Source organism: Melitaea cinxia, chromosome 21 (assembly GCF_905220565.1).
Source record: "Melitaea cinxia chromosome 21, ilMelCinx1.1, whole genome shotgun sequence".
NCBI classification, from domain to species: Eukaryota; Metazoa; Arthropoda; class Insecta; order Lepidoptera; family Nymphalidae; genus Melitaea; species Melitaea cinxia.
In genome coordinates this window covers 5,604,352-5,676,440 of record NC_059414.1, presented here as the reverse complement: position 1 = coordinate 5,676,440, position 72,089 = coordinate 5,604,352, and the positions used below count along the sequence as shown (strand labels likewise).

The window sequence follows — 72,089 nt, the reverse complement described above, 5'->3', positions numbered from 1 at the left end:
TATAACCTACTTACTAGCTGTGCCTTGCGGTTAAACCCCCGTAGATGGCGAACACGTGGCAATGTCGGGATAAATAGTAGCCAATATGTTATTCTAGATCTTAAGTTGTCAGTGTCAAGTTTCATTTCAATGAGATCAGTGATTTTTGCGTGAGAGTTACCCATAATAATTTATTTAACCGACTTCAAAAAATATATATATATATTTATGTATGTTCAGAGATAACTTCGTTGTTTATGAACCGATTTTGATAATTCTTTCTTTTGTTGGAAAGGAGATATCCCAGGGGTGGTACCATGATAAGGAAACCAGGATCTGATGATGGAATCCTAGAGAAATCGAGAGGAACCCTCGAAAATCGTAGTGACGACTAGTGCGTTTGTTAATTTTTTTCGTCAACTTGCGTTGTATTACTTGTCTATGTAATTAAAGTCGGTTTTTTTTTTTCGTTTGCGAGCAAACACAATTATTCTCACAAAATTTCGTATTTGTAATATTAAATAAGATGTTGTAATAAAGATGAAAATTTAATCAAATCTTTAATTGTTATTAAATTGCTTAAGTTTTGAATATCCTTACAGTTTCTGATTTTAGTACTTATTTTAATTTAGCATCTCTTCTCTAAGCTTGACATTAATTACATTTATACTTCGTTAAAGGAATAATTAAATTAATTATGCTAGCTTTGCGGATTTACAACTGTAAGTACGCGTGTGATACACTTTTAATTTACACCATCTTTCGCTTAAAATCTTTAAACATAAAAATAAATCTCATATAAATAAATCTTTATAAATCTTTATAAACTTTAATAAAAATCTCATTAAAATCGTAGATATAATAAATTATACCATCATATCATCCATTTATCATCATCCATTTATCATTATCACTTATCATCATTTCTCTCTTTAATATTAATGAAAATGTATCTTATATTCTATTTTCAAAATAATAAGGAAGTGTAGATATATTCCGTCAGATGTGTTCTTTTCGTAAATTACAAAGTAGATAACATCAAAGGAGTCGGAAACTTGTAATTATTGTTAAAAGAAACGAAAAACGATGAAAACCAAGTTAATTAAACGTCCCATTCGGGTGATGGAAAATGAGAAAGTTGAATGTTTCAAAACGAGCATCGTTATATAATAATGGCGCGTTTTATAATATTTGTTAGAATGAGTAATACAAGGGTATAAGTTCATAATTTCTAGTTGATTTCCATTCAAGCTTATAGGATTTTTAAATAGTTAATACATCTTCAACTTTCTTATTTAGATAACTTGATGATCACATGGCATGTTAACCCTTATGACATTTTAATCGCACATTACGTTAAAATATTAAATTTAAGATAAAACTAGTTAATGATGCATCTTGTGATGTTATTAATATGGATTTAAATATAAGAGATAAAGAAAATAAAGGAGACAAAAAATAGCAACTAATTGGCTTAAAACACAAGACTATGAAAATATTGAAAATCTATTAGTACAAATAAAATAATAGGTCAAACTCACTCCAAATCACAGCAAAATTACTACTACTATTACAGCCTATACAGTCCACTGCTGGACGTAGGCCTCCACAAGTTCACGACAAAAACAACGTGAACTCATGTGTTTTGCCCATAGTCACCACGCTGGGCAGGCGGGTTGGTGACCGCAGGGCTGGCTTTGTCGCACCGAAGACGCTGCTGCCCGTCTTCGGCCTGTGTATTTCAAAGCCAGCAGTTGGATGGTTATCCCGCCACCGGTCGGCTTTTTAAGTTCCAAGGTGGTAGCGGAACTGTGTTATCCCTTAGTCGCCTCTTACGACACCCATGGGAAGAGAGGGGGTGGCTATATTCTTTAGTACCGTAGCCACACAGTATACATGCAGATACACATTTATATTCTCATACACACACACATGCACATACACACACGCACACTCACACGCACACACATACCCACACATACACACAATTACAATTAAACACACTAATAAAGACATTTTTTACCATACTTCAATAATTGTCAACCGTTTTTTTCAAATTTTGTATTTATAATCTTTGTTTTATTATTGTGTTGTTGTTATCTTTGTATACAAACTAGTTGCATTTATGCTTTCGCTATCTGAACGCAGTCTGATTATGTAATGTATGTGGCTGTGTAATTTTTCGGGAAGACACTGTGGTCTGTAACACAGCTTTTTTAACCTAGCACGGGTCGCAGGGTTTCTAAATAATGTAAACTACATAATTTGAGCAAAATAAAAACCCTTTTTTTTATTTTGCAATTGAAATATTTATCAAGACAACTTTTCGAACTCCAATGAAATTAAAATTATTGTCTCTAGTTATGATATGGCGACCGATGAAAGTCTTTTTAAAAACAATTTTATTTAAATTCACAATATTTATTAATTCAAAATATAAAATGAAATTACAATTATATTAAAAATAAAAGTAACTGTTCTTTGAGATAGTTGATACAAGACTGATTTAAAATATATTTTAATAATTAAATTGTAAAACAATCAAAATGCTGAATCGCTTATTCTATTGTTCCCATGTTCCATCCATTCTTCCTTAGTAAGCTGGATTCTTGTGTTACGGCGTGGTAACTCCTCCCTCCTTAAGATGGAAGCTAGTAACGCAGCTTCCAGGAGCGTCCTCGCGACATCTTTCTGTTCTGACATCTGACTGTTTGCTTCTGCTATATACTTTCCACGCGACTACGCCTCCTATCAAGACATAGAGGAGTAGTGTAGACCAACTCGGGATTAGCATAGTATTGAGCCAATTGGATTCTTCTACTTCTTGAATGTCTTCTGCTTTATTCATGAGTTCATGGATGCTGTCTAATGAAAGGTCGTCTAAATGTAATTCGTACTTGACCTCTTCTTCATGTATGATGTTTTGATTCGGTAATGGGATAACTTCATTGATATTGATAATATTTCTATGTGTTCTCAATGTTCTGTTCAATAAATTAATTTGGCAATCTTCTGTGACGGTGACGAGAAAGACATTTGACGTTTTCAAATATTTTGTTTTGGGTCCACATTGAATTCTTGAGATTTCAGGTGCAGTTAATATTGTTAGCCACGTAGATTCTGATATCTTCTGAAGCTTTCCCCGTTTCAAGTTTAGACGAGCATGCGTGCAGTTTCCAGCTTGTTGTCTGATAAGAGAGATGATGCAATCTTCTGATTTTTCTATTATTCTTGTGTCCAACGATTTGCAAAGCATGGTGTCATCGGAGATCTTCTTGCAATCTTCCTCTAAGTATGCGTACTCATCTCTTCCAAGTGCAAGGAATTTGGACTTAGGAATTATAGTAAGGTTTTGTTTATTAGGGATGGAATAGATGTGGATATAATCATATATATTACCATCAGTGGATGGGATTTCCAATATGAAAGTTAAAGAATGTCTTGTACTATAGGCTTTTACGACTATAGACTTTTCTATTTTATGGATATTTTCCATAGAAATCTCTACAACTGGTTTGAAAGATGAAATTTTCTGCAAATTATTTAATTCTAAAATTAAATTTCGTGGATTTATAATACTAGGATGCATTATGCCTAATTGCGAGAATGACATAGCATCTTCTAACAACATTAGCTTATCTAAAATTAACTGCAAACTAAAACTTATTTGTACGTATATCTCTAAAAAGTGCAACTGATTTATAACAGTGTTTGCATTTACGGTAATATTTTTTAACATAGAAGCTATTCGGTTTTCATTTTCATTTATCTTATTTACCTGAATAGAAAATTCATTAATAGTATCCTGCGCTAATGACACTGTTCGTTTCTGGGAGTTGCTAATTTTATTGACTGAAGAACGGATATTATTAATTTCATTTTCTATACGAATCGCGTCTTCGTTATCTAAATTACCAGTGATAACTTTTACTAAGGAACCTAAACCGTTAATAAGACCGCGCTTGACTCTATTTCTAGGTGCCATGAAACTTAACTTTTTGTCAATAAGGTTCAGATTGTGTTCGATCTGATCCCTATAGGTTTTATGTAGGTCTACTAATGGAGTCTTGTTTTCGGCTGCTTTTGTACTTGCATATAGGGACATCAGTTTAGTGGAAACTTCATGTAGATGAGTTATATTGTAAGTGCAGGCAAGGTTAAAGGAATCAATTTGTTTAATGATATGACCTTGTTTAAGGAGTAGAATTCCGTTAGTGTTATCAACGGGTTGTATTGCTACGTCGGATTTTGATTGGAACACGAAGGATCCGGTGATGAAGATGATGACCCTGGAACAAGATGAGGTCTACGTAGGAGTTTGAAGTGAACTCTTATAGACTTAGAGTTAGGATGGTTACCTATAATTTCTGCTACATTATTGGGATGAAGATGGATGATTTTATACGGGCCTTTAAATACCGGCTTCGTTTTGTTGTTTCTCGCGGTTTTGGCGACCTGTTTGAAAACTGTTTCACCTACCTTAAATGTTATTTCCTCTGCTGTCTGGTTGCGTTTTGCTATGATTTGTTCCTTGTGCTTTGACATGTTTGCTGCAACACACTCCTGTACGGCTTCAGCGTTTTTTTGATGCTTAAGTACGTAATCTTGGTAAAATTGTTTAGTATAATGAAGCTCTAAGGGGTTTCGAGATGCAGTATGTCCAAAAAGTAACTCATGTGGGGTGTATTCTGTTGCTGAATGAATAGTATTATTGTATGCAATAACAGAGAATTTCATGATTAATTGTATGGGGTCGTCCTTATTAGTCATTCTTTGGATCCTAATTATTTCTCCTATTGTCGAATGAAAACGCTCTATGGGTGAATTTGAATTCGGATTATATGGAGTTGTGAAATGAATATTGATATCATGTAAGGCACACATCTCCTTTATGACATCGTTATCAAACTTACTGTCAGAGTCAGTTGTAATTTTAAAAGGGGTTCCTAACACTGAGAAAACATCAAATAAGGCTTCTGCTATATGTACGCTAGAAGTTGCACTTAAAGGGATTGCCTGAGCATATTTTGAGAAATTATCGATGATAGTAAGAAAAGTAGCTCCTTCCGTGGAATATAAGTCCATGAATAGATGCTGCATAGGTTTGGTTGGGGTTTCTGTTAAGGCTAATGGGGGTCTTAAGGGATTTCTTTCATACTTAGCTTGTAAGCATATATTACATTGATTGACAAATGCTTGAATAGTGAGTAACATGTTGGGCCAATGGTAACTTCTATGGATTTTCTTGTACGTTTCTTTGATACCACGATGAATCGTCTTTCCTTCGTGATACTTTTTAATTATTTCTTGTTGTTCTGTCTTATTTTCTACCAAAGTAACGCGTGTAGTACATCTCAATAGCTTAGGGCCTCTATCATTGAATATCGTTGTATACACTCTAGAGAATGCGTGATAAAGATCTTCATTATAGAAATAACAATGGAATACTCGATCGGCTATGGTATGCTCTTTTAAAAATTGTATAATTTCTTTTTCAGTATTATTTACTGGGATGAATACATCCTTAATGATTTTACGAGAACTTGTTGATCTATTGTCTACCCTATAAGTTGAACCAGGGGTTGATCTAATATGAAATTGCTTAAGTTGTCTGTCTATGGCATCTTCTAAAATTGGTATTCCTTGGTTTTCGTTATCGGGTTGGGTATGATTGGTCGAAACGAGATTGTCAGGGTCAATTGCACTCATACTGTCAGATTCAGGTTCTATGCTAAGAGGTCGTTCGTCATGTCTAAGTGTTGTGTCCTCGTCAATATTAGTATTATTGCCTACAGAAGGGATTTCTTGTTGTGTTTCTGTTTCGGTCTCTTCTTCTTGGCGTACATTCTCAAATATCCTATTTATTATTTCGTCATCGTCATTGTCATCTAGATTTACTGCAAGAGAATCGATGCTTTTATGGAAAATTTTTACTCGGGAGAGAGCGTCTGCGTTTGTATTTTGTCGTCCTTTTTTATAAATAACCTCGTAGTCATACTCGGCTAGTTTTAATCTCCATCGCGTTAATTTAGAGTTAGGGTCTTTTAACGACATTAACCATGTTAGTGGCCTATGATCGGTATATATTATGAATTTTCGACCGTAAAGGTATGGTCTGAAGTATTTAACTGCCCATACTATAGCCAATAATTCCTTTTCTATTGTTGAGTAGCGAGTCTCGGTGTCAGAAAGAGTCCTAGATGCATAAGCTACGGGCTTATCCGCGCCTACGGCTCCTTGTGATAATATTGCACCAAGGGCTACGTCTGATGCGTCTGTTGTCAGTATAAAAGTCTGGTCAAAATTTGGATATTGTAAGATAGGTGCATTAGTCAAGATTTGTTTGCATTTATTAAAGGATTCCACGAATTCTGGTGAATGTATTACCTTACTATGTTTCTTTAGACATAGAGTCATGGGCTTGGTCAGTTTTGCGAAATCTTTAATGAATTTTCTATAGTACCCTACTAGTCCTAAAAAACTTTTAATGTCTTTAGGGGTTTTAGGTAAAGGAAAGTTCAAAACGGCTTTAATTTTGTCCTGGTTTGGAACGACTCCTTGTTCTGTTAGTTCATGACCTAAGAATTTGACGTGCTTTTTCAAAAATTCGGATTTGTCTAATTGGATTTTTAAGTTGTGAATCTTAAACTTATCAAAAACTTGTTTAATTTTTTCAATATGCTCTTGTAATGATGTAGATATTATTATGACATCGTCTAAATAAGTGAAAACGTTTTCTATACCCCTAAGGATGTGATCCATTAGTCTTTGAAAAGTGCTAGGAGCATTTTTCAGACCAAACGGCATTCTAAGAAACTCGTAATGTCCTCTCTCGGTAGAGAAAGCTGTCTTTTCGATATCGTCTGGATGCATTTCTACTTGATGATACCCACTAGCAAGATCTAACGTCGTGAAGTATTGTGCTCGTCCTAGTCTGTCTAAGATGTCATTAATGTTAGGTAAGGGGTATTTGTCCTCTATGAGTCGGTCATTAAGTCTTCGATAGTCGATGACTAGCCTCCACTTCACCTTTCCAGATGAGTCTGCTTTTTTTGGAACAATATGGACGGGACAAGACCATGGAGATATACTCTCACGTATAATACCCTGTTTTAATAAGTTATCTACTTGTTGTTGTATTTCCTTACGCTGTTGTGGGGCCTGTCGGTAATTTCTAACAAATATTGGGGTTTGGTCAGTCAGTCTAAGTTTATGCTTAACATCGTGCGTGAAAGAAAGTGGAATATTTTCAGAGTAGAAGATGTCTCTGTACCGATAGCAAATCTTTGTGATTTCGCGACGCTCTTCGTCATTCATGTGGTCTGTACGTATTTTTCGTAAATTATTACACAACTCTTTGTCTAAGTCCGGGTTCACTGTATGAGAATTTAAGCTACATTGAGTTATATTCGAGTTACTGTTATAGAATTCTAAAGGAATATTCTCCGTATTACGTATTACTTTCTTAACTGTATTAAAATTAATAATAGAAGTTTTGAATTTACCTCTATTAACCTGCACTATTGCTGCGGGTGATTTTAAACCATTAGACCAAATGTACTCGTCATGAATATATTCACCGTCAGAATAATTAGTTTTTATAGTTATAACTCTTTCACATCTGGGTTCGATGGTTAATTTTTTACTGGGATGGTCAAAATGAATAGGTAAGTCTGCTGTCGATGTATGTAAAATCTTATTTTTTAAGTCGATATTACTACATAATGTTTTAAGTAAGTCTAAACCAATCAGTCCTTTGTACTTCGGGTCAAAGTCAAATATCAGAAATTTATGAACTATATCTGTGTTAAAAGCTGGATGTAATGGTAAATAAGCTACATAATTATGCTGCGTGGTTGCATGTGCTGTCTTTATTTCGAACGGTTCAAATTCTACACAATATTGAAAGATAGAATTTATAATTACCTCGGGGGATATCAGTGATCTAGAAGCACCAGTATCTATTAGGAACTTACCTTTAAATTCCGGTAATTCTATATAAGGCAGATGGTCTTTATCTTGGTTGTTTAATTTTATTATTTCTCTTCTCCTGGGTCTGGGCTTATCGTAAAAACCTGCTGGTCACTTACCTCTTCATTAAGATATGATTCTTGTTCATTTAATACGCTATCGTACGAATAATGTTCATGGTACATACCTGGTTCGTTATCGTATGGCTGTTCTTCGGGTGAACCTGTGTAGTATAACTCTTCCACTGCAAACTGTGGCTTTTGAGGTCTATTGACTGATCTCATAGTCACGTCTGAAACTTTTTGTTGCTTAGGCTGACTTACCTGCTGTTGGGGAAAGTTTCTTTGAAAACCTCCCGCTGGTGGTCTATAGTTGCCTGATGAAGGACGATTCTTCCATGGTAACATGGACTGAACCCATTGCTGGCGTTGCTCAGGTGACAAATTATTTTTTTGTGGTACAAAATTGTTATTTTGTCTTTGGACTGGGTTATTTACGAATGGTGTATAATTGGGAAACTGAATGGCGTTTTTAATTGGTTCTCTAACCTTGGCTGGAGATGATGTTGGTGTATTAACCTGAATATTATTAAATGTCTTGCTATATGCAAGTCTAGCCTCCTCCTGTCTGGCTATAACTATAGCTGATTCTAAATTAAGCGGCTGAGCTATTCTCACTCCTATTGAAACTTGGAAATCTAAATTATTGGTATATTGTTCTATTACCATCTTTTCATAATATGATTTATCAGAATGCGCGCCTACTGAGAAAAGTGCATCCAATATATCTCGTAAGCGTTTGCCAAACGATTCTGCGTCTTCATTTCTATGACGCCTCATACGACTTAATTCCTGCATTAATTGTATTTCATTACGCGGTTCCCGCAATCGTTGTATGAGGGCAGCCTTAATGACTTCCCAAGAGGTGAGAGTTTCCTCATACGCGATAGCTTCTGTGGCTAATCCACTTAATCGGCTTTTAATTAAACATAATATAGCTGGATGAGCTCTAACTGAACTATCTAAAAGATTTAAAATGTTTTCTACTTCTCTAATGTAATAATTCAATAGTTTCGGATTACCATCGTATCGCGGCATGAATTCCGAGATAAGCTTGAAACTTGAGGCATCACACGTTTCAAACGACATTGTTATTCTTTATACTTAACTTTATAAAATTTAAAAAGACAATAGTTTTAAGTAAAAGTATTTATTTAATTATTTCAAATTAAATAAAAAGAAGTTATTAATTATATAATTATTTTAATTAATCGTTATTACATATACTAGGACGTAAATCTCTATAGCGATTTTAGCATTTAAGATATACACCCTAAAAATATAGTGTTTATTTATTTCAACTAATATTAATACCTATTTTATTTTAATAGGAAGTAAATGCCTACAGCGATTTTAGCCTTTAGACAAAAACACCTTTAAAAGTATAATTAAAATATATACGGAAGGAAATATAGCAAAGGAACTTGGAATTGAGAGAGTACTCACCAAAGCGCCTTCTGCATCTCCTCTCCGGGTCTTGTATCTTCTCTTGAAGACTTCACCGATGCCGCCGTTGTAGATTCGTTGTAGAGAAGGTCGCGGTTTTAACGATCAAAATCGTTCAATTGACCGAAGATTTTATTCACTCAATTGCCGCAACAACTACCGACTGCGCCAGTTATGATATGGCGACCGATGAAAGTCTTTTTAAAAACAATTTTATTTAAATTCACAATATTTATTAATTCAAAATATAAAATGAAATTACAATTATATTAAAAATAAAAGTAACTGTTCTTTGAGATAGTTGATACAAGACTGATTTAAAATATATTGTAATAATTAAATTGTAAAACAATCAAAATGCTGAATCGCTTATTCTATTTTTCCCATGTTCCATCCATTCTTCCTTAGTAAGCTGGATTCTTGTGTTACGGCGTGGTAACTCTCTTAGTTTTATTTTTTTAATTAAGTCATCTAAATGAGCTAATAATAATTCAAAAGAAGTAGGTATTATAAATTACTTTACTTTTATTTATAAAATTTACGGAATTACCTATTTAAAAATTATATGACCTTTAAGAGAATATGTTAAAAATAAATCATTTTCGTTTATTTTAAGAACACGAACTTTGTTCATTTCTAATAATAATCATTTAAATGAAATTGCATTTGAATTAAAAATATGCTTACACAACAACAGGAAATATTAAGTGTACTGAATACAAGCTTTTCACCTCCGGACTCGCCTCCGAGGAATACACTACGTTGACTTTTTGCTTTCGTTAAAATATAACCTATCTCAGTCAGTGACAACCTACCTTCAGTAAAAGAAATTTTATAATCGGTCCAGTGATTTTTGAGTTTACTCGTTACAATTAATGCAAAAGCATGGAAATATTCGTTTTTTCTTTTCTTTTGAATTTCACATCGTAAACTAAGATGAGGTTCATTGAAACACTATTAACATTTTAATAAACTTGAAATATAATTCCTTATATAACCAATCAGACAAACCACCTCTATAGCTTCACTGTAGCTTATGTAGCGACATCTATCACGCGGCATATACACCACCACGTGATTCTCCACCCCCAAACTTATAATAAAGTTAGGAGGAGAGAGTACAAAGTTGAGATTATGTACATATACAATTACGGACATTTGTAGAAGAAGATTGTATAGAGAAAGATAAAGTATGATAGGGTAAATTTTATTTTACTCGGCTTGCAAACAAGCTTACCCTACACCTTATGGTAAGCGTATAAAGTAGCCTGTGGACGAATGCAACACCTGAATCATTGCAAGCGCGTTGCCGAACCTATTCCCGGAGTTCTCTCGGAGCTGTACCTTACTCAACACAGAAACATAACACAACTTAAGTTGGGCTGCTCGAAATCATGGGAAAGATATTCACTTTCGTGCCCTTCCTTGATAAAATGTTGCATTTGGAGCTGAAACTTTGTTGCGCTCTTAATACTAAAGTAACACTACTTAAGAGTGATGCTATCTAGCTGTTATCTCTGTGACATTGAGATACTTCTTCAGTTGGCTACTCCATATTTTGAGCAAGACGACCTGCTGTGCCCGACCTCGATAATATAAAAATCGACAAAAGAGTTCCATATAATATTTAAAAAAGGACATAGTTTTTTTTTATGTAACTAGGTCGGTAAACGAACGTACGACTACGGTAAGCAATTATCGTAGCTTATAGACATCTACAATACCAGAAGCATCGCAAACGCGTTGCCGCGCCTATCCCCAATTCCTCCAACATAGGATAAACGTTTTTGCACAAGTTCTAATTATTCTGTAGTCCAAAAAAGGCAAATTGGCAATCTCTTTTTTTTTAATTGGTTAAATACATATTCAAATAATGCTGTATTTATATGTATTGGACTCAATAAATGATTTTGACGGGATAAATCTCATAGATATTCAGCTAATAAATCCGTTGGAGCGAACATACGATAAGAGTTTTTGCTTCATCAACTATGCAGTTGATTCGTCCCTAATTGGGCATGGCTTTAGCAGATTGATTTCTAACAAAATTTAGTAATCTGCTTAGAACGCGACACGACAAGAAGCGACGAGACAATATCAAATAAGGATTGGAGTTGACACCCGTTATAGTGAAGAGAATGTCCTGTTACGTTCATGCCAACAGTTATTTACATATTAGCTAACTCAGCGAACATTGTAACACCTCATATATTTTTTTCAAGTTCGATTTCTAACCTTAGTGTGGCGTAATATTTGTATAATACATGGTTTAAATTGATTCAAAAATATATTTATCCATTGTCTGTTACCTAAAACTTAGGCATTAAGGTGTCATATCAAGTGTCAATCATATGCTTATGTTCAACACGTAACTGACAATATTGACTTATAAAAAATCATTTCAAGAAATATCAAGGTCGATTCAATCCCTAAAACGTCCAAACCTAAATTGGTAAACGGAAATTATAATGAGACTGAAAAACTTCGCCTTTTTCTGGTAAAAAAAGGAAAATCAAACAAGAGACAAAACTTGAAAGTGAATTTTAACAATGAATAATCAACTTTGATGGACACATCAGAAAATTAACTTTCTTTGTTCTAACAAGGAATTAATTTCATTTTGCATTAGGTCGCTTAAATTGGCTGTGCAATCACAAGTGAAAGTTACTGACATTTTTGCGTATTTAACTAATTGCGTTTAATAAAGGGATATTTGGATTTCAGACATTTTTATTTTTGATTGTGTGATTCAATTTTCAGCATAAGATTTTTCAGGTTAATTTGATTTGTTCGCTTCAGCCTGTAATATCACTGCTGGGCATATGCCTCTTTCTGCATGTAGGAGAAGGATCAGAACTGAATCCACCACGCTGCTCCAATGCAGGTTGGCGGATATATTCATACCATGAGTAACGATCGCTATCAGATATACATGATAACAACCGGGACCGACGGCGTAAGGTGCTCTCCGAGACACGGTGGGGAGACCCAAAAGGACTGCACAAATACCCAGACTACGGCAAACATCTGCGTGGCTAACACAAATGTTGTTCATGTGCGGGGATCGAACCCGCACCCGCCAGCGCAACAGCCACAAACCAGTGCTGTGACGTTGCGCCAACGCGTCGTCACCGTTTTAAAACGACTTCAATTACATCGACATGTAATATAATCTAAGTAGACAAAAAATAGGGATGGCGTTACGACAAAGTATGCACCGTTTCACGCGTCATCAAAGATTACTCAAAATGAACTAATTATATCCCGATTATGTTCAAATGGGACTACATGACAAGTATTAGCTTTTGATTTGTAAAAGAAACATCATAATCGGTGCACCCAGTAAAGAGTTCTGACATACATAAAAATGCACAGTCGAATTGAGAATCTCCTCCTTTTTTGAAGGCGGTTAATAAAGCATATTTTTGTTAGTAGTAAAATTCAAGAACAGCATCAAAATGACCTCTTTCAAAAGAAAACAAATTTCAAATTATGTCAAAAAAATATTTTAAAATTACTTTGTTGGTAAAGATTTAAACTACACAGAATAAGGTGCTTTATTATGTAATTAATGTAAAATAATATTATGTATTAATATAATTTGTATCCTTTTCATATTTAAAACTAGTTTTAAGAGACTTAAAACGCAGCACCTACTCGTAATCAGAACTTTGTCGAAATGTACAAAATTGTACCTGTTAAAGTTTTATTACAACTTAAGGTAGTCATAAAATAAATTAAAAAATATATATTTAACTTTTTGAATTAGTATTTGATTTATTTATTTTTTCAAATTAACGTAGTAACAACAAGTGGCATTTATTACAAAATAATAAAAAAATTTGATCTTGAGTTGATGATATGTTTTATTAACCGACTTCAAAAAAAGGAGGAGGTTACTCAATTCGACCGTATATATATATATTTTTTTTATGTCTGTTCGGAGATAATTTCTTCGTTTATGAACCGATTTTGATAAATCTTTTTTTGTTGGAAAGGAGATATCCATAGTTTGGTACCATGATAAGGAAACCAGGATCTGATGATGGGATCCCAGAGAAATCGAGGGAAACTTTCAAAAATTGTAAGGGTGACTAGTAAATTTAAGTATAGATGTTTGTCATGATCTGGGTGTTTGTGCTTGTGTATTGTGTATGTTTCCGAACCCCCGACATAAGAGAAAAAGCATCCTTGTTAGGTCTACCCATCACTAAAAATTGTAAAATAAAATAATTTTTAACAAAAAAAACCGACTTCAAAAAGGAAACTAAAAAGTGAAAAATAAATTTACTCAGTACAAAGTAATTCGTATTTTGATTTAGTTAATCAGAAATGATTAAATAAATATTTTATAATTTTGAAGTTGGTGCCAAGTAAATACTACAACAACCTAGCTACAATAACAAATACAAACAACACACACACACAACAAACAAGTACAAAAAATATTATTAGATATGTCAAAACAATAACAGAATAATAACAGTATTCAACCTAATAGTCAATGAAACAAATTATGAAAGAAAACTGAATACAAGTTACGAGTAGATACTAGAGTAGTTATTGTAAATTTATTTTTCACTTTTTAGTTTCCTTTTTGAAGTCGGTTTTTTTTTGTTAAAAATTATTTTATTAACGACTGAAATTTGAGTTAGAAGACATAGGGAAGTACGCGGATTACAAAAGTAAGAAGAAATTGAATCGAAAATATATTATACAAAACCTACCTACCTAAATATACCTACGACGCACGATTTCATCCGTGTCCTTAGGGTTTTATAATTTTTGGATTATACTATTAAGTATGCATTCAACGTAAATCGGTAAAATGAAAATTATACATATTACTAGCTGACTTGACCAAGGTTGTCTTGCCACTAAACACTATTTAAAAATAGGGGTTGGTGGGAGAAGGATGAAAATGTAGGGTTGTATGTATTTTTCAACGCCAAATCTTAATAAAATAAAGAATAAATAATTTATCTAAAAATTAAAAAAAAATAGGGTTGGACTACCCTTAACATTTAGGGGGATGAAAAATAGACGTTGGTCGATTCTCAGACCTACCCAATATGCACACAAAATTTCATGAGAATCGGTCAAGCCGTTTCGGAGGAGTTTAACTACAAACACCGCGACTCGAGAATTTTATATTTTAGAAGAAGATATTAATTCATTGGTTATTTTTGACAGTCCCGCTATTAATATTTCAGGAATTAGGGTAAATATTTAAGACATTGTGTTAGACTGAGAGGTCAATGTATTTTTTATGTATGTACTTGTATGATACGTATTTTATACCTACATATAAGCACCGATTAAAAAAAATACACTTTTTTTTCGTTATTTATAGTTTATTCATATTAAATAAATTTGTATATATGTTATAATAAATTTTAAATTACGAATCTTTTTCTTATTATTTTATTGATTTAATTTATTTTCGTTCATTAAAGCGCCGGTCACATTAACTAGTAGTATTATAATAATAGAATATAGACCGTAAAACTTTTCCCATTTTTGAAATTAGTTGAAAAATACCATTGAAGTAATTTAATCTTAATATTCATTAATAAACGAAATTAGTGCAAGGCATTTATCAAATTGGTGACGACGTTAATTGATGGATCTTCGTTGAGGTGATCACTTATACTCCATCAAATAAGCGGAAAACAGAAAAAGTTAAATTCATGACGCTATGATTCTCTCGATTTCAAAAACATTGAATGCTGAATTAGTAGATGTCTGACTCAATCAAGACATATACACATGTCTTGCTATAAATTGTTATAAAAATAATAATAAGTAACATTGTACATTTTATTTACACATTTGTTTTATATATCATTTATAATTAATTTAATAATAACTAAAACTTTATACGGTTTCATGCGTGTTGTTTTCATAAATAATTGTAGGTACTTATAAGTTTTAAAATGTATGTAATATTGAAAATATTATTAGTTTACGATTTTTAGTATTTACAACAGAATAATGCAAATGGCTCATATAATACGTAGTTTCTGATTGTTGAATAACCTATCTGTTAATATTTTTTTTCCAGAAGGTATTGTGAACTCACAAAATTCAATCTCTTTTTTTATAATATTTTGGACTTAAAGTCTGTGAATAAATATGATATTAAATATAATACTTCGATAATAAGATTTTTCACAACAGCTTCAGAGCTGTCATCAACATTGTTATCAGAATTACGAACTGAACTTATACAACTATGCAAAAGTCTAAGTGCTTAATTTCATTTGCAATGTTATTAATTTAGATTAGTCGATACTTTCGTTTAGTGACTTTTTTATGAATACTAGTGTAAAGTATCAATTAATTCAATAAACAGGTTTAAAACATGATTCAAAGAAATTTGTTGTGAAGTGTTAGGTTACGAAACTACACTCTGTTTCTTAAGGAAGTAATATTTATTATATTATAATCTAAAATAAGTTAAAAAGACAGAGGAATTTATTTGATTAATAAAATTAATAAATATAAATTGTATATGGTCGAATATCGTAAATGCAGTTTCATCGCAGAAGATAGATTAAATTCCTTGTGAATTGTCACTATATAGTATGCGTTGTCCTAGTGCGAACTGTTTCAATATGAAACGTGACTTGGAATGCGAATGCGGAGACTTTTGTTCATTCGTGATAATTATTTGACTTATTTTAAATTGACATAAATATTTTTTCTGTTTTAATTATAAAAGATTTGACTGAAAATTTCATAGCTTCATTTGGTATTTATAGTAATAATTTTAAGCGAAGGGCTTTGTAATACCTCGTAAGTACGTTTTAAAATGTAATTTTTTATTCGTAGTCATATTAATTTGTGCACTTCGTGTATTACGATGTGATGTATTAGTAAGTATTTGTGTAAATGTTGTGTATTCTAATTGACTGTTAATATTATCATAACATCTTATTTCTTGCGAAAGGATATATGATTATTTTTGTAAATATCAAATTACAAAAGTCATACCGTCAAACTACTCTTACAACAGAGCACTAATTAGAGCTTTCGAACTCAGTGAATGTCACAAATGAACATAATACTAGCTTTATTTTGATATTTTAGTTTAGTTTCGTAGTCAGGTCTTATTTTAAAAAAAATTTTCATTAGAAGTGTAACACTAGACTGAGACATTAGTCTCACTTTATTGCCACGACTAACCTAAAGCCTCGATCGATTTACTTTTTTTTAAGTATAAACTCTGAAGTACATTTTTTTAACGAAACCATTAATACGGCGTGTCGTTTACGAGCTCACGTATCACAAAATCACAACTCTTGAACGTATGAACGACGCTTCTAACATACAAAAAATACCATAGTTACTAAAGTTGAGAAAATGGATAGAAAATCGGACATACTGATCTAGTCGTTGCCAAAGCCACTCTATTAGCTTTGATTAGAACAATATTAGGATACTTACTGACATCTTTTATAAATCTTAACAGCTGGATATTTGACTACAACCTTAAGTTAGGTTTAACTATTTTTTTTTCTTTGAAAGTGTTACTCCATTTATAATTAAATTTTCACTACCAAAAACATAAGGAAGAAAAATTTAAAGATACCCCAAATGAAATGTGTAAATTAAAAGTTCACAACATTGCAAAACAAAGATAATGTTTACGAATAAATATTTACGTGGCACAATAACCAATATATATTCAAATAAGCCAAACTGTTGTCACGAAAGGCCAAAACTGTATGTAAAATGTGTAGATGCATTCTCCTTTAAAGTTTTCGAAGTTCGTAAACATGTTTTCAAATTGAAGGTATATGCTGAGTTTGAAACATTATATATAGCACATATAAATGAATTCAACTCAATTCAAATTGTTTGTTAACTGTTTAATTGGAAGACAAAGTTTACAAACTGATGAAACATTGTTTACTATTTTCATCATTATATTATTAAATAAGATTAGCAATATAAGTGTTTCCAAAATGTGGTTTAAGTCGACCAATGAATTTAGTCAAAACTGCTTTGTGATTTTTTTTTAATGCATTTTATTATCATTTGAAAGTCCACATCAATCTTAAATTGTTATTAGAAAACACTCTTCGGCTCGTGATAACTGATCAGTTGTTATCTAATACATAACAACACGAGACGTTGATAATTATATGCGATTGCAGGATTTCATTTTAAACAACCCACTGACCTTAAAATGGTATCGTTATACGAACAATTGATTAAACCGATAATCAAAAAAATAATAAACTCGTTCAGAAATATAACTTCGACCACGATAATTCGTTTACACAAACAAATAAACGAACGAGCTCTTCTTCTTCATTATATTAGACATACGATACGAATACAAAGTACTTTTTATCAAAAGCAGTTTCAAAAGAAAACCTTCTTGATAGAATGTATTAAAGAAAGAAACATTGCGTTGCTCCTTATTGATACGGAGTAAGTAAATCATATATTATCTGTGAAAGCATATCTGCAATTCAGTCGTATTTTAACTTTTATCTTTCAATAAACAGAACAAATTGTTGGTTGTTTTTTGTCACAGAAATAACAATACTTAGAAGTGCTACAGTGTTGCAAATTTTTATTTGAATGTTTTTAAATTATAATTAGTATTTCACACACAAAAAACTATCTGTAATTGTATCACCATGACCTTTTTGCATTATAAAGTGGTTTCTGTAGATATTGGACGCCTGCAACACAAAAGAGCATCGCAAGCGCGTTGTCGACCCTACCTCCGATCCTAACAAGAAGCTCTGTCAGTCTTATACCAATAGGTTGTGATCGTTTTCAAAAGTTGAGGTTCCTCGGTTTAACTGCCTCGGATTACTATAAAATATTGATTGTTGTGGTCTAACTCAATTTGTTATACTTCGATATTTTTTAATAAATTTTGTTATTTTTAATTACTATTATTTTCAAAGTCTAGTGCTTAAATTATATACTTCACGGTGATTTACATTATACAAAATGGAACATTATAATATTAAGTGTAAATTTCCAATTGACATATTAAACGGTGGGGAGACCCACAAGAACAGAAATCCAAACGGTAACAAATATTTGTACGAATGCATCCTGAATAAGAATCAAACTCCAAACCGCCGGTGTTTAGATGCCTATACGACATACGCACCACTACACCAGAACGGTCGCTAAATTATATATTAATATGTTTGTTTTATTTTTACATCGGTAAAAATAAAAATAAAAACTATAAAACTGTTGCAGTTAGGAGTGATTAAAAGCAGTAGTAAAAATCCAAAGTCAGATTGGGTATTGTTTCCTTATCGCTGTAATAGTACTTCTATGAAGTCTATGATCTACCTTTATAGCTGTATTATTGTTTGCTTAGACTCGCTACACACCAGATTTTATTAAAGGCAATAACGTGAAAAATAGCAGGAAACGGATATAGAGTATTGCACCACTAACTGATGTTTTTAAAGTTTTCCAATAGTTATGTTCTGCTGGCTCGACTATTGTGGGTGGGAACATAGTATTATTAACGCTAGCTGTCTATTAAGATACAAAAGTAATGTTCTTTACATTGAGCTGTAAATTTATAGGAAATGTTGCGTTTTAATTTTAAAATAAGTAGTTTAAAGAAGTTCTAGTTACAATAAATGATAGTAAAACGAAATTTTATTAACTTAGTATTTTATTACTTTTTAAACATAATAATCTATAATATAAAAATGAGTCGCTGAATGTGTTGCTAAGCGCAAAACTCGAGAACGGTTGGACCGATTTCGCTAATTCTTTTTTTAAAATATTCCTTGAAGTACAAGGATGGTTCTTACGGAGAGAAAAATTCTAAAAAAAAAAAAATTAAATTTCCTGACAAATTTAATAAAACACTTTTTTCGGATTTTATCGCGGTTTATTGTTAACTTTTGATTCCCGACGTTTCGGATACTTTACAGAAACCATGGTCACGACAAAGTCTAAAAACAACACTTTTCTATACTCCCAGACAGAGATTTGTGATAATATTTAAAAGTCAATTTGAACTTTAATACCATACGATAAAGTTTGTGTTAGGCGATACGAAGTTCGCCGGGTCAGCTAGTTAATAGATAATTATGCATGTTAAATCAAGGGCTGACAAATTATTCGATTGATACCGTTTTGTGGGATATCTTCATCGATCCTTAAAACATGGTTGTATAATCAGTGTCGTGTAAAATAGTTAACATAGAACCAATATTGGCAATAGTTTTTAAATGACTCTTTATTTAGTGGAGTCTTTACACAGCTCCTGTCTGTACTTGTTTGTATTTTTTTTAATTGTTAATAAGCTGCAAAAACTTTTCCCGAATAATAATAATAATAATATAATAATAATCGTTTATTCACACTCACATACATACATCGATACACAGAAACTTAAAGACTAGACAAAAAAAAAAAAACAAAATTACAAGATACTGCTCAACAATGTACATACCACGCAACTAAAATAAAACACAAATACTAATTATAAACTTTTCAACTCATATCATAATAGCATCATTCTTATTATTATCTTATTCTTAGATTGAAGTCTTACAAGATAAAGATGTTTTCAAATTGCATGTAATTTCTGCCCGAAATTCGAAAACACCAGGCATGTTACATTAATATGCTGCGAGTGCTACGAGCGACACACTTCAAAAGGGATTACAAGAAAAAGAAGATATTGAATTTATAATGTAATTTTCTTTTAATAGGTTTTTTCCATAAAAATTTTTCAAAGGCCAAGATCAATTTTTATATATGAATGCATTTTTGAAGTAAAATAAAAAAAGAAATTTGTTTTATTATTTACTGCAATCAGATTTTTTTATTATTATTATTTATCACGCTCGATTAGTAATCTTAATCGTTTGATGAGATTTCGAACATTGTTCCTTCTCAGTCTTATGTGAATAGTAGATCTATATCCTTTTAGTTCGGCAGCCAGAGCGCTTACATTTAGTCAATAAGCGTAGTTAATTTTTGTTGGTATTTTAAACTTAGATTGTGAATAATATATTTATTTTGGACGCATTTTGAAATATATCTGATAGTCTTGGTCCGAAATCTTTCCAGAATTTTTATGTTGCTATTGCTGACTGTTCCCCAGAGTTCTATTCCATATGTCCAAACTAGCTTTAAAATAGTTTTGTAAACTGTTATTTTGCTTTCATTGAATTAACTAAAACATTTCGCCAATCAACCAATACATTAATCGAAGATTTGTGTCTAAAAGTAACTCTTTTGTTCCAAGATATGTTTCTACCAAGTCAGCCTCTGATCCAAATGCATGGTTGCTAGGTATTTCGTGGTAATGTCTTGTTTGATTTCTTCTTCATCCAATGTGATTTGGTCGACGCTGCCTTTTCTTATTGTGAAGGATATGTGAAATGATTTGCTTTAATAATAATTAGGGGTCATCCATAAATTACGTCGCACATAATTATTAAGGGTGGGTAGGATGGCGACGTAAATATATATATATATATATATATATATATATATATATATATATATATAATTGTTAGTATTAAAATAATTTTATTTTTCATACCTATGTCGGGTTGATGTTTATTTTATTGACATATAATTTAAATTTAAGTAATAATAATGTCGAAACTGATGTTTTAATTTAATAAAAAATCATTTCTAGCTGTAAAATTGCAAAATATATGACGTCATACTAGGAAGAGCAAGTCTCATAAATGTGACATTGTATGACAAGGGCGGGGGAGGGTTCGAAAAATTCTGAAAATCATGTAACGTAGTTTTATGGACGGGCCCGTAACCAATTCACCTACATTCGTATAATGTATTATACTATATACCAAATTTAATGTGAAATGAAAAACATTTATATTTAAGTAAGCTTTAAATTAATTAAATTTTTATACTGCTATTCAATTAAAATTATTGATATCAAATAAAATTTTAAATTATATTACCTTTTACAACATAATATACCAATTTAAGGGAAATTCAACAAATATTTTGTGGAACTAGAAACATTATTTGGAGATTATCGGACTGTTTTGTTACATGAGGAAAAATTGGTGGTCAGATAATAAATTTTACAGTATCCTCTACGTTTTGATGTATATGTATATTTTTACATAAAAGATTCGTACATGGTCACATTTTATAAACAGCTAATTAATAATAATCATCAATCTATATCTGATGTTATTTACTAATCATATACCTATTTCTGACATAGTACGTATGCATTTTACGAGAAAATACTATGCATATCAAAAGCAGAGAAAAATAGATTGTTGAAACCATACGTTAGTCTACATTCTTGAATTATTTGCGTTTACATTGTTGTATAGAACCTTGTTATCTATTGTTGAATAGAAATAAGACCAGCTTCAAGTCAGTTATGAGTTGAACCAGGTATTCATGACTAGGGGCCCGGAAGCTTTGCCCGGGCCTACCGCCGGGGCGAGGTGGCGAATGGTAGCGCGACCCCATCTCGCCCCACCCAGACAGACGACTGCTTACGCGTGGTGGTTTTTTAGTCAGTAGGAGTCTACATAAACCTCTGGCGTCCCCGCGTTGGAGAGTATCCATGATGGATTTTCCCCACGTAAAAAAAAGGTATTCATGACTAAGCGTGTCATGTTGTGGTGTACAAAGTAATACGGATACGTTTGTCAATTTATTAATACAAAGTTACTTTTGAACAGTACTATGATGGTCACCTAGCTAATTTTAATGCTAAATTTTAGATATTTCTTTATTTATTTATTTATTTTATACTTTATTGTACACCACAAATATATTACAAACAAAGCATAAAGATAGTTACAGACAGTGAAGTACAATGGGCGGACTTATGGCTAATTAGCCATTTCTTCCAGACAACCCATATATAATATTATATATATTTCTTTATTCACGGAAACACGTTTCTACATTTTTCAATATAATTTTAAAATACTATTTAAATTTTAAACAATTAATGAAATTAAAATAAATTACATTGTACAATTTTCACTGTTATATAAGAATAATAAAAACGTTAAAAAACCCGTCGTACTCAACTTTTCCAAGTAACTTGTATAGTAAGTATGTAAGTAAATATTACTCTTAAGCACAAACGAACAAATTACAACGATATGACAATATGTATATGGCCTACACAAATATCAAAAATGTTATTGTGTATGAAAATCCTTATCTTACTAATATAATTTATTAATATATGTCATATTTTTATTTATTTATTTCTATTAACGTATTTTTATCTCCATTAAGTAAGTAATTCTCTTTTATATTTCAATGAAATGTTTATGACTCTCTCGAACACTGAAATTCAGCTACATTTCATAGTGACCTCCCGATACCTAATATCTAACGGCAGTCCTTAAACTTTATGTTCAAAACTCAACAAAGATAAGCGTTCATATTTACGATAGTATTAAACAAGGATATTTATCATATTTTCGTTCAAATATCTCAGTATTAATTCTTTATTTTTGTTTTACAATATAGGTACCTATTGTATATTTATAGTGAAAATCTACCAATTTTTTTTGCAAATATAATTTTTAAAAATATAGCTAATTCCTTTTAACGGGTACGCGAGAAAATATTAGATAATGGTAGAATATTTAAAAATTATACCATTTCCTGTTTAAACATACCTAATTGAGAACTTTTAATTAAAGAATATAGAGGATATACCTACACATCTACCGGTAACAATGTGTATCGAAATGAAATGAAAACAATTTGAAAACTATCGTATTACTTTACACAAAATAAAATTAAATCGTTTCTCTTACCAGTCAACAGACAATAGAGAAGGGAAAACAACTTTGAATGAAAATAGTGTCCTCATATAGACCGGACAAAGACATAATAAAATATTTAAAAGGAAAGAGACATGTTAGTTGGATTATTTTTCTTTATTGATATAAGCTTAAATTGGTTACTTGCTAATAATTCTTACGATATATATATAACGATTCACGTAAAATTAAAAGTTAAAATAATCACTTTCGTAAATTTCTTCATCAGTTGCTACACAACGTCTTATTTACCTATCTATCTGTCAACTATTTTTTTTTACAATTTAAGCTGACACCAAATTTTAAATCCATCAACGCACTAGTCAATATTTATAGATAGTATATAATTTTTAAAATTTTATGACTACGCAGACAGACGCAGCTTTTCACTTTGAAGGGACAGTAAGCTTATATTATTACAAGTCTAAGCCTTCATTTTGAAAAATAATAATAATCGCTTCAGCCTATAATATCCCACTGCTGGGCATAGACCTTTTTCCCCATACAGAAGTAGGATCAGAGCTTTATACACCACGCTGCTTCAATGCGGGCTGACGGATATAATGTCTACTATAAGTAACGATGGCTATCAGGCTATGATGTACATGATAACAACTGGAACCGACGGCTTAACGTGCTCTCCGAAGAACGGTAGGGAGACCCACAAAGACTGCACAAACACCCAAACCACGGCAAACATCTGTATGCCCAATACAAATGTTTGTTGTTAAAGGTGAAGACCCCAAAATTATGGAAGACCACAAGGAAGGAGAAGACCCAAACAAGGCGAAGACCCTAAGGGCACTGTGACCCTGGCCCAATAGGGCCAAAAGGATATGATCCCGGAGGCGAAGCCCCGGAGAAGAAAGCCGACGCGTTAATAATAAAGTATAGAAAAAAATCAATTCAATATATTAATCAATTGCGTGTTTTTTATTTTTTACTTATTTGAATTTCTATTCGCGCTTCAGAACTTGACATAAGCCAAACAGCGAGAGTACGGGTATGCTATTATATAAAAAAAAAACAGGACCGACGGTTTTATGTGCTCTCCGAGGCAGAGTGGGGAGACAGAAAAGGACAACTCTATCGGTTGTGGCCTGACAACACACAAATATTTGCACAAATACCAATATCTGTACCGAACAGAAAAGAAACCAATGACTGTGGTGTGGTCGTTAAGACGGCAAGTCTCCCGCTTCACTACATTTAAACTGTTGTTGATGAATAATATATAGAAATCTAATTTATAGTTTATCTCGTTCTTAAAAAGTTTTATTATAAAATATCCGAGATAGAAACCTTAAGTTATAATTTAATCAATAGAAGTTAAGGCCAGATGGAGGAGTTTGTATAAATTTTGAAATATTAACAACCAAAGTGTTTACTATATTTTGTGGCTCTCGGTTATCGTTAAGTAGCCCGTCGATGAGAAAACTACTTGAAAACACTCACCTGCGTCAAATATCAAGACGTAAAAGCTTCATAGTTTTCTATTTTTATTTGAAACCAGTAACAGGAAATTAAGAGCAAACTCGTCGAAGAGTTCAATAAAGAATAAAATCGATTACAGGTCATTTTCTTCCGCATCTTTATTACTATTTACTTGCGGTCTTCAATACTAGCTTTAAATTGTGGTTTCTTGCGAAAGTACGAGAATGTTGTACGTTTTATAATCTCCTCTGATAACTCTGATAAACCATTGCCTAACCTATAAAAACAGATCACATCAAAAATAATAAAATTACAACATTTTGAAATGAAAGCTTGTGTCTATAATAATATTGGTTATAAATAATTTTAAATATATTTTTTTTTATAATAACTTTTAGCTAGTTCAGAGCTGGAAACAGAGATGGCGCCACGTAGGCGCTTGCCCAGGGCCTTTAGAGTCGATATTTTTGAACAAATATTAATTATAATCTAAATGTAGCTATTTATTATTTATAGATTAGATTAGATTTTAAACGTAGCTTCTATTATTATTTTGGCAAATCCTAACCCTTAGGTTGGCAAAAAAGCGTTGAGTCCATTTGATAATAGGAATTTACTGAAACCAGTGAACTTGGAACACCAGTTGTCAACACAGGGTATCCTCAGAAGCTCTGGCTACCTTTTACATCACTGGTTCACATTAGTTGAAAGCAGTGTTATCTGGCTGTGATCTTTTGTAATGTTATGTTGCTACAGTCAAATTGCATCAGATTTTGGGTAAGATATTTCCTTAGAGCTCTAGCTTATAAAAAAATTACTACAGATACTAAAATATCTATCATTAATAAAAACTATACAATGATGAAGTTAGAGTTGGTACATCATACTGCAACTCATAAGAGCTTAATATATAAATATTAATTATTACAATCCTGAAAGACTAGCTGTATATGCTGTGTTGCTGTATGTGTGTGTGTATGTATCGCTGTGTTACGGCAGTAAGAATATAGCCACCCCCTCTCTTCTCGTGGGTGTTGTAAGAGACGACTAAGAGATAATACAGTTCCACTACAACCTTGGAACTTAAAAAGCCGGCCGATGGCGGGATGGCCATCCAACTGCTGGCTTTGAAATAAACAGGCCAAAGACGCCCAAAGTCTTAGGCGTCTTAGGTGTGACAAAGACAGCCCTGCGTTCACCAACCCGCCTGCCCAGCGCGGCTATGAGCAAGACACATGAGCTCATGCCATTTTTGGCGCGAACTTGTGAAGGTCTGACTCTGGCAGTGGACTGCGATAGACTGAAATGATGATGATATTAAGCAAAATTACGATTAAAATATCATAAAACTGTTTCTTTGTAAGTAGTAATCTTAATGATATACAAATTCGTCTGTCTACAAATTAAAACCAAAAAAAGCATGCGCTTAATGAATGTTCATTCAATCATTAACTCATTGACAAACAAGGTCAAATTCGTTTAATTGTTCCATCGCACCCCTCAGTATTTTTTGCTGTCCAATCAAGATGCATTAGCTCTGGCATGATATAAAAGAATAGGTAATACTGAATATTCTAGATGCACCCTTAGTTTGTGGTTTTAAATGCGTCGGTATTTATTTATTACACCTAAATAGAATATTTTATTTTGTCCACTTTCCTTAATCTTATATATAAAATTCTCCTGTCACTGTGTTAGTTACAATACTCCTCCGAAACGGCTGGACCATTTTTTATGCAATTTTGTGTGCATAAAATATCGGGTAGATCTGAGAATCGGCCAGGATCTATTTGTCATAACCTTAAGTTATAGGGGGGGGGGATTAAAGGGGTTAATAAAATATAGGGCAGAACAACTTTTGCGGAGTCAGCTAGTTACATATAAATCTTTTACCTTTTAAAATATTATTTTTTAAATGTTATTATTTTTGACCGATATGCCCGGTAACTTAAAAATATTATAAGTATTTATATAATTATTTATACACCAACTGTTAAGTGCTATATGCACTTGTTGGTCGAGTTTATATCGCATCAGTTCGTATCGCGATGCGTCGCTTGCCCAATAGGTACTTTACCAGCGCTTTATTGATGTACGTTAGTTATAAAACAGGCTTGACATTTGGCTGGGCGACCGAACTGAAAAAGATGTGATACTAAAACCGTAAGAAAAATATATAACGGAATTGACGTAATATGAGTTACACGACTGTATAAATATGACGTTTGTAAAACTAAAATATTACTAGTAAACTTTTTTTTTTAAATTATTTATGTAATTTTATACTGTCAACAAAAATAAATAAAAAGACACGTTTTTTTCTTTCACTTAATGGTTTTAATTATTATTATTATTTTGTTTGATTTATTTTATTTTACGGTATTTGTTATTTTTTTACAAAATTAAAAACCAATCAACAAAATAAAAAAAAAAAACAAGAACAAGAAAATATATATAAAATTCAATTTTTTTTCAAATTGTGTTGCTACTATACTATCCGAAGGAACTTCGTTCCTACCCGGTGTCCCATGACACCACATAATTTTATTTTAAACAAGTAACAACCATGAATATCAGCCTACCAATCTAGTATCATAATTCAAGGCGTCCTTGAAGAACGTCTTACATAACATATTGTTAAGACAATAACGTAATATGAAATAAAGTCTGAAAGATCTCATGCCTATAAGATAATAATAACGTCGGAAAAAATAGGTCATGTATAGATACAGCCTTATTGTGGTATGGCTATATGTAGAGACGAAAGGTGCTTAATAACCACAACCCACATGCGTACCGCACGAATATTATTATAACCAGACGTCCAACGCGTTTTCGCTTGTTAAATTTACGATTTCCTTTTCATATATGTAAGCCTTTCAATATATAGAAAAAGATGCCTCTACCCAGCAGTAGGATGTGACAAGTTGAATCAATCAATGAAATATGACCAATGTGTCACTAGGCATCTCTCGTATTGTCTTATTATTTTGTGACTATGATTCTGGCAAGATGTTATATAGGCTATGTTATTGCTAATTATATATGTTTTTAATCATTTAGTTATAAAGCTAAAAGCATCTCAGCTTTTGTCTATTCCTGATAAAGAAATAGATCCTTTAGTTTTGTGATTTTTTTGAAGTATAGATTTATAAGCTGTGTGCGTGCCCTCTTACATAACAGTGTACCGGGAGTTAATAGCTTCACGCACAATTTATACCACGGAGATTTTTTGAATCCTCTAAATTGCTTTTCTGGGTTATAACTTTTTTTCATACTCAATCATATGTGTTACATCTACGCTAAAGAAACTAAGGGAATAAGTAGCTTTAATGGATTTTGGCAGTGAAATGAAGGCCGATTGCTATCATAAGCAAACTCTCTCTATACAATTCAATATCTTAGAGCTGGAACAACTCCCCTTCTTTCATGAAGAAGGTGTATTGGAGTTATATTGGTCACACCATTTTAGGAATACTGAAATAAATTTTGCACTCAAAAATCTAGTTGCCCTTTCGCTTCAGTCCACTGCTGGACATAGACCTCCTAGAGTTCTAGCCAAACTTCTCGGTTCTCCAGGACCCTCATTCCAGTCAGTCAGCCAGCGGGTTGGAAGGCGTCCCACACTGCGTTTTCCATGACGCGGTCTTCACTCCGGGACACGTCTGCTCCAACGGCCATCGCTCCTGCGACACAGGTGACTAACCACCCCGACTTGCTTATTCTTTAATTGTTGAAATTAAGTTCGTTGAAACTTCTATATATAGTTGTATATGATGGATATGGATAGGTTAGAGCTGGATTTCGAATAGCGAATGAGGAAACCGAACGTTAGAATCACCTCTACTTTCAATTCTTCTACTTCCTTTTTTTAAATATATAGACTAGCGCTTGACTGCGATCTCACCTGATGGTAAGTGAAGATGCAGCCTAAGGTGGTGCGCGCTTGCCTAGAAGATGCCTATACACTCTTGACTTAAAGATTCCCAAGTTATAGTTAGTTGGAAAAACGGAAGACGGAAGGGCATTCCAAATTTTTGTGGTGCGTATTAGGAACGAGGAAGCAAACCGCTTAGTGCGAGATCGTGGGATCTCAACCACGTAGCGGTGCAGATTCATACGATACCTTGCGGTTCGGTGGTAGAAAGGTGATGGCGGAACCAAATTGTATAGTTCTAGAGCACACTCTCCGAAATATAACGTATGGATGATAATCCTTACAACGAATATCATGTTTGTAACTCCTCTGGTAGTAAACACCGGTAAACACTGGTGACGACAATCCTCAATTTGCATTATGGTTAATGTATTTTTCATTAAGACATAAAAACACATTAATTTATGTATTTCCAGTTAAGTATAGTACTCGATTATATTTATTTTTTGGCTTTTGTTAGTTATTTACGCTCACGTAGGGTTAAAAATTAAAAGTTTAAAATAAGATAAGCAGATGGATAAAAGCATTTAAGCTCGCAGTTAATGTATGCTGCGTACTTAACGCTGAAATACTCTCTATGTACGAAAACATTTTAATAATCCGAGAATTATATAAAATATTTTTATTAATACGAAAATGTAAATACAATTTTTTCGCGAGCGCTGTTCTAGTATTGTAGGATGTAAAATACGAGTTCCTCATAGAGCCTAATGCATGCATCCTTCTTTCAACTACGCTTTCCGCTTTTGGGTCAAAATATTATTTTTTGCTGAAATATGTATTTAAAGCATTTTTACGCAATTATAATAGAAACAAAAGGTACGTAAGTGCTTTAATTTATGCAGTCGCTTTCATGTTTGGTTGACTAATTACGAGTTTCTATGTGGTTTATATTACCGCTAATGAATTTTAAATTATAAAAATATTTTTAAATAAATGTAATGATTTTAAGAGATGATATTAACTTAAGATGTTAATTAAATTTAACAACTGAAGTACATTTTACCTTGATTGACCATTTCGAAATAAATACTGATTTGTTTGGTCTGTCGACAAATTCAAAATATACATATTGTCTATAATATTTTTAAGCCTCAAATTCGGTTGAACAATCATTTCATATTCATTACTTGTGGTGGAATAGTATTTTCAATTGCAAATTGGGTGTGGGGGGTAACAGCCATCGTTTAGTAGAATTATACATTAATTGCGCATTTATTTGTGGTCTGTCAATAAATTAATACCGATTCAGTTTTCAGGAAATATATATAAAATTGTTTATTTTAAATCAACGCGACTGTCAATCGAGATTATTTATTGTACAATTTAACATGATAATCTTCACAAATCTGACTGCGATCAAGATAAAAACCACGAAAAAACTGTTATAAATCGTTATAAATTATACTAATTGACTGTAAGGTAAAGTTCATGCTCTTGTAAGACTTTTAATTGTTTAACACTTAACAAGCTCACGTAATCAGACTTTATTAACTAAGTTATAGGGACTTTTAAATTTATCTAACTTTAATTAATTTAACCAAATACAAAAAAGAAGGTTTTTAATTTAACAGCTTGTTATTTTTTTACTAACTTAACAAAGTTTTTTTTATTTTTTATATAGACAGTGAGAGTCTCCATACTCATGAAATTTTGTTATGAAAAAAAAAATGTTAATTAAAAATTGTGTGTTATAATTTTATGAATTCAGGACATTGATCTATTCATATTATTTCTAATTCAAGGACTTAAATGACTGATCCATGAACTCGTATTAAGCATATTGAATTCTTGACTTACAGACGTTGTCTCAAAGTCCGAATGATTACACGAAAGTGAATCATATCAAAGCAGATAAAACTATTGTATTCTGTTTACAATCCTCTCATTTCTTTGTAAATTTATTCGGCTGAGCTGGAGTGCATAAAGATTTGAAGCGAGCAATCTTATTTGACTATGAATACAAAAGGGATGCTTGATGTTGACGGGATTTCTTTTGGGTAACGTGGACATGATGTTGAATAACTATAAGGAAATAGATGCGTCTGGCATTTTCGCTGTTGATAAAAATCTCACCTCGGTGACAGCGCTGAAACAAAAATCCGGGATATTTTCTAGCATTTTATTTTATTGCGTATCTGTCTATGTCTATCTATATCTTTCAGGTTACAGCTTTGAACGCTAACATAATTTTAAGAAAATAATAAATCATAACAATGGTAGATTAAAAATATAATTTTAAAACTTATAAAACTCCTAACGTTTACCGTTTTAAAGCCTTATTGATATAATTTTTGTAATAATAGAGGCGCCTTAGTCCGAGGATACCCGCTTACAAAAAAAAAAAAACACAAATTATAAATATTTTATGTTTTTTTAACATTCAAAAAGTAAACTTTCCTTTCAGAACGCAAACTGACATCACCAAAAAGCGCAACTTCTCACCAAGGGCGGTCACGTCCGCTATAACAATTTTACGATATACCTATCGCATTCAATTTAAATAATGATAATACATATGGAAATACGAATAATTAGTGATCGTATAAGCAGCGTTTGTTTATTATGGTTGAATAGAGGTCGCATCGAACTCGCCGCAAGCAACCTATATTTATTCATAAGGCACATCAGAATAGATTAATATCGCTAATGACTAATTTGTAATGATCCTGTTGTGAATTTCAGTTTTGTGACGAGTTATAAGTGAGCTTTAGCTGTATTTATAGATAAATTGATTGTAAAACGCAAATTCATTATGTGTTCATCCATTTTGAATTATTTTAATCTTAATAGTTTCAGGCTATATTTGATGGTAACTTAGACTTCATTCCATGTAAGAACCTAACTAAGAGTTAAAATTGAAAAAATGAAATTGTTTTGCAGTTGGCTTTATTCAACTGGTACTGTAAAACAAATTCAAAATCAACTCTCTGAGTTTGACACGTTACGACATTCTTAGACGAGATACAATCTTAGAAGGGGAAAGAAACCATTATGACAAACGTCCATTCTGATCCCTAAAGCGGTTTCGGTGTCATTAAAAGAGAGAGAAAGAGAGACATTAACTATTATCACTTCAGGCGCAGTTTTTACACTATAGGAAAAGTTTCATTTAATTTTTGTAAGTTTTTTTCCGTCAAAGTACTTCTTAATTGAAATGTGTACATATTTGAACTAATTAATTAAGTATAAATTCTTTTGAGAAAAAGACAGACCTGCATGCCATGCATGCATCCTTAATTCCTTATTTACGTGCTGATCTTAAGACGTACAAGAAAGTTTTAAAGTAAATATACAAAATAATAATTAAAAAAATAAAATGTAGTTATTATATACAAAACTAATGTATTAAACAGCTAGAATTTTATTTAAATCTTCTATTGTAACTATTGGGTATTAAATACACTTTTACAATTTTTATTTAAATTTCAACTACATATATGCAATGCGACTAGTTATAACTGGTGCAGACAAAGAAAAATATTTTAAACCGAAAACGACATGAGAGATCGAACAACGAATTTATAATCTCGTATTGGTTTGTATCTGTATGTCGTTGATGTTCATATTCTTCAGAAAGTAGTCGTTATTGGGTTGATATATTTGAGGAAGAGTTTTCTTTCATACCTTAGCTTTACACTCCCGATAAATAAAAAGTATTTAGTCGTAATTTTAACATCATATTGAAAAAATCTTCTTCAATTAACGAGTAGAACCAAAAGACTAATATTATTATACTAACGACTGCTCATTTTGATAAAATATATCACTTAATAAAAATAACTCATTCATGTCAAAAAAACTCTGATGTACGGGTCAGTCCGCTTAATACTGTATGACACAGTAAGTTTCAGTCTTTAAGGATTTCAAAAGGACATTTTCTGCAACACCATCTAGTAATTACTGAAAAAATAATTTAAATACCATTTAGTCTTAATGTAACTAACATTTTGTTACATTTCCCAATTGCTTACAAACTATTCCCGTATCCTATCACCGGAATTAAAACTCGATTGGCTTGCAATAGATAAAATTAACTCCGGAGGTTCCACTGAGACCTGGCAACAGTTGTTTACAACTGCGCAGTCGGTTTGGTTAGCTATCAAAAGAAGTTGGAGCGGTTTCGAACCTTACCCACTAGTGGAGAGCATTCCTTTCCAATTATCACAAATAGAAGTAAAAACATTGGCTGCAATTTTCACAAACATTCTTGATACACTGTAATTGTGAGTTGACTCTATAAATTAGTAATGACACAAATTAATTAATTTCCTAATTCTCCTAATGCTTTGTTTTGATCGTAAAGAGCCATTTAAAGCATCTTTTCATAATTATGTCTAACGAACTTAAATAAATATTTTAAAACTATTTTACGTCTTAATACGAAAACGACTACAGTATAATCGATCATTTGTTTACCTAATCAAGTAATAGATATTTTGTTCAGACCTCTCAATTCAAAATATAATAAGGTGTTAAGGAGCTTTGTGAGTAATTATTAACTCGATATTGGTCAACACAAACATTCTAATTAATCATAACATCAATAATTTGTAATGTATACATCAATAGAGCTAAAATCTGAGTAAACTGTTTTTTTCTGTTATCATCCTAGAGATCAGTCACCTAGATTTCTAAAATTTCCAACTTTTTGCATAATTCATGTAATTTTTATATTATGAGAATATTTTTTAAAGTGCTAGAAAACTTAAAATAAAGATGAATGAAGTCGATAAAGTCGTTTTCAATTTATGACGTGACCAAGAGAAATGGTGATTCATTTTTATTTTATAAAAAACTTTTAAGCTGATGGCTAAAACTCAGATCCTACTTGCGGTAAAGATACAGACAGACCTTGCCCAGCAGAGAACTATTAAAAAGTACGCCCACACCCAAAGCTTTCATATCATGTTTCCCATGTGTTTTTAAAGATGTGTTCATATTTTTGAACTATTAACAGTCTAAATTAATATTCCTAAGGTTCATCAACTAAAAGCGCTTAAAATTACTATAATAACACCATTTAGTTTGATAAGGATTAATAATAATCTTGCTAACGTTAACATTTGCTTCATTAAAAATTATAATAAAATATTAATTTTATATGTTTAAAATAAAAAGTTAGTGTTACAAATCACAATGCCCAAATTTTTTAAGTTTTTGCCCGATCCACTAGCAGTAGAAAAAGACATCCATAGAAAGCAGGTTGTTACAATGGACAAGAGGACGTCGACCGTTGAAAAACCTCCAGCCAGAATTTTACAATCCAAAATAAGGGATGGAAAAACCAGGTTATAGTATCCTCAAGGTTTCGAAACTTGAAAATAAATAAATTTGTGCCCATACACTGTATATGTGTAGTATGTTCTTTGAGTATACTGAAAAAGGATGTCTCAAAAGTCAAGTTAGTCTCAGGGAAGGAATTCACACACTAAACCTAGCAAAAACACTTTCAATTGCACAATCAGTTCAGCCAAATTGAAAAATAATTAAACTGTCTCATAATAAATTTAGAACGGACTCTCAAAATGTATCCAAATTCTTTAAAAGAAATGTATCCTATTATCGAGTATCGATATATACAGAGTAAAAAAATTATAGTTGTATAAAAGGTAGATGGAAATAGTTAGGCATGGGATGACAATCCTCAGGTGCAAAGGTTCAAGTATAAAATGATCTAAAATAGCCCAGTGTTAGTTAAAGTTATAAAGACCATTACACTGTACCAGATTATTTGAAAGATAAACAGACGTTGATCTTAATGTACAAACGTTTCTTATGTTAACTGTATGCTGGGTATCATTGTTTTACTCGCCGATTAAGAAAGGTTACGATTATTTACTAGATTTTTAATAATATTGTTTGTTGAGCAATTTCCAAATAAATAATTAATTATTAATGTTATCAATTACACATAAATTCGTTTAATAAATTCGAGGAAATTTCCGTACGTCTGTTCAATACTGATCTCGTTCTAAGTTAGATAAACGTAATACGTTTAACTTCAGACTGTGTAATGGTGCATGAATCTACCAAAATTAACTTCTCGAATACATTAACAGAGCTATAATTGTGAGAATGAATATTTAATATGCGCCCATATTCGCACTCAATCTCATATTATAATCAGTTGCCATAACCAATCTGAGTATAACAACCCCACGGGTTATAGACGTCGTAAAACGGATGTAATATTTTATTAATCTATTTGGATGTAGGTAACAAGTAATTATGTCTTAATGCCTTAGTATATTATCGATTAAAGTGAATTAATTTAATATATTTATATTATTTTTATCTGCTCAAACACATATATACATATACACATATATACTTACATATTTGCACAAAATTTTTTAGGCAAGGGCAAACGAAGAAGATAACAGGGTTTTACAAGTACAACAACACTGTTTTTATTAGATTTGGTATTACATTTCCTTAATTTTAACCGACTTCCAAAAAAGGAAGAGGTTCTCAATTCGACTGTATTTTTTTTTAATAATTTTTTAAAATTTGAGTAAAAATTAGTTATGACTTTCCTTTTGTATTCTACATTAATCATATTTTATTTTTTAGAAATATTTTTTTTTGTTGCTAAATTATGCGTAATATAAAACACCGGTCGTCAGTTAGGTCATTTGGGAATGTTATTGCGACATCAGACTTACACATGTATAACTTTTAAAATAAATTATTCAGCGTTTTAGGCCTGAGTTAGATAAATATAAGGCACTATACTAAAACTAAGCTATTTTTATGTAATTTAGTACAAAATAAACTATTTATTTACCACATTTATTAATTTACACATATTAACATGAATGAATAATTGACTGAATGAATGAACGAACGAATTAATAAATGCAAGTTAGTAAGGATTCGATCGATACAATTATATTTATAATATAGTTACAATACAAGTTTCAAATAAAGCTTCGAGAGACATAATACACGACATTGAGACGTCCCCTGGGATTTCTAGTTAAATACAGATACTTCCTCATCCTTAATATGATAATATGATATGTCTATATAAGTAAATGATATTCTGTGTGAAAGCAATCCTTTGGTAGTTCTATATATTAACGAGGCTAAAGTAAATTCTTTGGCTAATACTATTGTAATTTTTTCTTTTGTTTCTATTATACCTATTATTTTTTTAATACTAATGCTTAATGTTTGTGTTATCAATGTTATAAATTTTATTTTGCTATTGTTTAGGTATCTACAAATTTATAAAATAAAAGCGTCGATATCCAATAGTTGACATTCGCTGCTGTAATTCTTATAATATTCGTGTACAATTTGACATTTTTTAATGTAACTATATAAACGCAAAAATATATTCAAGATCCAACTATAAGTATTCAATCGGTCGATTCGTAGGAAAAGTATCAGAGCTATCTCCACTGTGTGTTGGCGGACATATTCCTTTATATGATTATCAATGCTATCGAGACCGACAGCATAAAGTAATCTCAGGGGCACGGTGGGAAGACCCTCAAATACATATATCCAGAACGGAATCAAAAGTTGTCCAAATACAAATATTCAACCAGAGCGAGAATCGAACCCGCGATCGCCGTTGTTTAGACGTCTACATTGATCACCACACCAGAGCAGCAACTGGTTGCAGGTGTTCAATATTTTTACTAAATTATATATTAGTTTGTTGGTCTTTGATACAAAGTTTAGCCAGCAAGTTTAGGAAATCCGATGATACGAGAATTATAAATACTTACTTGAACTTTCAACGACAGCAACTCAAGTTATAATTACTGGCATTCAGAACGTGCCATTACTTAAAACAAATTATATATAAATTACTTATTCAACAATCACGAGTATTTCCGGGTATGACATTACGTTTTTTATTTTTTTTAATAGACTAAACATAGGAATATTTTAATACTAACAGTTTACGTAATAGTCTCAAAATTAAGAATGAAAGTAATTCTTTACAACATTGCATCAATAATAGAAATGTCTTTGTATCGTAATTAAATTTAAAGAAGTCTAATAGTTCAACTGTATTTTGACTATGACTTCAATCCAATTTTACAGATTAATGTTTCCAAAAATTGTATTTCTAGAGGTAAAAGGTCAACAAGTTATTAGACAAACACATTTATCAATAACTACCTGTCCGGATAGACTTCGTTCTGTCAAAAGTTAATAGTAATAATTGTTTTTGCTCGCAAACGAAATAAATCGACTTCAATTACAACGACAAGTAATACAAGGTAGACGAAAAAATAGTCAAGTAAATACGCGTCATCAAAGATGACTTAAAAAGTTGAAATCAGATCTCGATGAAATTTAAATGCGACCACAGGATAAATATCAGCTTTTGATTAAATTAAAAATCGACAAAATGTGTACAGCTACTAAAAAGTTATGCGGTAGGTATAATACAAATTAGGTTCGACGGAAAAAATAGTCGAGTAAAAACACATTGTTAGATATAACTCAAAAAGTAGTTGTTAGATCTTAAATAAATTTAAATGGGACCAAATGACACGCACTACTTTTCGATTAAAAAAAAAATTGTCGAAATATTCCACCCAGTCCAAAGCTTTGAAGTAACATACATAAAAAAGGATAAATAGGTACATATGTTTTAAAAATATAAATAGGCCGTCGTGATATATACGGGCTGATGTAGGAATAAAGTGTGCTCGGCTTAACAAAGATCCTTCCAAATTTCAGCGATTCTTTTCTTTGACCATACTAACAATGGGTCCATTACAACCCATCCACGCGCGGATCATGGAGACGATTTTTGTATTGTTGTGAGTGGCTGTTAGGAAAATGTAAATATAAAATTATTTGAATGTTATCAATGATTATTCTTAAAAACTGTAAATCTATAGACCCAACAGACATTAGTTGTGGTCTAGGCGTTTATGCTAGTGTCGTTAAGTGTGAGTTTTGTATATTTTCAGTTTATAACTATGTATATATATAAACAAATACATACCTATGAAATTCAAAATAGTATTTTTTTATAATTTGATATCCCCAAAAATCATTTGATGTGGAAATCCTACACCCAATCATATAGTAAAGATAAATTATATTTTTAAACTATTTATGAATTACAGGTCATCGTATTAGGAGGTAACCCAGGTTCTAACAAAAATTATAAGTCGCGTAAGGTGATTTTCACATTGATGGTAACAATTAGAACGATTTAAAATCAGATATAAAAAAGTATGAAGTTCGCTTTAAAATTTTTTACTCAATTTGATTCATAAAACGGAAATAATAACTATCACTGTTTTAAATCACCTTGCAAAGCTTAAATGTGTATAAGATTAAAAACTTATAACTATACTATCCTTCTAATGTGAAACGTCTCTAATTCTTTTCTAGAGCGAACAAACTTGGCAGCCATCCAAACGGACGTTCCTTCGTATTCGACGAATACTGTTAGTTGACGCTGGGTTAACCTAATAGATTCCCTCTGAATTCAATTTGCACATCGAATAATTTATATTTTAACGAAACGTGCTTGTTTTCAAGAGGAAATATTGTAATTTGCGCACGTGATAACGAGTTGAGCGGTATTTCTTCTTTTCTTCGTTTTATTTCCCGCAAAGACTGACGATTGTTTACAATGTATGTATAATTTTTCATTTCTTTATTTTTAGAGTTATTTTTTATCCAGTTTCATTGCATGATGTATAATATTTGGATGTACTCTTTGTTTCTAAAACAACGCTCTAAACAAAAGGAATAAATATAAACAGTTGCAATCAAAATAACTAGCTCTTTTGTATAATTGAAATGTTTGTAATTGTATTGCCTTTATGCAACATTTATTTAACTTTATCTTTAATTCATTTTCATATCTTAATTAGAAATCTTTCGCTGTATTACAAATTAATCTTATAAACAGTAATTTGGTTGCGAAGTACTATTACTGTGATAAAAACTATATTTATCACTCCTGCGCTATTGCCTCTAAACTATGAGCAGGCGCATATATTTATTTTATACGTGTTTACTTTCTTAAAACTGTTACAGTTGAGTTTAAAAAAAATCCATTAGGAATAATTTAGCTTAATTCTTCTTGGAGCTTCTTGGCGGACATACATTTCTCAGAACACGCGAACATTTTTCATGAATGCTGGTTTCGTTTTGATTTACTTACCCGACGTAACAACAACAATAATATTAATATATTCTTTATTATACAACAAAATATAAACAAACAGTAGTAACTAAAAAAAAGATGTACAAAGGCGATCTTATCGTTGAAGAGCGATTTCTTTCAGATAACCTTTGGGTACAGGACACGATGTATAAGTGACGGATAGCTAGGGTACAATATTCTTAAGGATGAATAATAATAGCGTTTGATAGATTCAATAATACATACGCATACTCATAAAACTCGGAGGGTAGTTTTTAAAAATGTTGATCATATTGTTACTGTTAAGTTGTTATTATTGTGCTATTGACTTATTTTTGATATTGTGAGCGTACAAGGTCGAATGTCGGTGTGCGGATAAATCAACGACGATTTTTGTCACACCGTTGAATGCTAAGGTTTTTAGTTAAGATTCTTTGTATTTTAAATAAATAAATAAAATAAATATACAAATATCCAAACACAAATAATCAAGATAAGATAGTATAGACGTGTCGAAATGTAAAATATATATGGATATAAAATATGAAAACAACTTAAACTATAGCCCTTTTCTTTCGATGTTTTACCTGTTATTATATTGTATTATTTGTAGAAAATTAAATGATAATATAATTCATATATTTCGCAAATATAATATGTTCTCGATGTAATTTTTATCAGGTTCATAATCGTGCTAATATTTTTAATAACGGCATCTTTAACATCGAGCCAGCCCGGCAAATGCGATCAGACGCCACCGCAAGCCACTGTACTTACACCCAGCGAAAATAGAGGCATTTATAGTATGACCATTGACATGAAGAGCAAGAATAAAAATATTTATCGAGCAGACCAGACCTATGTTTGTAAGATTATAAACTTTTTTTATATATAACTAGGTAGGCAAACAAGCTTACGGCACACCCGATGATAAGCGATTACTGTAGTTTATAGACGCCTGTAACACCAAAAGCATCGCAAGCGCGTTGCCGACAGAATCCCCAATAGCTCTGGTTACCTTACTCACCAGTAGAAACACAATACTGCTTGAAAACAGTACCTATATTATTTAGCTGCGGTTTTCCGTAAGGTAGCAGGAAATTCCTGCTGTGCCTTACCTCAGTTAAATGACCATGTATAACTAAATAATAATACCTTTTTAATTTTCAAACTCAGATTTTAAGATTATGAAAATGCTAACAGCACTTTACATTATTTTTGATTCAATGTAAATTTCTAGTCACTGTTTGTTGTTAAATATTAGTTTCAGAATCTTTAGAAGAAATTGTAAGACACTTTTAAACGAATAATTTATTCATTCCTTCATTGTTTATTGTAAAATACATAGGAAGTATATGTTCGACTTTTTAATTTTGACAAGAGTTTTAGTTAATTTAGTTAAGTTAGCATTGTATTGTACATAAACGTAATTCATTTTTTTTTCAGTGGTACTAACTTCCAGTGATATTAAACGTCCATTTAAGTGGTTCATGATAACTGTAGAGGATCCAGAGGTGGACAACAGTATATACGAGTTTGATCATAGATCAGTTGACGTCGGAAGTCTTAAGACATTAGACACAAATAGACAGTCGAGATACAGTGAACGATGTTACAACTCTGTGGAGAATACAGATAACTCTGACAAATACAGGGTCGAGGTGAGGTTAGGAGTTTTATACAAAAAAATAAAGTTCATTTCAAATGTCGTAATGTTTCGCCGTACTTTTTACTTTAACAGATTTTTCTTGTAAAACTTTGTGAGAAATTTTAACTGTTAATAGCTTTATATTTTATTTAGATACACTGGGTATCACCGAAACAAAGTGATAAGAAACAAAGAGTAAGGTTGCGAGCCATGGTTGCGGAAAATGCTGAAGTATGGTATGTTGGAGATGATTTAACCGTTGAGTTAGAAAAGGATACAACAAAGCCCTTGGATAGTCCTCCTTTTCCACCGGTTGACTCCTGTAATCTGTGCAGCGAGGCTCGATATGAGGTTGTATTTTAGTAATAGTAATAATAGTAACCTTATTTAAAACTTACTTTATTCATTAAAATATATTTTGTTACAGAAAATTTAATTATTTTTGATTGATGATACATATTTTGGTGTATTTTAAACAATTAATCGTCTCAAATATTATTCCCTATCTTTCCAGTAAGGATAGTATTTTATCCTATCAATTCAATAACGATCATATTTATTGTTATTGAATTATAATACAGCATTGACTAGCCCGTTGACGCAGTTTGTAGTGATCCTGCTTTCTGCTCCGGGGGTTGTGGGTTCGATTACCACCCCCAGTCTGGGTGTAATATATATATTTATTTATATGTGTATTATTTATAGGTATGTTTATCGAAAAAAAAAATGTAGCTATACCAGTCGGCTGTTACCTATAACACAAGCATTAACTTGCTTACTTTAGGAACAGACGACCGTATGTGTATTGTGTAGTGTTTTATTTTGTATATTTTTTTAATTGATATTTCAAACAATAGCCACAGCACTGATGATAAAAACTTAAGATATTAAAACAAACACAATTTAAAACTAATTTAACATTTTTCAGGTAATATTCAAAGGTCATTGGTCAAGAATGTCTCATCCTAGAAACTATCCTGTGAAGCCGGATAATAACGGTTATAGCCACCTAGTAGGTGCCTCACACAGCTATGATTATATTCTTTGGCAAGAAGGTGATGAAGCAAAACCTGGATTAAGGACATTAGCTGAGAAGGGTGATATTTCTGTAATTGAAAGAGAAATTATAAATGCAGTAAATATTCTTTTCCTTTGTTATACATATGCCTAATACACATCATATGTACTACATTGAACTGTAAACTGTTACCTCACGTAGTATAAATACCACAGCTTGGCAAAAGTTTACGCTTTTTTTTTACATTTTATTCTATGTTAAACACAAATATTATAAAAGGAAAAATATGGAATTTGTGACCATATCACAAGCATCAGCTTTCAAGCGATTTTATTTTTGTGTTACCCACACAAGACAAGAATCATCAAAATCGGTATACCCAGTAAAAAGTTGTGTGGTACTACGTAGGTCGTCGAAAAAGTAGTCAAGTAAATACTCATTATTAGATAACTCGAAAAGTACTGACTAGATCTCAATTAAAATTAAATGGGACCACATGACACACAACACATTTCGATTAAAAAAAATCTTCGAAATCGGCCTACCCAGTCAAAAGTTCTGAGGGTTGCCTTCTTTTTTGGAAGTCGAAGTTAAAAATTTTGTCTTATCGCTTACATTTGTATACATAAAATTGTAAAAGTGTTCTTTGCTGTTTAAAACAAACGAAATCATTTCTAACAGACACTGACAGTAGACCGTTAGGCACCCATTATGTAGGTATACAATAAATCTATAATATTTTTGTACAGGCTTTTGTGGTGCCTTTATATATTAAAAGTCTAAACTAAATGGTGAATACTAGCACAGTGGATGTTTTAACTTAGCTACTTTACGCTACTAGCGTGTTCACAATGTGTTAAGACTTCGAAGACCCATGTTCAGAATTATAATGGAAAAAATTTAGTTGTGTAATGAAATAGACCACATTCAGAGACCTTAGGTCTAAGTGTACGTTTCAAAAGTGCGGTTTAATATGATGTAAAGTTTGAGCTTTTTGCACTAATATTCAAACAAAAGCAGATTTGACACTGACTTAAACTTAGACTGAGCCTTGTAAAATTATTCTAAAATTTCCTTAAGTTAATGAATGCTTTTCACAAGAATTGTTATTATGAGAATTTTAATCACTGACTATTATTTTTCTGGCACTGTTTTTATTTTATTAACCTGTTCTATAGGTAACAAAAAAAGTGGTGTATTCAAAAAGTGTAAAAACATAACATCAATAATGATCATTTTATTCTAGATGTCTCTCACAAATGGAACTCGAACGCTAATTAGAGGTAAACGTCACGTCCATCCATACATGTTCGAACCATCCCATTCTCTCTTCAGGGTGGACAGGACACATCATTTATTTTCACTAGTAATTGCGATGAAGCCTTCCCCTGACTGGTTTTTGGGAGTTACAAGATTTGAACTATGTACAGAACTCGGTTGGTTGGAAGAGCATGAATTACCATTGTACCCTTGGGATGCCGGTACATTGGATGGTATATCGTATGAGGTAAGAGCAAAAAGTTTTATTTCGAAATATTAATATATATTTTTAGATGTGTTCAAAGGTCGTGCATATGTTAAGGCTTTATAGTCATGCAAATTAAATTACGCATATTTATTGTCCGGTCTGTTAACATATGTTTTGCTTGAAAAATATCTTTGTAAGTTATCATTACGAATATAAGTAATTTGATTCGAGTTTTATTTCAGAATAATAATGCTGAGTTGCAAATCCGTTTTTTTTTATAAAGCTTATTTATATAGAAATTAAAAACATATTTATTCAGATTAATAAAAAAAAATAAATGTTAATTTAAAAAAGTAAAATATCATAATTCATCATCATAGGTCCAAAGAATTAGTTAAATTGAGCCTGATAGACCAGTAATATTTACAATATATATATATATATATATATATATATATATATATATATATATATATATATATATATATATATATATATATTTATATTAATACGCAAAGCATTTTAGAAATGTAACAGGAGAAGCGATGCGTTTGTTCGAAATAAATATTTCTTAGCATAATAGATTCTAATACTCCAATCATTAAAGTATGTTGAAATTCCTTCGCAGTCGGCAACGTCAACAACTCAGCCAACTGAAACCGTCGATCGCGTGGCAGTGGGCTCATTTGACATGGAGTCCCCATTTTATCAGATGAACCTAAACGATTTAAAACCTTTCGCCTACCTACACGTGAGACGGCTAGATGTTTATCCCTTACTTGGAGATGATTGCGAGGAAGGTGAGTTTCAACTTTGATTTATTACGGTATTTAATTTTAAAAATTCAAATTGAATTTACTTAAATGATGGATGCACTTTTAGATAGAATCTTGTACCTACATTTTACTAAATCAAGTGTACACGCAGATAGAAATAAAATGCATAACTAATATTTACTTACGCTTCAGCCTGTAATATCCCACTACTGGGCATAGGCCTCGTTCCCCATGTAGGAGAAGGATCAGAGCTTAATCCACCAAGCTGCTCCAATGCGGATCGATATAGATACGGAAATACATATGATTTTGTATCGATTTCAGTTACAAAATAGACATAAATAATCCGATAGTTTTATTTAAAGATATTGGATTTTACTGATTAAATAGGTTAAACAAGAAAATTTTAATTCCTCCAACCGTACGTAAGTCGTTTTTAAAAAAAGGACATTATTACAGAGTATTAAATATGGTTGACTAAATATTCATTTTATAAGTTAATACTTATTAATTGCACGTCTCCAAGGACTACTTTACTTTCACAAAATGAAAAGTAGAAGAAGCGCTGACTCTCAAACCTATATTTTTATAAAAATAAACGGTTCACACTCAACCGCCGCCAGTAGGATAATCTATCTCCCGTGTCGGGGGACTGGAAACACAAACAATACACAAGCACAAACGACCAGACCAAGGCAAAAACATCTGTATAACCAATACAAATGTTTGTCATGTGCGGGGATCGGACCCGCAACCGCCAGCGCAACAGCCACAAACCAGTGCCGTGACCGTTGCGCTAACGTGTCAAAATGCATTTATGTGCTATAAAAATACACACTTTTATACACAATACATTTAAAATGTATCATAAATTAAATATCATGTGATGTATTTTTTGAATACTACTATAGTAAACCAAAATCAATTAAAAAAAAAAAAATAATGTTTTACGTCAACGTATTTTTTGTACAGATGATAGCAAATTAACGCGAGTAAAAATAAGCTGTTTTTTTTTTATTTTGCCAAAATAACTAATCGAACTTATCATCGTTGTATGGTCGCTAATTAGCTCCCAAAAATACTACTAGATGGCGTAGCTGTCCTTGTTTGACTCCCCATCGTGCCTCAGAGAGCTGGTTAAGCTGTCGGTCCCGGTTGTTATCCTAAATACCTAATAGTGATAGTTACTCATAGCAGGGAACATACCTGCTAACTCACAGTGGTGCAGCATGGTGTAATCCACCAGCTACAATCCTTCTCCTACATGGAGGAAGAGGCCTATGCCCAGCAGTGGGACTGAATGCGATGCGAAAATCTATCTGATATTATATAAAATTTTATATCAGAATCTAATATACCTACATGTTTTGGATACATTTTATTTGCGGCTATAGGTAGATAGTTTTGCTACTTAAATTCAATATCATACGGTGCTAAGAAAGGATAAGCAGTTCAAATGTATTTTTAATATATAACTTATGTTATTTCGAAAAACACGTCAGTAATCAATTTTATTGCTGTGTGGTTACGGCAATGAAGAATATAGGAACCCCCTCTGTTCCCGTGGGTGTCGTAAGAGGCGATTAAGAGATAACACACTTCCACTAACACCTTGGAACTTAAAAAGCCGACCGATGGCGGGATGACCATCCAACTACTGGCAATGAAATACACAGGGCGTAGACGGGCAGCAGCGTCTTCGGTGCGACAAAGCCAGCGCTGCGGTCACCAACCCGCCTGCCCAGCGTGGTGACTATGGGCAAAACACATGAGCTCACACCATTTTTGGCGTGAACTTGTGGAGACCTATGTCCAGCAGTGGACTGTGATAGGCTGAAATGATAAATCAATTTTATAAGATTTAGCTTGCTAGTAAACATTTCCCTGAAATATTTGCTAATTGAATTTGTCTTAAGATATTCAAGACAATATATTTTTTGATGTTGTATGGAGAATATATTCTCCACAAGTATCTAAAAAAAGATTATCTAATCAAAGAATCTGAAACTTTGATCACTATTAAAAAGATCAGAAGCTCAAATTCACTCCTGAATTAATTCAAAGGCTTACACAATTTTCGATCTTTTTACAAAAGGTACCAAAAAGAACGAGGGTGTACAAGAACAAGAAGCTATATCAGAAAATGCCGAGTAAGTATTACATTTATTCATCAGTTTTATCCTAGGATCCAATCTGGGTGAAACATCAAAAATGTCTACTCAGTTGGTACGGAATATTTACAAATGTTACTGGACTTTTAAGATGGTGACTTTTCTTTGAGGAGTTGCTGAACCTGTGATTTCTTTGACGTTACCTATAATAATGTAACGTATTAATACCTTTTTTCTTTCAAAAGTTATGATTTATTACGTATAATGTCGTGATATTTATCACGTTTGTTGTTATATTACACGGTCGTTGGTGAAATGTCACAGTTTAGTGGCGTGTCGTAATATCTCGGAAACTCAAAACGACAAACAATAAGCATGGCTTATCCCATTACATATAAACCAGTGTTAGCGATGCAAAAGTCAATTATAACTTTACAACGACCAGTAATACGACGTAGGTAGTCGGTAAAATAGTCAATTGAATTATTAGTGATACCTAACTCAAAAAGTTCTTATTAGATCTCGATCAAATTTCAATGGGACTATGTCATGACAAGCACCAGCTTTCAATTAAAATTATCTTCAAAAAGTTATGAAGTAAAAAAAATACAGTCGAATCGAAAACTTCCACCTTATTTCAAGTCAGTTGAAAAAAAGAGAAATAAATAAGTAAAAAGTTTTTTACTTTATTTTAAGGAGTTCATAACAAATTAAAATTAGCGTCAAGATTTGATTTGAAAATTGAACAGAACTAATTAAACTAACATTATTTATATTACTTATAAATAATTTTATCCAATAGGAAACCTAACGATGAACCACAAGTACAGGCAATGAAGCAAGACCCAAATTTTCAGGAAGATAATTGTCCTCTAGGCGAATGGAGTGAGTGGTCCCGATGTGAACCAGATTCCGGGCGTTGCGGTATCGGGACACAATTCCGTAGTCGTTACACGGATGACGGAAAAGTTTACTTCGAAACCTACAAAGTTAGTAAATAAAGTGTTAAAATGGGTTGAGGAAAACAAAATGTCAATTATCGAGGAAGAAAGGTTAAAAGCGAAAACGTGTCTGTATTAAAAGTTATTTATTACTAAAGATATTTAGGTAGTACAGCGTATTATACTTATGTAATTATATTTGTTTACACAGTGTACCTACCTACTTATCCAAATTGAATAAAATGAAGTTATTAAAATAATAAAATTAATCAAACTAGATTTATAAAAATATAAAACAATCACGTTTAAATAGAAACTTAACTTTTATTAGGTATAACAATTTTTTTTTTTCATTCATTAAGCTAACATCTACCCTTAATGTTACCCTACATATTACCTGTACGAAATAGTATATATAATACTTAATATGTAATATTTGAAATATAATGTACATTCAGAGTAACTTAAACAATTTTTCAGGATCAAGGAGCTTTTCAAGACGGCTATAAATCACGAGCGAATATGGCGGCAATTTGTCGACAAGAACAAGATGGCGCTCTGATAGAGTCGCGAAATTGTTTTGCGGATTGCTCCTGATATAATAAATCAAAATATAATTACAATAAATTATCTCCTTCAAATGCGCGTAATAAAAAGTTAATATTCGAATTTTTGAGCAAAATTCTTGAAGATTCAAGGATTGCATATAAAAAATGTAAATTTACATTGATAAGTAGGTAGTGAATAAAATAAATTTATCAAACTAATTAACTTAGTGTTATTTTAAATGTAACGCATAGATGCAAGTCGTTGTGTTAATCCAGATGAAGAATCCTGTCTTAGTTTTTGCGCGAAAAAAAGCCGGTTTCAAAGATTTGCTGGCGAGTACAGTGGACGAGGCAAAGTCAGCATTGTGGAATAGTCAGGCATGAACATAGAAGCGAATGGCGCATGCTCCGGATGTTAAGGCCCGCCTCGCGCGCGATCGCAACTTGTTGATTGTTCGCTCACTTCACGCCAGTCTGCCGCGAACGATGCGTCGGGCGGTCGTGTTTTACGTCTCGCCCGTTATCGCTCCCAACTTCGAAATTGTTTTACGAAAATATGTAAAGTTTCTAAACATCAATTTGTGCAGAACTGCCGTGACTTACGCACTGCGTTGTGCTTAATTATATAAGACCGACCTAATTTAGTAGTTTTAAGTTTTTGAAACTTAATAGGCTTACTCGTTTTACCTGCATGCATCGTCCCACGAGTCGTGCGAAGCGGTTACCTTTATCGGATAAACGAACATTTTTCAAATGGATGTGCGTTTGTATTCTGTGATAGTGTGCGTGATCAGTGTGAATACGAGACAACTTCGTGTGTTCTTGTTTGCTGCCTGTGACAAGTTTTTACTGCAGTGACGTGCTCAAAATAGTAATAATATAGAATTGAGAAAATGGCACGCGGGGTAAAGAGGGGCTTCCTTGCCGCGCTGTTGATCGGTTCGCTTGCGGTGGCGTCGGCGCAGTATACGAAAGGTAGGTAAGCAAAAACGCCTTTCTTACCTGTGCCTGCGCAACTACGCTGACGGGCGAGCCTGTCGCCCAGCGCTTTGTTCTATCGCCTATTGTTTGCTTCTTGGAAACTAGAAATTTTTGAACCATTCACAATTATTAATAAATAGGTGACGTCATGTTCATGATAATACGATTATATGTTTGTGGTATATTCCTTTATCAGTTTTATTTATATTTTATTGTAGTATCTTAGCTATAAAAATAATAATTTAGAAGATATACCTAAAATAGGTTTACTTACCGATCGTACGATATAGCAATTAGTAGTAATCATTACGTACGTATCTGGAATTACTCATAAAGATAAACTGAAGTTAACTGTGCCTACTCTTATTATAATTAATTGTGGAAAAGGAAACTAGAAATGATTAAGAAAGCGCAGATAGATTAAACAAGTAACTAAGACTTGGAAACTCTTAATTAATGATCCTTAACATATCAAATACACATTGTATGAATACATATGCATGGAGAAATAATACATTAGTCATTAAGTACTTTGCTATTTTAGGTCGTTTTCTTATTATCAAACGATAATAGTTCGTATATCTTATGACGTTGGGGTAAAATGTGTCAATATTTTCTATACATGTATCATAAGACTGATTATGGAAACCAAAGATTGTATGAATTGTGTTGTTAAGTAACACTCTGTATCGGTTGATTAGGTTGTATTTTGCTTTTTTATTCACCGTTTCTTCATATAAATTAAATTTTCGTAAATTGTAATAAATAACACGTAATGACGTAATGAAGATAATGAATTTATCTAAAGACTAATAATAATCATATAATTGTGTTTGCTTGCAAACGTAAAAAACTGACTTCATTTACATCGACAAGTAATACAACGTAAGTAGACGAAAAAAAATTAACAAACGCACTAGTCGTCACTACAATTTTTGAGGTTTTCCTTCGATTTCTCTAGGATTCCATTATCAGATCCTGATTTCCTGTGTTATGGTACCACCCTTGGGATATCTCCTTCCCAACAAAAAAAGAATTATCAAAATCGGTTCATAAACGACGAAGTTATACCCGAACATACATAAATATATACATTGGTCGAATTCAGTAACCTCCTCCTTTTTTGAAGTTGGTTAAAAATTAGTGATGCTATATTAATATTATTACTCAAAACTTATCGCCTTGCTTATTTAATTGACGATTATTTTGAACACACTTTTTCATATTATTTGATGTACATATTTTTTGGTAGATTTATTTTGTTAGTACTCTTTTTTAGAATTTTACGCACAAATACCTATATGCACGTGTGTATGTATAGTGACTCTTTCGCCTGTGATACTGTAAACGGTAACAAAATATCTAATTTTTTTTTAATAAAAAAATTAAGTGTTTCTAGTAATATAAAAGCGTAATTACTGTCTTGTATACGAGCGGAAGGAATTTCTCGACGCAGATATACTATCATTATTTTATTATAACACATAGTTCTATAACTCTCGTAGGTACTGTGTATTAAAATAAATTATTAATAAATTCAAAAAGATAATTATACAAAATAAATACTCGTTTCATAATGAAACTCGTTTAAAAATCAGTGTCAACGTCCACTACGTTATGACTAACTTTGGTTCCCGCCTGTGGCAAATAGTTTTAACCGACTGCAGAAGTAGGGTATTGTTTTTTTACGTGCCTTTTCGGTCGTCATGGTTGAGGTATTTGAGTTTGTGTCGCATGTTTCCGGATTTCTGATGCGTTGAGGATGAAGTATATTTTTTTGACATTATTGCTATGACATTTTTTTTTTATTTTTGACCTACCTCGTTGTTTAGTAGCCTATGCTCAACCGTTGGATGCTACTAGACTGAATACTTCATGCGTATTTTGTTACTCTTTCATGGAAAAATTGCTAGACCGATTTAAATGAAACTTGGTACGTCAATAGCTGGAAATATAAAATAACACAGGCTACTTTTTATCCCGACATAGACACGGATCGGATATTAAGCGGGTGAAACCGCGTGGCTCAGCTAGTTATATAATAAATTCTACTGGCTGTGCCCCGTGGTAAATAAATAAAAGTCGTACTAAAATATTATATCGCCTCGTTAAATGGACTATTCAATACAAAACAATTTTTCAATCCGAACCAGTAGTTCTTGATGCGTGTTTAAACTAACTCTTCAGGTTTATAATATTAATTAGGGCCAGTTACACCACTTGTGTATAAAGTTTTTCATGCAAATAAGTTACGATTAGACTTTAAAGCAGCAGGTAAAATAGGCCATTAGGACTTGTTTCACCACAATAAATAAACCACAACTTTTAGATTCATTTCTGCGAATAGAAATATATCATGAACGACAGTGAAATTTGATGGTGAAAAAGAATAATGCACCAACTTTTTATGTGTTGGATATTCGTCAAATAGCGTTATCCACAACTGGAGAAACATGTTATTATATTAAATAAATTAAGTTGTTTTACCAATAAACATGTTTTCTATTCCTAATATTACTCTTAAGTTTCCATTCATATTAACTATTTGATAAACCTTAAAGTTCCTAAACCGTAACGAATAATTCATTTTAAACAATAACGTTACTCAACTCACAATTAGTATACGAGAAGCTAAAATCCAATTAATTTTGCAATGTTTTAGTCGTCATAGTTTGTAAAGAATAAATTTAAGGGCCGAGAAAATTCCAGTTTCAAAATAACGTTTAGAATATTTAAAATATTTACGTTACGTTACCTTTAAAATAACTATTAATTCGAATAGGTGTAATAATAATAATAAAAAAAAAACTGAAAGATTATTTTATTAATCTAATTATAAAAAAAAAATGTTATTTTACATCAAAAACATTTTACTAAATAACATCTGTGTATTTAAGAACGAATAACTTACAGTAAATATTTAAAAAAAATATGTAAATTTCAACCATAAAAAATTCCGAAATTTTTAATTTAATATCCGCCAAGACTCTTATGTAAGTGTTTTTTTTTTATTGTAATTACTATTCAAATTAAGTGTTATGACTACATTTTAAAACATGGTCTCTCCACATATGTCAACCCTTATCGTGTTTCGTGTAGGCGTGACATTAACTTTTTTGCCTGTGGCATAAGTGCCAGACTGGTTAAATGATTTCAGGTTTTAGATCCGAAGTTTCTTGTCTAACGAAAAAAAAAAAACATATTATTAATGGTACTTAAAAAGCCTCTACGCGATATAATTTATCTAGTTAGTGAGTTCAAAGGTTATAATTTAAATAGTGTATAGAAGCTAAAATATATAATTATATTTGTTTTTTGTAACCTGGCTAATGGCATGACATTTGTGTGTTATATTTGAATCTGATTCTTTATAACTTCGTATTATTTGTGTTTTTGATTTACTAGAAATTATTTTATAACTGTTTCTCTGAACTAGGTTGTGAGACCGTTGCCTTATGTAGGTAGTACTGACAAAGTAACAAATTTAAAATTCAAGAAATTAGATATTAATTTCAAGAAATTAGCTATTCTTTGGCAAAGGTTGTTACGTACGAGTTTCGCTGACCACGTTATAAGTTCTTTTCTCTGTATGAAAGAAGTGTTGGAGATTAATCAACCAAACTCTATTGTGGGTTGGCGGGTTAAATTTGTACCATGGGTAACAACCGGAACTGACACCTTTACGTGCTCTCCGAGGCATGACGGGAGACCACAAGGGGAGACAAGAACGAATACATACACTAAAAACAAATATTGCTAAAATTTTAAATTTTTGTCCTAAGCGGAAATCGAACCTGTGACTGTTTAACCATCATTTCCCCGTGTTAATCGTGGGAATATAATATAATAATAAAACCCACCCAGAGAATGTACGATGATTAACGAAAGAAAGACAGTATGAAGAATGAAAGTAAAAAAAGCATAATTGAAAGAACTGGAAGGAATGATTTGGCTTAAGAACAATCTCCTTCCCAGACTCGTGAGTCGGATGCCAAGTAGCTATATAGGCGTAGCATAAGTAGTCTTAAGTATTAGTAGTAGGAGGTAGTTAGGTCAAAAGTAGCCGTAACGCCATTATACCAAAACGTATGTCAATTTCGATGTGCTTTTTATCAAAACTTTTCGCTAGTTTAGCCACGGCTTCCTTGATAGCGAGTTAAATATTCTCTTTCGACTCATGTAAAATATTTGCATTCTAGTGTTTGTTGTAGTTTTTGGTGTTCAACTTGTTTGTCACGAACGTAACTAGGTACACTATACGTAATTTTGATTATAAAGTAACTTTTTTATTTGGAAATGACAATATTTTAAGAGACATACAGGAGATTTATAAAATTGTTTTTTTTTTTGTTCAACTGACGTTTAATAAGCTTGCTGGTGATTCCTTAGAGATGAACTAACTACAGTTTCCTATTTAAAAATAAATGCAATAAAAAATAAAAATAAATGCATCTAGGCGAAATTATATCAGTGCAATTTAGTTTCTCAGTCTGATATACCTGGTTATAATTTGAAATTTGTTTTTTCTAAGGCAACTAAAGATATTTATATTGTGAAAATTGTACTACCTGTCTCTGCCGTCTGACCCTTCCTCTTACCTACTCTCATTATTGCTCAATGTCTTGGATGATAGGGAACCGATTTTAATCTTTTTTATTGCTTAGGCTTGAAGGTAATTGAGAGATATTAAGACTAGTGTGTACGCGATTTTAGGGCTGTGTCTTTAGGACCTTTTATTGTAGACGCGAAATTTTACAGAATATAAAATAGTTTGAAATTGTTTGCTCGATTTACGTTATATTTATCAAATAGAATCCTTCGTGTCAAGTAACACTTAGCATTTCGTATATAATCGAACCAATACAAACCAAATTGTATAATTTTATTGGTTTAAAAAGTAACCAACTCTTAACTCACCAAACATAGTTGCCTTATGCTTAATAGATTCTAATGATACGAAATTTGTTTGTTAATTATAAAACGTCGTGTAAGTCTTATTGAAACGGTTTAAATTTCTATTTAAACAATTGGATCAACTTTAATAGATAACAATAAATCATTATTAATCACAATATTAAATGCAATGTTGTCATATCGAACAATTATATATTTATTTGTACAGCAGTACAAATATAAAGTTGTTAAAAATCCATAAGTAAATGTAACTCTTTAACTAATTATAACTTCTCAGTATGCCCTTAATTATCTTGTACTTAATGGACTGATAACAACTGCACAATGCTTAAACAATGATCAACGCTTCGAATGAAATAAATAAACGCCTCCCTATCGATACCCAGTTAGATGGAATTTTGTTTTGCGAAAGCACACACAACACGAATTAAAACATTTTTCGTAAACGGGAATTGAACCACCGCAATAGCTAGTTGCTATGAACAAAAAAGCTTAGTTTATTTTACTAAACAGATGGACTAAAACCTATTTGATTATGTTTTATACCATTAAACATGTAATAAATTTTTAAGGCAAATTTTATTGAAAACTCCTGGTGAGTCTCTAGTCGCTTCTTGATGGCAATGATGAGATTTGAACCCACCTATTACCCAAGAGGGTAAAAATAATTTAAAGAGAGGTAACACTCGATAGCGGTGATTACAGCTTTATTACAGCGTTGGTAAATCGAAATCTCAATAACGATATCGTTAGCATAAAAAGTTAAACATTTTAGTGGAACGGCTTTTAATTGAACATAACGTTAATTTTAACGTGGAACTTTTAAAACTTAGCTTTATATTTTTATATTTGTGTCAAAAATCTCTGAATATTGAATATTTTTGATATCATTTTTTATTATATTTTGTAGTAATAAAAAGTACATAAATATATTTTTGTAAATTTTTCTTTTTGTAAATAAGTATATTAAAAATTAAAAAAAAAAGAATACTTTATAATAATATATTTTTTTAATAATTTTTTTCTTTTTTTTCTTTCTTAATAATTGAATATTAACGTCAAAAAACCGTTAATAAAAATACGTTTTTGTTTTATTAAATTAAACTTTTATTTAAATGTATTTTTATTAAGTGGTTATTTAAACATTGTGTATAAAAATATTGTTTCTTCTTTTTTTTTTAAAGATCTCTGTACAAAAATTGTCCATACGCTTGAAATTGTAATTTGACTACTATTGTTTATAAGGCAGTAACTCCACTTCTAGATGTTATATCAACATATATTATAACTGACATTAGATTTTAAATTAGATCTTCAGAATCCAATTTCGTGCAGTAGATTTTTGGTGATTCTAAATATGTATACTTAAGTCCCGTAATTCTATCGAAACAGTCATTTTAAATATTTTTTATGCTATGCCTATTTATACAATTACTTTATTTATAGTATAGCCATAAAAGTTTTAATTGTAAAAAAAATAGATGCACGTTATTTTATTTAATGCTCACACAACAATTTCCCATGTAAAATGATCGTAGCTAATTTAACAGCGATGAAATTTCGAGAACCATCCAGCGATATTAATAACGAGCGATCAAATCTATCTTCAAGAGTGTGTACTTAATTTAGCGAATGATGGATATTTAATAAAAATATGTACTTAGAAGCGTTCGTAATATGAACTTGAGCCAGGCTCAGAGTTATTGTAGACATGTATCCATCTAGACGCCTATTATTACGGCTTGTTTGCTCAAAGGCACGGCTAAAGTTAAGCCATATTAAGAACAACCGGCTTACACATGCAAAACCGGGAACTTGTTTAAAAGTAACAACTTTTCAATATACCATTGGCGATAAGCACTTTCAAATGGTATCATGTGTCGTCATTGTCTTCTCGCTTCAGCCTGTCTTGTCAACTCAAATTGTCTTCTTAACTTCTGCTTTTGAACCGACTTCCAACAAAGGAGGTGGTTCTCAATGCGATTGTATTTTTTTTAATGCATGTTACCTCAAAACTTTTGAGTGGGTGATCCGATTTCGATGATTTTTGTTTTAATCGAAAGGTGGTGCGTGTCATGTAGTCCTATTTAAATTTAATTGTGATTGTGAAGTACTTTTCGAGTTATGTATGTCTAATTATACGTGTTTACTTGACAATTTTTTCTATAAGTAGTTACAGAAGATGGAATTTTAATGTTATTTTAAAGTAGATATATGTATTTTAGAACCTAGCGTTGTATATGTATATGTTTGTCACCTACACATATACATAGAAAGATATAAACGATACACTACACATACACCTACCTATCAATGCTTTTAATTTTTTTAATTCAAGATTTATTGGCAAAATTGGAAATTGTTTTGTTGCATGTTTTGTCCTAATAAATTGTAAACTGCTGATAAATAACGTATATTACACAATATAACTTGTATTACACAACTTTATACCTAGTTGATAACATGTACAAGGTTTTGTTCGCGACTTCGTTTCTGTTTTATTAATAACGTTTAAATGATTTTTTTAATTGCTTAAATATTATTATTATAAACCGACAAAAATAATTATCAATAATAATAATTAAATACCTACTTAATTTTCTCAAAATTGTTAAATTTATGTGGGAGAATGCATTTATTGAATAAGGCAATGTAAATTTTATAACGTTTGAATTTTTTTTTAATTCAATTAAAAATGTTTCAAGCATAATAAGAATATGTAACTCAAATACGATGTATATTTAAGTAAAATTTCAATTTACTCTTTTATTTTTATACAGACGTTACAAGCATTAACAGTTGTATATTGTTAAACGGTTAACGGAACCTTAACGGAAACTCAACTGTGCATTTACTTTAATTGAATATAATAAAGTAAGCTTACTACAAACTTTTAATAACTGTAGTTTATGATTTGTAGTTAAAAAGATTTTCCTAGACATTTAAGTTGTCTAACATAATTTTTTGACATAATAATAAATCAAAAGTTTCTTTTTTATGTTTAGCTTTTAACGAAAAAGAAGCGATTAAAAACAATAACTGATATAAATAGCCTTTAGACACGAATAGTTTATTCAGTGTTACGACATCCTATAACATGCATACACGGATTTCGCAATCTAACTGCACATTTCTATGAACTAAACGAGTAACAAGCGTGTAACATTATTATTAATATTACCCTTCGCGTAACTCGCCCAGTCTACCAATAATAATTTCCTGTCCCTCACACAATAAGTCATTCATTAGCCTTAATTTATTCTTCTTGCACTCACCTCGCTACAGATAATGTAAAAATATAACTAAAGGTTTTTTCTTTTCATTCTACACACAATGCGTTTTGTGGTTCACGTGAGTCTAAAAGGCGATAAATTGAATCAGCATTGTACAGTGCATTGTATTTAAGTTCATTTGCCTGCGCTGGCGCTTGTACGGCTTCTGTGACGGCTGCCATTGTAGTGACGTCACGCGACACGGCGCGTATGTCGAAGCCATGCGGTTACTGCCACTCAAGAAAATTCCTCAATGACTACGTATACAATTGGCAAATTATTCGTTAAACTGATTGTTTTCAGTAAAATTATTCCAAGTTTATACTCAGAACTATTAACGGACAATAAATTACGCAATGTTTATAATCTCCGTTGGATAATAAAAACATAACGTTAACTTTTATACTCATAGTAATATTTTAAATATTATACATTTATGATTCAAGAATGCAACCGATTTAATATAATGAGAATTTTAAATAAGTCACGATAATGAATATTAATTTCGTTTCAATTTGTATCGCACGTTTGTTGAGAAGTATTCGCAGTCGATCGATAAAGATTACCAATGAATGGCGACCGTTGGCTGGCGGTTATCGATGTAATGATAACAGAAATGTATTAACAATTGCGCATGCCATAACACTATGCCGTTACGTGATTACAGATACGCGACTTAACCAATTGTGATGAATTTCGAATACGGCTGGTTTTAATTTGGCAGTAATTATCCATTTGATGATCAAGCCCAATCGTTAGGAGTTATTGCGAGGACTAATTCAAGCCAAATTGAACCTTCCTGCTCTTTAATACAGGTCGGAATTCCATTTTGTCACTGTGTAATATATTGAACGCATAATTCGTATGAACATAAAACTCATTTAGAATGACGAAAAGCGTAAGGATTATTGAAAGGTTGACTAATATTCATATAAGTAAAGTATAATGTGACAACCGAATTCTTCTAACGTTCTCGCTTTCTAAAGGTGAAGAAACGACGAAATGTAATATGATCACGCCAATATCTTCGCAGGCGCTGTCAAGCTAAGTACGTATCTAATGGAAATCCTATGTAGCGTTTGATGTACATATTTGTATACGACACATTTGATAAAATCATCTATAATAACAATTTAATTTAAGCGCGCTGTCTGGGGCATGCTTTAAGTGGTAGAAAATATTTGGTCCATATATATATATATATAGAAAAAAATAATTATTAATATCACGTACAAAGAAAACGTCGCGTCGTACTAAATAATACCTTAACAGGAAATTGTTTGACTTCTTAAAAATATATTATTTTACAATCTATTAAGTTCTCGAAACCTGGATTTTCTATTTCACTGTGTAGGTACTAGCTTTTAGTATCAATCTGTTCACAAACTTCTTTTTATTAATAGCGATAAGTACATATTTGAATCTGTGAGAAAGTTTATTTCATCAAAAGACAATTTCATAAATATTGTGGAGCAACCCAATATATTAATTTATTGTAATGTTTTTTGACTTAGAAACAAGATCTTGAAATAACGTTAGCGACAGACTATGACTATTAACTTGGACATGTATGTCGCTACCACGTACTCTCCCATTAGAATCGTTTGATAATATTAAGGATGTGTGACGCAATTGCAGGTTGGCTATGTGTGTGGGCGGTGACTTGCGAATATTTTTTGTGCAGTCTTGTCTTCATTGGAATGAAAAAAAATAACAACAAATCAATCACTTTTTACAAACATACAATATTCAATATTAATAAAAAATCACTTTTAAATCATCATAAGTATAACGAAGTAAACCTAATACTTAAAAGTAGTTAGCTGATTAGATTTTTGTTATATAATATTTATAATATAAATATTTTATAGGTACGCAGACTACGCGTACCCACCTATACTTTTAATTATAAATAAAAAATGTCAAACACTATTTTTCATTGACTTCACTTGTAAATATCTCTGGATATGAGATGCTTGTTTATTGGCTAACGTTTGACATAGCTTAAGATTTCTGATCTCTGGAAAAAGTAACGTGTCGTTAAAATGGAAAATTACAATAACGATATTGGTATCGCTAGTAGTTTTAGAATATTATGATAAAAAAATGTCATTCTTATTAGACTATACCAATTAGAAAATTTCTTCATACATTTTTAAAGTGATTTTTACGAAAGCGTTCTTATGCTTAGAACAACTACAACAGAATTAATGTTTTAGCAAGGCAAAGTAATTACAACCATATTGGTTCATATATCCTGATTACTATTACAGTAGGTACAATGTGCCCCTGGAGCTCCACTAGTGTAAGTAATAAACACAACATTGCGATGTGTTTCGACAGTTGAAAACTAACATTGACAAAAGATTTCCTATTAAGCCGTATTCGTTCTTAAACAGATTGGCTTTTTAAAGGATTAATCTTTCGGCGAATTCACCATCGGCATCAACTATAAAGAGAGTATTAGCTACGGATCGTGTACATGACATCTCTGAAATAGTTTCTGTACGTTGTGTAAATTAATCTCTCTCAAATACAAATACTATACGTCTATTCCCCGTTGCTTCGAGGAATCAGATGCTGACATTTAATTAAGTTCACGAATTAGATACTCGTATACCTTTTGCACCGACTTCAAAACGTGGCTTGAAAATTTTAAAAGAAAAATGCAACTAAAAGAAATTTGTAATCTACTTTCTCCACTACAATGGTAAATATTTGTAATTAAACCGGACTGGCAGCACAATAGATCCCTATTAAGCGAATATCGTCCGTATGTTTCCCTGGAGCATAGTTACCCACAAAGTGTACCATTGCTCGTTTTAAAAATAAACATTTAAGATTGCTTTTAGTGACATTATCGCATTTGATTCTGACGGTAAGTGATCTGTAACGAGCTATATTAGCTAATATTATTGCGAACATTATCTATGAAAGGAATTAGAAACTCCCTAAAATGTATTTGTATTGATTTATGTACCTACTAAATAATTTTTTACGCTAAAAACGCCAAATATGAGGATTTTTTGTTTATTCCATAAAAGTTATAACTCCCTTGACAACACTAAAATATAGCAAAGAAAGTATTTGTGACAGTCTGCAATTTTCGTATCTAAATAAAGTTTGGGAATTTTAATATATCGTTGGATTTGTGAGTTTCTGTTTTCATATTTATAAAAATGAAGTTTTCGATACTGTTTTAGTTTCCGTTATTTTTAATATAAAAGTTTGACAAATATGCTCGTTATATTCTTGACATATTTGTTTCATATTTGAAATGAAGTAAAGTATTATTTCTTTTGTTCTTTATGAGTTAGTCTATATTTGTATTACAACAAGTAGGTGTATAGGACTAATGTTAGTTCAAATAAATATATATTGACTTGCATACTTAACAAATAAACGCTTATAGTGTAAATAAAAAAAAAATGAGACTGAATTTTTTCCTTGTTTCCATAGGACGATTTTTTTCACACCAATTAAACTCGAACTGTCAATGTTATAGGTACTCGCAAATGCCTCTCTTGCTACATTAGAAGAAGGTTTGAAGATTAATCTAAAATTTTAAAATTAATTTCAGTAGTAGTTCTCAAGAAATGCAATTATAGATCTAGCTAAATTGAGTTAAAATATAAAGTCTCTACACATTTTAAACGTTTAATACTTAAACTTCAAAGTAAACGCTAGTCTTATACGTACGGTTTGAAATAGGGAAAACGTAAATAGAAAATATTAACACATTTCTGTTTAACTATATTAGTTACTTTTTAACCGACTTCCAAAAAAGGAGGAGGTTCTCAATTCAACTGTATTTTTTTTATGTATGTTACTTCAGAACTTTTGACTGGGTGGAGCGATTTCGACAAATTTTCTTTTAATCGAAAGGTGGTGTGTGTCATTTGGTCCCATTTAAATTTATATGAGATCTAACAATTACTTTTTGAGTTATATCTAATAATGCGTTTTTACTTGACGCTTTTTTCGTCGACCTACGTTGTATTATACCGCATAACTTTCTACTGGATGTACCGATTTTGATAATTCTTTTTTTGTTGGAAAGGGGATATCCCTAGTTTGGTACCATGATAAGTAAACCAGGATTTGATGATGGGATCCTAGAGAAATCGAGGGAAACTCTCGAAAATCCGTAATAACTTTTTACTGGGTGTACCGATTTTGATGATTCTTTTTTTGTTGGAAAGGGAATATCCCTAGTTTGGTACCATGATAAGGAAACCAGGATCTGATGATGGGATCCTAGAGAAATCGAGGGAAATTCTCGAAAATCCGTAATAACTTTTTACTGGGTGTACCGATTTTGGTAATTTTTAATTTAATCGAAAGCTGATGTTTATCATGTGGTCACATATAAATTTTATCGAGATCTGATAACTACTTTTTGAGTAATCTTTGATAACGCGTAGTTACATGACTATTTTTTCGTCGATCTACGTTGTATTACTCGTCGTTGTGTTACGTCGATGTAATTGAAGTCGGTTTTTTTTCGTTTGCGAGCAAACACAATTATTAAAGGAAACATTAATCAAAGACACTGACATTATCATTAAACCATAATTATATAAAATTGTAACAACAATCATATTGATTTTCGCTAATGCTCAAGAATTGCAATCAACAAATCTGTAGGAAAGTGGTATTTGCAGTGGAGAAAAATAGAAAGGGCGGCGTCGATTGAATGTCCAATCTCGAGATACGTTGAAACGCCTCTCGACGATTTCCGATTTCTTCCTCTCACAATGGGTCTTAATGTCAAAACTGAATAAAAGAAAACGAGTTTTATTGACGTTAGTGAATCTTATATTGAATGCATTGGGTAACCAGTATTTTATTATTTGTCTGTATGTGAATAATCTTGTTCATAGAACTCACATTTGTAGCTATCACGGACTAGTTAGAAATACTGTTTGGAGTATAATTTGATATACTTACAATTGCATACTCTGACTTAGGCTGATAATGTAGCAGTATTCAATTTTGGACCACAAGACAGTTAATAATTACGTTACAAAAACCCCTAAAATACCCAATTAAAAACTAGTTAAATCATCCACACTTTAATATTTATCACACTTAATAATATTGTTGATTAGTCCCTACAAATAAAAAAAAAAAAAAAAAAATTAAAACAAAAGATTTTTTTAAGGTGACTCACATTTTGTTCTTTTTGTAAGTAAAATATATTAAATTTTGCTCAATATTATCCTTAAGTTCAGAACAATGGATCTTTTTCCGCCTGGGCGTTACCGACGAGCGAGTGAAGTATCTTCACGCTGGCTATCATAAAATTAAGTGCGGTCCGTTGCTGTCAGTATTAGCACTAAACCAGATGATTGCTTATTGTTGGTCGCCATAATGCCCAATCGAGCTTTATCCGACAATATGCCCCAAGACTTTACTTATTGAAGCTAAAATATTTAGAAAACATTTAAAATGATTTTTAAATTTTATCTAAAAAGTAAACGGATCATAAAAACTTTAACGTCGACGAATCAATTTATCTTTATTGAAGAATTAATTATAAGGAATACGAAACGCTTAATTCAAGTCACGACTGTTTCTATTAACCAGAATTCTCCGTTCATCCTTTATACCTTACCCCCATTTCCCATAAATGGTTCCATTTAAAAGCTAAGACCGGCTCGGAAGCTAACTTACTTGAATATACTTTGCACGAATGCGCAAATTGATATAGAATACTTTCCTCCAAGGTATCCGTCTCGGGTGCCAAGTCCTGGTAAAAGATTTCATTGATATTTTATAAATTTTGTAATAATCTTTATAACAAATCACTGTCATATAGTTAGTTGCCCTAATGTTTTATCTTCTTTCATGCCCAAGTGATACAAAAATATTACTTCGTTTACAATCTCTAATAAAATTATTGTTCAAATTAACAATAAATAATGATTCAAAATATATTAAAGCATAAATATAAATATGTATTTTTTTCTGTTTGCTGATCTCCTTACACTATTTGATTATAACCTGATATATTATTATAGGACTTAACCTTGTTAAGCTAATTTTTAAAAAATTAAATATATTTGTCACAAACGATTATAATTTTTTTTACTAATTCTCAGGCAAACGTACAACTATAAATGAATGTCGATCACTTGTCACATAACTCTTCCCTACACGAGATTCGGAGTGATACATAATCGAATAAACACATGCTGTCGCCGTAAAATGGTTTATTTGCTTGAGTTTTTAGCGGCACGCGTATGTTCACGCATGTCTAACACATGTTACGTAAAAATGTGATGTGTTATGAAGTTTAATACACCAGTTCGAGGGCTGGAGACTAGACGGGTTCCCCGCTGCGACACAATGGGTACGTCTGGTTTTGACAAAGTTATTATATATAAAGGAATAGTCTGTGTCATAATGTTTTTTTTTTGTGGCAAAATTGTGTGCCTTATGTTTACGTGTTAAGGATTTTAGTGTTTTGATATTGATAGCCTGCAATCAGCAATTTAGTATTCTGTTAGCGAAATGAAAATGTCACAGTAATAGGAATAATATATTACAAATGCAATACGTATACAAATGCATCGTCAGTTTCAACATAATTTGATAAAGGTACGAGTTTTTCGTCAACATCGCTAAAAAGTTTTCGTTCATATAAAGAAAGCCTTATTTTCTTTTGACGCAAGTTCCAATACAGTTAAGTGAGGGTTACATTTTGGGTCAAATGTTTAGTAACGACAATAGCTGGTATACGCTGGCATATATTGCGACCTCTAAAAAGCCAAATGGTTGCACTAAAACGATCTGGTAAGAGGCTTAAAATAGAATGGCATTGACTATATTTTTGCGAAGAGAAAATATTTCGAAGTAACGATAAAATCAGAACGCACAAAAGTATAAATATACTTTTTATCTTGCTGTTTAAGAGTTATCGTTGCAAATGTCATATTGATCGTTAGCAATAGATAAAAATAAATACTTTAAGATTTGGACAGTGGATGTATGTGGCTTACTTGTAATGACTCCGTTTTACATAGTAATATAGATTTTTATACTGTACTTAGGTTTTATCTACCCTTTCCGTTTGATACTCGTTTATCTATTCTGATAACCGGTAAGGAGTGTCAAGTGTATTCAGTAAATAGTATGACTGTGATCTTTTAAATGTAGGTGCACCATCTTATCAGTGTGTTGAAGCTATGCTTGTAATACATAGAAATGCATAAAATTGTTCAAATTTCTGTAAAAGCAATTGTTAAACTAACACGAAAATTATTATGAGAAGCTACCATAAGTACGTAAGTTTCTGGCAGTCCACTAGAGCGTAGAAAGGAATTCTATTAAAGTCCTCTCACGAAAGTTTCGTGGCATCTTAACAAGTTTCAAGGACTACTTAGTAAGACGCATTTTATAACCCACATCCTTAGTACTTCACATCGCTGTGGTATTCAACCATATTCTATAAATTAAAACTAATTTTGTTAAAATATTTTTAACCACCACACAAACAACAATCATAGTTTCTTTTACATACACTGCACATACATCATTAACATGAGGCAAGAGTGTTTGTATTGGCCGTACAGGTGTTTGCCGTGGTCTGGGTTTTTGTGCAGTCCTTGTGGGTGTCCCCACCGTGCTTCGGGAAGCACGTTAAGCCGTCAGTCCCGGTTGTTATCATGTACACCTGATAGCGATCGTTACTCATAGGTAGGGAATATATCCGCCAACCCGCATTGGAGCAGCGTGGTGGATTAAACTCTGATCTTTCTCCTACATAGGGAAAGAGGCCTATGCCCAGTAGTGGGATATTACAGGCTGAAGCGTAAGAGTGTTTGTAGCTATTGTATAGTTAATATTAGATGTGGTATGTTATTTAATAAATCACTAACAACCCTTACATTACAATACCTATATTTTATACTTATAACTAGCGTTTATACTTGCAATAGCTGATCCAACAAACGTTGTTTTGCAATATGTTATTAACCCCCCTTAATCTCCCGCCCCCTTATAAGTTAGGGGTATAATAAATCGATGTTGGCCAATTCTCGGACCTACCCGATATCGTCATCATCACCTCAGCCTATCGCAGTCCACTGCTGGACATAGGCTGCCCCAAGTTCGCGCCAGACATCCCGGTCTTCCGCAATCCTCATCCAGCCTATACCGGCAATGTTACGTAGATCGTCGGTCCAACGAGCCGGAGGACGTCCCACACTGCGTTTGCCAAGACGCGGTTTAAATATGCACACAAAATTTCATAAAAATCGGTGTAGCCGTTTCGGCGGAGTATGGCAACTAACATTGTGACACGAGAATTTTATATATAAGATAATTACCTCAAGTTAGTTTCGTTGAGGTATCCGATATTATTTCGTAATATTAAATTAAAAAAGTTTATTACTCAATTAAGCTGACTCATAATATATGTATATAGCTAATATGTATTCTGTATATATATCGAGCGAGCGTTGGAGACTTCGCTTTTATTGTCTCCGAAACCTTATAAGTAGCAATAGCTATGTTTACTTAGAACGCACATGTAGCTCCAGTCACACAATCTTTAGAACACAAAATATATCAACTAAATTAACAGCACAAATTTTTAACTATGTGATACACATTGTATGACCTTCATAACCTCCCGTACAACAATTTTTGATCTACAATTTCAAAAATTGTGCTGAATAAAGCAAGCTAAAAAATTGTCTTTTCTCAGTGTAACGTAAAAAACATTTTGTACCAATAACGTGTCTGGATAAGGTTTACGCGTTGTCCTTGACTGTGCAAGAGTCTACCTGCTGTTTGACAATGCATGGGAATGACAATGAATGAGAAATATTATATCTTTATATATTTTTTAAAATTGCGCTTTATATTATTTGACATACTTGTAGTCTAGACAGTAGACATATATCCGAAACGTCTCGCCGTTCCAGCCATCTCAACATTCGTTACTTGTCATAAAAATTGACGTTTACGTTCTTACGTGGCTACAATGATTCGTGTTTTGATGTTTTATAACTTATAAAGTTCTCTAGGTCAACCTTCTTAGTTTATCCAAACTTAAAAAGAATTTTTGAAGTTGGAATAGTAATGCTATTGGTACTAATTTTTGATAAAATAGGTAATTCAAAAATAAGATCGATTTCTAACAATCAAATATGAAATTTAATCAATAAAATCTAATAATAATTTTTTGATTTCAGATAAATACTTTCTTAGGCTTCTCTTACGTTTTATAAGCAACTTCTTAATTTCATGCTTCTGAGGTGCTTGGAATGTGCGCTGTTTTTCAATCTTTGTAAATGATGATCGCCATGATTTATTGCAACAAAAATCTGGATTAGGATACTAAAAAAAACTTGTGTTTTCTTAACAATCTTAAGTGACGGATGGCACAATTTGTTCATTGATAATGCGTAAACCAGCTGCACGCGAAGCTTACACGCGATCTTATAGGAAAAATAATAACTTGATGAAAAACTACTGAAGAATGAAATAGACACTTCATTAATCAGAATAACCTTTTAATAATCTGCTTTTCTATTCCATTACGGTAATTTTAGAAATACAATAATGTTATTTTATACTTAAATCTCTTAAGTAACTTTCTAAGTGACTGTCGAATTCTATTGCCGTAATCTCTATTGTAAATTTCAAACTAGGTCGCCATTGTAAAAGACAGAAAGGCAATTTACAAAGGTTATTGATTTGAGATGATTAGCTGAATATTCATATTGCATTGAGTATTTAACTAAGGTCAGAGTATTTATTACCTATCACAGAATCAGCGTAGTTACTAGGTTTTTACTGTTTATTTTAAGGTTTCAAATACACATGGTGAGTGTAGGCTTCGCGATCCCTTTCTCATTCTTAACTATTAATGGAAGTGGAATGAATTGCTCTGTAACAACCCTTAAATGTCAAGGTGAAATTGTCTTTAAGCTAAAATCTATAACGAAATCATTATGTCATGGTCCTCCTCTCCTGTTTTTTGGTACAGCGTTCCCTATTTCATTTCCTTTGTGACATCTCTGTCTAATGCTTATGGAGCCCAGTTATTACTTAACATCAAGTGAGTCGTATTCTTATTTACTGGCTATTTTCATATAAAAATAGAATTATGAGAATATTGCGGCTTAGACAATTTCACACAAGAATTGCTAAAGCATTCACAATGCTCATTCTCACTACGTCGATAAAAACTTATTTCAATGAATCACACAATACAATCATATACACAAAGGTAGCTTAAATTACTATGTATGAACGTGTATTATATTTATCTGACACCATTAGATAAGCAACGTACAAAATTATCGATTTTCGTTCATTTCTATATTATTTATATTGCTTTCATTTAATTCATTAGATACTTAAAAGTAAAACCTTAACTTCAGGTTAAACCTTTTATTATTCTAACATCAACATTTGTATATATTTTTTGTTAAAAAAAAGTATATATTGCGTTCTTTAAAATAATTAATATAGTTATTTGTATTTCAATTAAACGTAATTAACTTCTGTGCAGAAACATCGTGTACTTATGAACCATACTTTAATATTAAAGAAATAAATATTTACGAATAAACGATTTGTATTTGCTAGAATTTTGCATTTCGAATGGAATTTCATTTAGAAAAAAAAAAATTGCTTTTGACGTTTAACTATGTTATTATTATAAATATTTCTATAAATAATTACTGCAAGATCGGCGGTAACGAGTAGCGGTACGAGTTATTCCCAGCCACGAAAACCTGTTTTACCCGGAAAGTAGAACGTTGCCCTCATTCCTGTTGAATACTAACTTTGTAAGTACACTTTGATTTCTTGACGTGTTTGAATTATATTCTTCTCGCTTACCAACATGTATATTAAATTTTTTATATTTTTTAAAATGTATATTTAAAGAACATTATTTTTGCGTTTCACATGCCAATTTTTTCAATCCGAAAAAAGCGCTTTGACTTACAATACAAAGAGGCTACAAAAAAAAGGTAATAACAATGTGTATATATGATTCATCAGACTCGTGGCGATCGCTGTTTTCAGTTGTGTTAGATGTAGTTTTAGATTTTTAACAAATATCGACGATAAATGGTACACGGTAAAGTTTTATTATAAAATTATGTAGTACCTGAAGTTAATATATGTACCAACATTGTAATTATTCAATAAATAAATAAATATACGCTCTAGTGTAGTGGTGCGAGTAGCCACCTAAAACACCGACGGTTTATAGGTTCGATTCACGCTCGGTATAGATGAGTATTTGTATTTATAAAAATATTTCTTTCCGGTTTGGATGTCTTTCTTTGTGGGTCTCCTCACCGTTCCTCGGAGAGCACGTTAAGCCGTCGGTCCCAGTTGGTATCATAAATATCTGATTGCGATCGTTATTCACAGTAAGGAACATCATATCCTCCACCTAGGTTTACCAGATGGGTAGACTAAAATATCTGGACAAATTTTCAAAAAGTCGGGATTTTGGGATTAGGGTCGGGACCAACGGGACAAATAAATATTAAGAATTATAAAAATCACTTTTTATTTATTATAAAAATTTAAATCACAAAAACAATTAACAAAATTACTTTTTATTATAAAAATAAAAATCACAAAAACAATAAACAAAAAAAAAAAAACATTTTTTGGCAGATTCTGAGATCATTAATTATCGCATCGCATTACATTTATTATCGCGATAGTTTTAGATTTTTGTTTTGCTGTTGTTTGTCGGGACATTTAGTTTTTTTTCGGGACTCTGGACATCATACGAAATGTCGGGATAATCCCGACGAATCCCGACCATCTGGCAACCCTACCTCCACCACGCTGCTACAATCCTTCTCCTACATGAAAAAAGAGGCCGATGGCCCAGCTGTGGGATATTACAGGCTGAATGCGAATAAATAAATATAAACTTGTTCGATACGACATTTTTTTTATACATTTTTAATATTATAAAAACGAAGAGAGTATTTTTGTATTTGACTACATGAACGCGCATATTCTAGAATTTTCCAAAACAATTTAAAGTTTCTTTTTACGTCGGGATTGCGCATCTTTATTAACGAAGTTTATAGGATATAAAGCGTCACTATAATGCAAACAAACAAAATCACCAACCAATGTTTTATAAGTCTTGGAATTTTAGGCGAGTGAATTCGAGCGGAGCGTAGTAGTATTTTCACATAACGCTGTTTGATGAGCGTTGTCAATTGATGTCAAAACCATGTAGGAATGTAGATATAGTCAATTGTTAGAACTGTAGCGATCACAAATTGGAAACGATAGCGAAATGATTCCGTCCCATTTAAATTGTGAACGCTTGATGGCAGTTAAACTTTGTTATCATCGAAACAATAATGACAGTTCTGTTGAACCAAGAATTCTCTTCTGACTTGAAAAACCGCTGTAGCGCTTGCTTTTACGCGAACATTTTTGTTCATTTCTGATATATGGCCATGGACTGTCAGATTTTTCACATTTTATTAAAGACAGTTTTAATAATTCTCCCGCAGTTTCTTTATCCAGTACTTAAACACTGGTTCCTTTAGACGAGTATTTTTTATAACAGGTTTTTATACTCGCACAAACGAGTTTTAATTCATAATGTCGGAAAATACTTCACATAATATGTTCGCAGACTTTCACATGGAAGAATAACGTGTCATGTACGAAGTATGAGTGTGACATGATGTAAACATTTTTTATATTGACTCAGCTTGTTATTATAATGTTGGTCGTTAAAGTTTCTTAGAATATAAAATTGTTCTATAAGTAACCGAATCGACAATTTTAAATTTGGAATACTTCGTATTAATTAGTTTTTTATTTTGTTTATTTAAAATTTTAAACTTGAAGTGAAAGAAAAAATAATTAAATTATAATTACTATTGTTCTTCAGACTGTATATAGCGGAGTTAATTATCTTATTATCTTTTCTTGGAAGCGTTGAATTAATGAATTATATCATATCCTTCATTAAAGTAGCTAATTGTTTTTTAAGCAAATACTTTTCTTGAAAATAATTATTTTATTAGATAGCATTAAGTTTATCTTCGTTATGTTTAAGTATATATAAATGTCGTTATATAAAAATAATTTCTTATAATATCGATGACGTAGGTAATATTACCGTATAGTTTTATTAAAGACATTCTTTAATAAAACGTTTCCAAATAAACGAACATACAACGGGTATCATTTACGTATTTAATATCCCAATTTTACGCTTCCTGCCATATTTGGCTACCGCGTAAGTATCACTAAAAAGTCAGACCGTCGTATAAGTTACGATTATTGATTATGTTTACGGCTAGTAAACATCTTTACTATGGTAAGCTGAGTGTATGATTACGCGTTTCCGTTTTACCTGTAAATAGTGAGTCATTATGATTATGAACATTTTCGTACTCATATACATTGTTTCAAGTTATCGTTAAGTGCATAATCGATTCTCACGGTGAATATAATTCGAATTCGCGATAAGACTATATCATGATTTTATCAGCAATTCTACGGTCTGAGTTCATATATACCTAGGCGTCTCAGATATTTGATACAGATGTTGCAATTGTAACAAAATCTTATGACGGCTTAAAAGTAGGAAATAATGTCTCAGTTTTCAGTCGACTGTTCAACTGTGGATTTTAAAAGTTAGTAACGGTTACTATTACGAACGGATCTTGGTTTATTTATATATTTAACAATTTATGTACACTAGGATAGCAAAAGGAAATAGCTCTTATAAACAATGCTGGTACAAAGGCACTACTTATCCCATGATGGAATCTCTTCCAGTAGTCCTGCCACAGGAAACTTATAAAACAGTCGCAAAATTAGCGTGCACAATCTAAACATATTGAGAATAAAAATATTATTGCTTGGTATTGGTATACTTGGTTTCTTATTTATTATTTTAGAGACTAGGAGAATTTTAATTATAGGACTAAAGATTACCAATTATTATGCGTATCGGACGTGTAAATGGAAATACAGTGTAAGTCGTATGACAATAAAACTGAGGCGAGCTTATCTTCTGTTTTTATGGTGCGCTGCGTCGTGTGACCACGTTAGCGTGGGGTGCGCTATGAATTATACTAACAACACTAAGACATGGCTTGAATTTCACCAAAGCTATGCTCACATGATTGTTGATTTAAATCATATTTTGACACCGCTCTCGTTATTACAAATATTTTCTCGAAAAAATAACACAATTTTTTCCCTTACGACACGAAGATGGATTAGGTGACAATTTCTTCTATCATCACATTTATGCCGAGTGCAAATACTCGTCTATTCTGTTTGCGAGTTATAACACAATTTCGCTGTTTGGAAAATAAATAAATTTAGTGAAATTTTATTACGTGTTATTGACAGCGTAAAAAGTTGTTTTAAACATGATAAATAAACTGAGAACAATGGAATTCTTGCGAATCGTTTGGTGTGTGAGACAAAGGCTGCATTGTCAGTTGTCTATGAGTATTCAATGGGGCGTAGTAAGGTGGTTTAGTACGATGTTTGTATCGACGATCGTGTTTGTAACAACTTTTCCAGGGTTTGTTAGATAAGATGGGAGATGTAAGGAAAACAATTGTTTTGTGTCGTGGGAGACCAAAGCGTATTTTGCTGATAAAATTTGATACAATTTTTTGTTAAAAAAGAAGAGAAAGGGTGGATGTTGAGAGGGTCGCAATTATGAGACAAGGGTCTTATTAATTAGTTTAAAGATAATTACTTTTGTTCAGAATTTAGTTAATATTTTAAAATATAAGGAATTTTTAATATACTGCGTAGGACATAGCTAAAACCCGTAAATACTATAGTTAGTTGAAAGCTATGAGTAACTTCAACGGGTCATATTATACTTTTAGAGAATAACCGTGAAGTAGCTATAGCTATGTTTTTATCGGCGAATGGGAAAACCAGAAAAAAGCACAATTTCAATTTTATTCGATTTGATTAAGTCAGCAAAGCAATTGATGTTCCTCAGTTGTGGCAGGTAAAAAAAAAACCGCCGGGGCGAGGTGGCGAAAGCTAGCGCGACCCAATCTCGCCCCACTCACGCGGACGACTGCTCACACGTGGTGGTTTTTAGTCAGTAAGAGTCTGACATAACCCTCTGGCGCTCCCGCGCTGGAGGGTATCCATGATGGAATCTCCCTACGTAAAAAAAGGTAAAAAAAACCGATCACTTTAAACATTATATAACTGCTTGTTCTTTTATATAAAAAAAAAAATAATGTACCTAATATGTATAATTTTTTATTTATTACCTGTGGCTTAAAATATCACATCAATTAATATAATATTCCATGTTTAAATTTTAAAATAATGTCAACGCTTGAAATGACGAGACATGAAGTGTTGTGGCAATGTTCCTGTCATTTAGGGAAATTAAATAAAAGTCACGGCTGGCTTGCGAAATGTGATTATATAAATGACAACATTAACAAAATACTTTTAGAGTAATAAATATGATGAGCAAATGCAATTTATACTACTTATAAATTTATAATGTATAATCATAAAATAAAATGAAGAATTTGAGAACGAAAAATTAAATATGTATAATATTTAGACAAATTACTAGTCTTAAAAATGTTATGAACTAATAAGCTGGCTTTTTAGGTTTTTATTTACA

At 31.8% G+C, this 72,089-nt stretch overlaps 1 protein-coding gene across 1 annotated transcript; it reads left to right on the top strand.

Moving 5' to 3' along the window:
• Window positions 1-33,764: 33,764 nt before the first annotated feature.
• Window positions 33,765-47,492, top strand: LOC123664255 (spondin-1-like). The gene is made up of 10 exons (XM_045598850.1): window positions 33,765-33,916; window positions 39,445-39,629; window positions 40,210-40,424; window positions 40,565-40,762; window positions 41,340-41,546; window positions 42,676-42,936; window positions 43,526-43,697; window positions 45,769-45,823; window positions 46,587-46,773; window positions 47,206-47,492. The coding sequence occupies exons 1-10, from the start codon at window positions 33,765-33,767 to the stop codon at window positions 47,320-47,322; spliced, it is 1,749 nt and encodes a 582-aa protein (XP_045454806.1). The 3' UTR covers window positions 47,323-47,492.
• Window positions 47,493-72,089: the final 24,597 nt, after the last annotated feature.

Excerpts from the sequence above, each read along its gene's own strand:
- LOC123664255 (XM_045598850.1), top strand. The coding sequence starts at position 33,765 with ATGCCCAAATTTTTTAAGTTTTTGCCCGATCCACTAGCAGTAGAAAAA. Across the intron at positions 41,547-42,675 it reads AAAGAGAAATTATAAATGCA|ATGTCTCTCACAAATGGAAC; the intron begins GTAAATATTCTT and ends ATTTTATTCTAG. Across the intron at positions 45,824-46,586 it reads GCTATATCAGAAAATGCCGA|GAAACCTAACGATGAACCAC; the intron begins GTAAGTATTACA and ends TTTATCCAATAG.